The sequence below is a fragment of the Coffea arabica genome, chromosome 6c (genome assembly GCF_036785885.1).
Source record: "Coffea arabica cultivar ET-39 chromosome 6c, Coffea Arabica ET-39 HiFi, whole genome shotgun sequence".
Taxonomy (NCBI): Eukaryota; Viridiplantae; Streptophyta; class Magnoliopsida; order Gentianales; family Rubiaceae; genus Coffea; species Coffea arabica.
The window spans coordinates 5,373,610-5,433,231 of NC_092320.1; the positions used below are offsets into that span (position 1 = coordinate 5,373,610).

Here is a 59,622-nt window from a genome sequence, read left to right on the forward strand (position 1 = left end):
ACTTTGTCACTACTATCAATTTATTCCCTAATGTTATATTTTAATCACATCAAACGTTAAGTGATAATAACCCTTTATAGTTTTATTGTGATTGCAAATTTGAGTGATTTATATAGTTTTTTTTTTAAAATTAATCTTCATTACATTGACAATGTATATATTGTCGTGTTCAAATGAATGCCGCATATATTGATTTGAATTTCAAATCTAAATTTTACTTATGTGATATTCATCTAACTATGATAGTGTATGCATTGTCAGTATACATAAAATTTACTTTCTTTTTTTTTAAGAAAAAAATATGTACTCGTTATCACCTAATCCCACTCCCACCAGCATATATAGGAACATGAAAAGCAAGATATAAGTGCTCCATTAGGCATTAAAAAAAAAAAAAAAAAAGATAGACAGCAGGCCACTCTTTCTGAAGTTGGGAGAGTAAAATCGTAGTATGAAATATGCTCCACGTAATAATTTGGGCAAGTTTTGTGCAATTTTGGTTTTCTACGTGTTCTTTGGGTTTCTCGGTTTGATCAGTTGTAGCTTGAGCACGACTCTCAACAACAATAAACAATTTTTACAAGCCACTGCAAGGACACGTACATTTTTTTGTAAGCACGATGACACATATAAAATCCAAATGAAATTTTTTGTTCTCTCCTTATTTATTGCATTAAATTGATCGTCCAAGAATATGCAGACCAACAAATTTTCAGTGCTAGAAAAAGATACAATTTCCAAAATTAGAAAAGAAGTGGTAACTAGTGACCCAAAAAGAAAAAGAAACGAAGGAAAAAAGTCACACCACGACATTTCATGACTAATACTAATGACTAAAAAGTGGTAGCTAGCAAATTTGCTGAAGAGTAGGTTTCAAAGCCATAGATACAGCATGCCACCCTGCCTGTGTTGGGTGCACCCCATCCCAGAAGAATGCAGACTTTGCATCGTTGCACACCGTGTACATTTTCCTTCCTTTATCGTCCACGCTTCCACACGAATATGCAGTGCTTAGTCCCATACAACAAGGCTTCAGAGGAGTTTCAAACTTCAAAGTTCCTGCAGTAATCGACAAGCAGCAGCATGACTTGAAGAATCAATTAATTGCTACATCTCATCAGATGAACATTTGAGTAAAAATGAAGTTGTGAGATTACCTGATACATCTCCTTTGTTCTCTAGTAAGGTTGTGAAGGTGGTATAAAGATCAAGAACGTGGCACGCAGAATCCCTACTCTCGTTATTCAATTTCGACACAGCTTGGTTCAATAGTAGATTGTGAAAATTGACGGCTGTGTTCTGCGTGACGTTGCATTGTTGGAATGACGAGAGAACTGTGCTTCGAGGGAGACAGCCAAGGGGCTCCAAAGCTGCCACAGCTATCCTCCTGGCTCCCAATCCATGAAGGCGTTTCAAGTTCACGGCAAGCTGGGAAATCAAGCTTGTAGTGAAGGCAGGCAAACCCTGTACGTTTAAGGGAAGATACATTAGTTCAAACACTAAATTATTGTCCTACCACTCGATCAAATTGGAAAGTAAGAATCAGAACTACAAGCCAGGGACAATTCCTTTACGCGAGTTCGTGTTTCCTGAAACTCCATTCTAACTTTTTATATTATGTGAAGGAAAGTGGAGTATGAAAACAGTAGTATTAAGAGTTCTCATTCTAACTGACTGCCAACTTTTGGACGACAAGTCCCTTAAATTAAATAATACTACAACTAGGGTAACATGGTGAGAGATGAAATGAAATATACAATAGAAACAATTTACCCTCCCGTAGTTTTATGTTCTTTCTTTCTATTTTGTATGTTTTTTTGCCTTGTAATGTACTCCAGAAAACCTCAATGAATTTAAAAGAGATGGATACTCAATAAAGTAGGAAGATGGTAAGTTCACCTTTGCAGTGCCACCTTTGGCATTGTAAGCACCATAATCATTGCCAGCAACAGTGACCAGAAACAAAGATGAGTCCAAGTCAGTTTTGTTATAAACTAAATCCTTGAGAAGTTTCTCAAAGAAATCAATCTGAGTGGTCATGTTAGGCTCCAAAACCAGAGTGTCAAAGACGCCAGTCCCTCCATAAGCAAAGTTCACTCCATACCGCAACCGGTTTCCTGCATACTTGATCCATCTATACGCTACTGGGGACTTCATTCCGTAGAATTTAGCTGTTCACATCAATTTCGTTTACAAGAAAGGTCAATTTGCCTGTCATGCAAATTTATCCTAATCTAGTTATGCTAAGAGGAAGTGAAAATAACATGCACAGTCAGTTCCTTCTTTTACTTTCCCCTTCGTTTGATAGTAGTAATTAAATATAGGAGAAATGGTATTTATACACCGCTTTAGTTTTTTCATTCCACATCTTTAGAGTAAAAGTAGTTTGCTAAGAATAAAAAAAAAGTGAAAATGGTGTTCAAGATTAAAAAAAAAAAAAAAAAAAAAAGGGCAGCGCAAATATCATTTCCCTAAATCTTTACTAGCTTATGATTGAACCACCACTAGAATCGCAAGTAAAGCATTACATATTTCACTTGGTGCATGACACCATTACTTGAAGTTCATTTAGATATCAGTGCCAAAGTTAGGGTACCGCGCTAACAAACTAGATGTCTTTTATCTCTTAGTCGTTACGCTATGTAAGTTGGGTTTGGCTAACGTTAAAATAGCTTTAAGTGTTAATTTTTTAGGTAAGAATGAAATTAATTAGAAAAATATCTAAATGTAAGGAAGCAATAATTATGAATGTGTGTATTCATATAGTAAATTAAATGCGATCCAGACGTTTTAACAAACGTTCCGAAAACACAATTTGAAAAACAAATGTTGTGCAAAATGATATTACACCGCAAGCAAGCATGGAAAGGGATGAAGGTTTGGATTTTATAGCGAAAGGAGGATTCGGACAATCATGCAAGTGGGAAAAGGCTAATCAAGATTAGGACAGATTTGGACGAGTCATTGAAGCACTAAAATTGGTTAGTGTTATTTTATGAGCATAAGCATCCTAGGTGTCTCCCTTCCTAGCTAGCTCCCTAACAACAACAAAAAAATTATATCCACAACAAATGAAAATGCGCCAAACACGACTAGACGGGCAGCTAAACCTGCCAGATTTTAACGAGAAAGAGAGAAAAAAGAAAATCATGGCCATAATGGATTTTTTTTCCCCTTATCTTTAAAAGTAATAAGATCATGTGAGAAAGTAAAGGTGAGATAGTGAGATAAAGAAAGATGGGAGATACTAAGCTGACAAAAGGGAAAAGACAGGAGTCAACAATGCAATATTTACAGACACAAAAGAAGAAAACATTAGACAATCTGATAACCTCTAGTTCAATAATGAAGGAAAGCAAGATAGGGACGGGGGAGGGGGGGCAGGGCTGACTGCTGAGGGCATCACCAGTCAGTTGTCACAACCAACCCACTATGGTGATCATTTAGTAGTACAAAGGTGATGCAAAAAGTAAGCTTGCAGTTGTTTATGCTCCAAAAAAGAGAAAGCGAAAGATAAAGTGCGGCAGAATGATGACAGAGCCCATTCCAGACCATGCTATGGTACAACAGTAAAATACTCCATGATAATAGTAATTCTCGAGCCAGGCAAAGGAAACATAAACCATGTGCACTTGAGCGGTAAAAAGAGAAAGAGAAAAGGCAGAAGCTGAAGCGTTACCAACGTAATCAGTAAGGACACGACCATCCGAGAAGCGGCCAGCGGGCTTCCCTGGAAAAGTGATTCCATATGGTTCCTTCCACGAACTTCCTACAGACTTTTGAACATTTCCAGTGTCGGCGTACGAGTCTCCGAACACAAATAGCTTTGTGGGTCGGAAACCATATCGCTGCTTCTTGTGGTGGTGGTGACGGCGATCATGATGAGGTGATGAAGCATGGACACCGGCATTCCCTGAGGAAGAAAGAAAAAAAAGGTGGTGTTCATCCATGCTAGCTCGTAAAATTACAGAGAGAAAATTCAAACACCTGCATTAATCATCATTTCTCAGGCCTAGTTACATCGTGTAAAATTAACATGGCACGGAAAGCATGCATGGAGAGCATGAGATGATGAGTATATTACTAGTACAAGTTCATTGTTGTCCATTAATTATCAAGAAGGCTGCTACTAGTGGGATTTTGGATACAGCAAAGAGCTGACACTAAATTGGAGATTCTAAAGCTATTTATTGCAAATTAACCGAGGATATGATATGGGGAGAGGGAAATATGATAGTACTATAATCGTATTTTGTACCACGTACCTGCTGCAAGAATTGAGAAAAGGAAGAAAAAAGAGCAGAGGAGCAACTTCGGGAGGTCCATCCTCAGATTCAGAAAGATTGAATAGGCGGTCCTCATAACGCAAGGGGCGACAGGGGTACGCTTAGTTTAGAGATGGGAATTGGAATAAATCGCAATTGGAAGTTTGAACTGCGATTGTGCTTTCGGGTCCTTTAAATAATACTGATGAAATGGAGAAACACACCACGCGAGAAGAGGAGAATGAGCCAGCAATGAGGGAGTGAAGATTTGAACAACTCTCATGGTCAATATGGCCCGATATTGGGGTCCACTGCAGTGTCTTGTCAATTTTATTTTATGTTTTTTTGTTGTGTTCTTCGTTTTTTTTCACCCCGATTCTGTACTGGGAAAATGGACCACGGTGCAGATTTGACCTATAGCTTGTTGGGTAGAAATCTTTGCCGTCCGGTGAATGATACTAACGTAATGGTGAATTGAAGTCGGGAAAATGCTTGGAAAATAACTTCTCTATTCTCCTTTTAAAAAATTTTTGTTTTGAACGGATAACTTGTCTGTTCAAGTAACAACAACATTTTGGGTCAACCTTCTCCAATTAGTCTACATCTGGAAGGTGTTTTCGCTTTTTTTAATGTTGTTTGCGTGCATGTGATTTTGCTTCTGTTCAGACTATTAAAGAGGTAGTCGGAACGTGTAAGAATGTAGAATGTGAGAAGAGGTCAGAAATTTTTTTGCTGCAGGTGCCGTATACTGCTGATAAAATCAGGCGTCTTCTGTATTATACCTTCAAGAATACCAGTTGAGGCCAACAATATTCTATTCCAGAGGAGGAGACGATGACCAAAGGACTAGGAAAGGTTCAAAGTAGAAGAAGAGGTGAAAATTTAAATAAATTAAAAAAAAAGGGATGGCCATCAGACTCTTTGATTGATTTTGCCTTTGACCCAAAGGAAGAAAGACAAAATAGAAACAATCAGCACATTTTTTTTTTTTCGGTTTTTTTGGTCGGAGGCCAAGAGCGTGAATTATTAGTCGAGTAATTGTTTTTGGGTTGTAATGTTAAGGCGGTTAATGATGCGTTTGATCAAACTAAAATTTGAAAATTGAAGTCTGAAATTTGAATCATTAAATTGTTGAATTCTTAAGTAATAAATTTGATACATTTAATTGTATATGATATTAATTGATATATAAATAGTTTATCATTCATTTTTTGGAAGCAAATTTTATTTACAAAATTCAGTGCCACTTAATTAATTCAAATGCTTAATTTTGAGTTATCAAACGCATCTAAACAACCTATTAAGATATGAATTCATGGACCCATTAAATTTAATTGCTAAATGGGATTATCAAACATGACCTAAGAGGGAAGAAAAATGGAGAAGATTCAGTGGCCCAATGCAATTAAACAATTAAGTAAGACAGGTCTCCAATCCGAGTCAAATGCAGGGGGCGAGCTGCCTGGAGAAACAACACTTCCTTCAATAATAATATTTCAGAAAGTGTTACTAATAATCAATTCCGAACGTATTTCTGGTAATTTACAGCGAAACGATGGAGGAGGCCTCTAATCCAAAAGCCTGAAATGGCACCCTTCGAAAGTTTAAATCTCCTGTTTTTATTGGCAAGCTTCAACACATAACCACTTGTACGGTTTTAAGTAAATCTGCTATATTTTGGTGTGAAGACAGTCGTATGTAAAAACACGTGGTTGTTTCTTTAAGGCCTTGTTTGCTAAAAAAAGGTTTTGGCTCAGTTTGTCTGTTATAAATTTTTTAACAATTATAATTACAGTAATCTCAAAAAATTTCTCAAAAATTTTAAACTTTACACTTCAAAATATCCAAAAAAATTTTCTACAACTTCTACATTAAGTTACAGTAAAATTTTAGACAAATATCTAAAAAGCTCGCTTATCAGACGAGGCTAAATTTGTTTCATAATAATTGACTCTTCTCCCTATTACTCGTTCCAAATTCGTACCTTTGTGCGCGCGCGCGTGCACGCGTAAATGGGTAGTACATGCCCATCCCATCATGGCAGAACCAATTTTATGCTACTGACGACATAAAAAAAGAAAAAAAAATATATCCATCTTAATTGTGCATAAGAAAGAATAAGAAATTATTTAAAAGTATTTTTTTATTTTGGGTGATAAATTCAAGAAGAACAACAAATGTTAAGTCTTTGCATGCATGTGAGAAATTTTATGCGTTAAAAGGCGCTCGTCTGGAAGCACATACCGGCGTACTAATGAAATTCTAAATGATCCCAACTGCGAATTGTAAGCTGAGAAGCAGGGGCAAAGATGCAGAGGCTTATTTGTTAGGGCTTTAAAGAAGGTAGTGTATGCCCAGTTCTTAGTTTTAGGCCCACTCCATCACTGGCGAATATTTTGCCACTTTGGACACATTGGGCCCAACAGAGAGAGCGAGAGATGGTCTGGGCTCGCGGCACCTAACTTTGAGTTCGATTTTCAAACCCTCATCCTACCTTTTAAGCAGATTGGGTGTGGATTGTAGAAGAAACAACTTACCATGTTGACAAGTAATACTAGATTGTTAAGAATACAAGTAGACGTCACCTAATTGTGCGGCATATAAGCTTGACCTTCCGCTTATTAATTGATGCGCGTATAATTCATCGAAACATTTATATAGTTTTCCCTTCTTAAATGTTGTTGTTGGACGAAGTTCGTACTCATTTTTCGTAGCCATTTTGTTGACAATATTAATGAACTCAAGCCAGTTGTTACTTATAATGGCTCCATACTTTGTATTCGAGCGGAAAAAAATTTTTTTTTTTCTCCCACATTAGCTTTCTTGTTTTTGTTTTACCCTGAGAAGCAGGAATTTTCATGATAAACTAAATTTGTTCTTGACTACGATTTCCCTTATGTTCCAACAAAGGAGCGTTTAACTTAAAATAAATATTGCAACAAGGGGAAGAAAAAAACCAGTTTAAAAACAAGTGCATATAACAGTTGAAATCAATCTGAGTCTGTCACTCCATTCCCCCCCCCCCCCCTTCTTTTATAGTGTAAGTAGGTGAAAGAAGAGCTCGTTACTCTGTCTCACTATGTCTATTGATCCTTCGTTTTACTGCAAAAGCTTGATGGACAATACCGTAAAACACAGTACAAGTTTGAACCTATTCCCGAGAAATTATGGCTTCCCGCGAGAAAGAAGCAGAAAGTTGAAAATGATGAAATAGTAACATCCAATTGCATATTTCATCATAGAAACTAGCAAGACAAGCTGCCACAGGCCGTGGTTCACGCACAATCAAAATAATGTATTGCCTGAAAAAGAAAAACAGAGGAGGGAGGGCCATGGGGCTATCGGCATTGAACCTCGACATCCGGTTCAACAAAACAGAAGAGCAACAAGCATACGAGCTTAAGAATAAATTAAAAGGAGAAACATCTACATATTTGTGAAAGGGGTGATCTTGATGACTAACCCAGGGAAAACATCATCTGGATCATGAATATGGGGATTCTGCTCAACGATGTAAGGATCCCCACATTTTTCACTGATGGTATGCAGAGTCTCTCCTTCGCGTACCACATAAATCTCATCACACGGCTGTTCAAGTAGTAATGAGGATAATATTTGCTGCTTCTGCTGTTGCACTTCAAACTGCTCCTCAGTTGATTCACAGCAGCTTAACACCAACATTAAAGCCAGGAACAAGGCACAGTACCAGGACACAGTCTCTGCTAGAGCTGTCGATGGATGGATGCGGCCTGACATGTTATGCTTTAAATTCAACTCTTCCTCGAATTCGCAGCGACGATTGTTCCCTCTCTCTCTCTCTCTATAGCAAGTATGTGCATGCACATGTACCGAAAAATTGTCTCGAGTGGAGGAGAGTATTTGCAGGACTCTTAGTATTGAGGATTAGGAGGAGTTAATGTTGTTGTTGCGAAGTAAGCTAAAGAGATGATGATGTTTGATTTGACATGGTGGTCGTTTTGGAGTACAAGTGCAGGTCATTGGAGTGGTTAAGCAGCAGTGTTCCTGCTGGAGGGAGAGGATTGAGACGGGTTCGTTTCTTGGGGGGTGGTAGGTAACTGTCTCAAGTGAAGAAATATTGGAACATATAAAATGAGGGAGGGAAAGTTGGTTTAACTGCTTTATTAAATGGTAGTGAAGACTTGAGATATCTCTTGATCATAGCTGATAAAGCAATCATTCAACATTTTTTACTTGCTCTCAAGTCTCAAGTCTCAACCAACCTTTTTTTAGGTTTGTTTCCGTGGCTGGTACTACATATGGAGCAGTAGTATATGCCCCAATCTTTACTCCTATACTATAAGGCTATAACCCATTTGCTTTGAATGTCAATTGTGGGCATATTTCGATGGAGTTGTAAAGAAGGATGAAGAGCCATTCAACGCATTACCTGCAACAATTAGCCATACCTTCTGTGTTTACAGATATCAGTAAACTGTTTATATCAGATTCTTTGTGTGCGCACAGGAAATACTATTAAAACTGTCAAATACTTATGTAATTAAGGAACGTAAAACATTTTTTTTTTGTTGGATTAATCTTAAATACACTATCACCATTAGATATATGACACATGCGCAAAATTTGAATTTGAAATTTAAAATTTATTCAAGTGTCATCCATCCAACCATGATAGTATATACACTGACAGTGTATATAAAATTTGCTTTTTTTTTTTTTTTTTATGGAGGAAGAACCACACGGGTGCATGACTTGCAAAACCGGTTTCTTGATAATTATGAGAAGGAGGACTGATCAGGATTGGATGCCAAAAGAGTGAAGGAAATGTTGCCCCTAATTTCAACTTTTTGTTGCTGGAATTACAAGTTAGAAAATTGGAGGAGTCAAGTCATAATATACTCATTAGTAGAGAATAGAGGGGTGTGTGTGTGTGTGTGTGTGAGAGAGAGAGAGAGAGAGAGAGAGAGAGAGATAAGAGTCCTTTAACGATGCGTTTTGGTAGCATGCCAGCTTAGTTAGTATAGTGAGATGGGAGTAGTATTTGGTCATTCGCAGGTCAATAATCAATTTTCAGTTTCACCCAACAAAAGCAGTGAGCAGGTGATTGGGTTTTTCTTTGGTTGGAGGGGGGTTTTGGGGGGGGGGGGGGGGGGGGGAGTCCTGAATTTGACGTTTATGAATCAGAATTGAGGTGTGGGGGACAATGCTCGTCCTCCTTTAAACGCCAAGAATTGGTCATCAAGTCTAATAGAGTATTTAAGTACTGCTCTGGCAACGGAATACCTAAATCGCGCAGTATTATTATGCCGCTAATAATACGCTAATGTCACATTTGACACAGACAAAGGTGTTTTATCACACTCCAAACATTGGAGCATTTTTTTTTTTTTTTTTTATGTTTGGTAATTAAAGAAGGTTATTTTATAGTAGTAACAACAACGGAGCCGCATTATATGGTTGACTTTTCAATTCACAGCTTTTTTCTGTGATGGCGAACCTTTGGCTTGATGATGATGAAGATGCGACTGCAGAACGACTGCTGGATGCTGAGCAGGAATTCTTTGATTAATCCAATATTGTCATTTGCCAAATTGTCACACTCAAATCTATCTTGTGAGAGACCGCTGGTTTAACTTCAGAATTCATATTCGGATTTTGACATACCAACGGATATTCCAAAATCTCGCTTCGTATTTAATAATTCAATTTAGTACTTAAATTTAATGAATTTAAATCTTAATATGTTACATTGAACTAAAAAAATTAAAATATTTAAATTAATTAGATCACACTGAATATTCTAAATAAAACTTGTATCAAAATATAAGTAATAAACTCTTCGCTAATGATATACATTGAAATGTATCGAATTTAGTATTTATCAAATTAATAACTTAATAAACTCAATTTTTAAATTTTAAATTTTAATTTTACCAAATGCACCCTAACTCTAATGCATATATACTAAGTTGGTATTTAACTCGAAGCACACTTTACACAACTCCGTTGAATCCATCATAAATATATTTTTTAATCATATTTATACCCCACACACGTCACATAAATTGCTATAGTATTACTCTAGATACTTTTTTCCAATAACCCCCTATCTAGCCCCATTTTTGGTGTTGTCGCATACCAATGTGAATGATTATAGACCATTAAGTCTGGTTTCCCATTTTCCTTTTACTTTCAAAGTATTTTAATTTCTCATCCTCCAAAATTTCTTGAATTTTGCACACATGTTAAATTTAATCCTCCTCCCTAGTAACTTAATTATGCCACAAGTAGTACATCTCAACAGGAATGGGAAAAAAAAATTAAAAAAAAACCATCCATTTCAAGTGCCACCAATCCGCAATTGCATAGTATTTTAAGTTAACATATTCCGGATAAATTATCCTTTATTACGTCATCAAATGAACATGTATCAGGTGTAAATAAATCAAAGATAATGAGCAGCATAAGTCCACCATTGCCCTATCTTCAACAGAGAAGTACCCAATTGCCGCAGAGAGAGGCAGCGATTAACCATCCATAATGGAGTTTCATGACCGGTCCAAAGGCAATGTTTATGGTCAAGGTTTCATCAAGCTTTTCATGACATAGTTTAGCACTTCATCCGCATCAACAGTCCATGCTACAGAAATAGGTGAATGGCCTGTCCATGGGTTGCTTGAATTCCATCTGTATCAGAGTATTGAAGTTAATTAAACAAGAACCTACGACCCAAAAAAAAAAAAAAAAGCACCTGAGAAGTGCAAAGCAAGCAAGGTAAAGCTTACTTTTTCAGCCCTTGGTCCATCAGGGTATGCCCCGCGCTGATACCCTGTGTCTCAACCCTCACAACCCCCTTCTTGTATGTGAAGAGATCAGGCCGGACTAGAGCTACAAAACTGACAGGGTCGTGAAGAAAAATTCCTGCGCAGGCCGGTATTAACCATTAATATGTGAACCATCAAAAAGAGAAGATCTAAAAAGAATTTGAAAATAAGGCAGGTCAATGACAAATTGAAACTAGCGTTGCAAGCAGCCAAATTACCATAGACACCGTCAGATTTGACATGCCAGTCACGGTAGAATTTGCAAATGTCACACACAAATTGAGCATGTTTTCCATGAGATTGTCTTAGTTCATCAAAGGCAGCATCTGAAGTTCACAAGACAACAATTATGAGAGAGTAACTTCCAATGAAAAGATTCCGGTGGGAAAATAGGCAAGTGGTAAATAGAAAGGGAAGAAAAACCTGTCATTTTGACTTGTGTTGTGATATTTATGCCAACAACATCAACATTTGCCCCAGAAGTAAACACAACATCTGCTGCTTCAGGATCACAATAAATCTGCCAGTCAAAAGCTTGAACACATTATTTGACTGACTGGAAATTGAAAGACTGTATGTTTTGCACCGACGTAATTTGTCTTACAAAGGAAATCAAGTAGATCTTCTCTAAAAGACAATGGTTCAGTTAATGAAATATAAATAGACAACATTCACTAGTTGATAATAGATTTCTCAAATCAATTAACTAAAGAAAGGGAAGATATCATATTCACGGAATCAACCCAAGTATTCCTGTATTGGCGGAGGAGCACGAGCACCAGAAGCTCAAGCAGACTTTGTCAAGAGGAAAGAAACACAGCAAGACATGAGCCATTTGTTCAACAGTGTTAACATTTAAAGGAATTGATAGCAAATGAACATATTTTTGCGACAACAATTTAGACATCTAAAGTACTGTAAATGCTAATTCAAATTAATCACACCCTAAAGGGGATAAGAGTTAATGATCTATCTCCATATCAATGCAGTCAAATAGAAGGCACTGCTGGTGTTGCATACATTTGATTCAGCAGCAGGATTGACATTTCCCAAAGCAAAGAAAGCTCCACCAAGTATTACAATTCTTTTCACCTTGCTTGCAAAGGATGAGTCCCGCTTGACAGCCTAAATGAAGAAAAGATAAACATGTAGTAAAGCAAGCAAATGAAGTAGAAATTGAAGCAGAGAAAGTAATTCACAAGGCATGTTTCACTGGAAAAAATTTCCAAAAACTTACCAATGCCAAATTGGTTAGAGGTCCCAATGCAAGTATAGATACTTCGCCAGGGTATTCAGATACTTTATCAACCAAAAATTCAGATGCACTTTTCTCAATCTTCTTAGATTTTGGAGGAGGTAAAAATATGTTGCCAAGTCCATCTGAACCATGAACAAAGTCTGCGATGCATGGTTCCCCCCCCTAAAGGAAAGAGCATAAGCAGGATGTATCAAATACACCACTCAAGCTGAAAACTGAACAAGCATACTTAACACTGAATAATTTTTTTCTAGTTGACAGCGAATGTTATTCTATTAGCCAAGTAGCCGTCAATAATTTTTGAGTTATCATAATCAACTATAGATCACTGACTATGCTCACAAGAAAAAAACCAAACAGTTAATTGACCCAAATGACACAAAGTGGTTACCTTGAGAGGTCCAGGGCTACCCTCTGCTACAGGCACACCTGGATATCCTGCAATCTCACACTATCCTTTTGCACATTAAAAACAGAACTTGATCATGTACACAATCCAAAAACAGGAAAGATTGCAAATTTTGGGAGCATAAATAACCATGCAGAAGAGGAACTAAAGTACAGATATAACATACCAAAAGCAATGCATTGCGAGTAGCACCTTCAGTAGTTACATTACCATATATTGTTGTCAATCCTAATATATCCAAGTCAGGTGATTGGAATGCCATTAATATAGCCATGCTATCATCTGCACATCAGCAAAACTCACACTTCAATCTCAAGTTCGAAAGATCAGAACAGCCAGAGATGTGGGAATATAGGGGCTTATTTACGTGTTTGCACAAGCTAAACAAAACGTGATCTAACTGTGTAAAACTAATCACCTAAATCTCATTGATAATATATTTTGCTGGATTGTCCGTTGAACCTAACATAAGTCCATCTAATAATTCCAAAATAAGTACATGAATAAGGATCAACAGTCTTTAAAAAGAATCTCGAAACCTCTAATTACCCCCAAGCCCCCAATCCCTCCCCCCCCCCCCTCCCCCCACTAAAACACCAAAAAAAAAAAAAAAAAAGAAGAAGAAGAAGAAACCAGGAATATTGTAACTTGAGCAAAAGACGAATATATTATCATCAGTAATGCTTATTTCAATTCCACTATTACGAAAGATTGGAGTACAGAAGAAAATGCACTCAAAGACTAAATTTTTCTTTAGATTTCCAATATCAAAATTTACTTCCCATTTTTTTTTAAAAAAAATTTCTCTCCCACTTTACAAAATACACGATGTTTATATAATATATCTATGTGCGATTGGAGGAGGTATAAAAGGCAAGACAAAATATATAGATTTTAGTCCATATGTTTTTTCACTACAAAGGGAACTTTTCTCCCGTTGAGGTAGAATTTGGAAAAGAAAATGCCAAAAATTAGAAATAGCACGCCGAAGGATGGAATAACAGACATAGATGATAGAACCACAAGAATATAGAAAGCCATAGCATTTTCCCTGATTCAAAAGTACGTAACTTTTTCGATCAAACTTTGCTGTCATAATACTATATTCCAGAACCAGGCCCACTGTAGCCACCAAAAATGAAAGAAACGCACAAACTCAGAGGAAGATACCGCATTATAAATCAAAAAGTTGCAGTAAATCGAATCAACTTTCCAAGACTAATTGAGCTGGGCTCAATCTGAAACTGATATTAGTATTATACTCAGACAACGAAACACAAAAGCAAGGAAATCCTGAAACTCATGAGTTAGTAATTAGTACAAGAAAGGCTGACCAATGCCAGGATCGGTGTCAATGATGAGCTTGTGACGCTTCATGGCACCAGAATTGGCAAAATCTTCGGCCAACGCATCAGCCATCACCAACCCATTAGCGCACCCACCATTAACCACACGTGAATTGGACATCCCTTTCACAGTACAGTTGATTGCAATCTTTCCGGTAGTAGTAATACAAAACTGGTAGATGAGAGTGTGAAAGCAGAATTGAGCAGGGAGGGGGCTTGGAGTGCGGGCCTTAGGCACACACTTAATTGGAGACTTATAGGAAAACAAAGACGCAGCCGCTGGGGACCAAATTCATAGTAATTAACAAACAAAGAGAAAACAAAACCAAGTACTAGTTGTCTAGTACAAACAACTCTTTGTTTGAGACTAGACAACTAGTGGTGAAAGAAAGATGGAGGAAGAGTTGTGTAGGAATTGGGTGAGGAAGATGCCGAGAAGGTATGGAAATGCCCTCTTTCCTAAACTGTTTTTGGGTTTCCTAATTTTTTGTTTAAAACGCCATCGCGCACCACGCCTCCTTGTTTTGTGTTTTCCTAATGCTTGTGTTTGGAATGGCAGCGACAGATAAACCAAAAACAAAATTAAATAAATATACTTAGTTGGACCTAATTTATCAATCGTGATTAAACTAAAATTAAAGATTGGACCATACCCTGGTCCACTTTATTTGTTTAGCAAAGGAGGATAAAGACGAACTAAGATTAACCACATAGTTTACAGACTGTCACATTTCTAGGCAAGCGTAACGTGGATTGACATTTGGCAGAGCCCTCGAATTGCGAACATTCAACTCACTTAGTGATAGTCGATTTGTTAGTAGAATATGCTTACTTCCTTGTTAAGCATATCGATTAATATGCGGATTAATTGGGATAGTTTTTTGTTTTTTTTTTTTAAAAAGTTTGAGTGGGTTTCGAGATCTGGACATGACTCTGAAATTATAGAATGCTTACATAGATTTTTAATCGTTCACCAACATAATTCTCACATTGACAACACAAAAAAGTAAGCCGTCCTTAACAACTACACTATCGTATATTGGTGAATTAATTGGGACGGGGTGTGTGTATCATGTTATCCTTAGTTGCCACTAATATTGCTTGGATACCTGAAAAGAAACTTTTCGCCTAATTTTTTTCCCTTTTTTTAACTACACCAAAAAATGGAATTGTCAATAAGGTCGAGTTAATTCAAGTGCGACCCGTAAAAAAGACCAATAAGCCATGTGTTTAAGAGGATCGGGCAGAGTTTAGCCTTAAATAATAGATCTGAATAAAATGTGAATCAAGTTTATGACTCATTAGACTCAAACCTAATTAAGGCCTGGCCAGTTCATTTCTGTGTCTCTATATATATAAAATTGCATACTAAATTATATATATAATATATGTAGTTATACAGATTATAATATTAATAATTTATATACAATTCTATAATAATTTATAAATATTAATATATTATGTATAATTATATAATTAATTATGAACTTGAGTCGAACACTGTATGAGCCCAAAACTCATATTAAATAACGAATCGAGACTGAAACTTCTAATCTAGGTTCAAACCCGAAAGCCTATTTTTTGAGTCAAGCTCGGGCTTGCCAAATTCTAGCTCATAATGTCTAATTGACACCCCTACCCAAAAAGTTAGGAGGTTTGTGTAAGCATACGCAATTGGAGGAGGAGGGGCATAGTTACTACTTAATTAGCATGTGGTTTTCTTAATTCGTCCAAGTTGTTTGTTTAGTTTAGCCGAATAAAAGATGTCTGGAGGCTGGAATTCATAATTCATAATCCTAATGACCAAAAATGCTCCCCCAAGGGCTCATCTTAGTCTTCAGTTGTTTTTCACCATTAATAATAAATCCAGTCATCTTATCTAAACTACGTGATCCCATTGTATTTGATAATTAGACAGTACAATTGACACGCCTCCCCCTGCCCCACACAATAATTGCTAATTAATTAAACACGAAATGCAGTGCCGAGTATTCCTCGTGGGCTGACTCGGCTCCACGTTAGGACCATGGACGCTATTTAAACACGTTTTCCGTCCATCCACCGACTAAATTTCTACTTGAATTGTATGTTGAGGGATTGAATTTCACCTGGGCCTGTTAGAAAGTATCTCTTCGATCTAATCAGATTTATAAACTTGTTAGTCTCTTATATAACTTTTTTAGACTCTCTTTTCTTGTAAAATAGAATATGATAGATTAGGTTCTAATCTCTTATATAATCCCTTTGCAGTTTCCTTCTTATAAAATACGATAGAATAATTTAGGTTATAAAAATCTTATCATCGTTATAAAAAAGAAAAACATCTTCACACCCATTTTTTTTAAAAAAAAATATTTTTGGGATAAATGAGAGGTGTAGGATGCAAAACTTCTTTCTCACCGACATGAAAGGACGTATATGACGGAATTACTCAAGTGCCCCAGCCGTCTCGAAATTTCCCCGATAGCAAATGCATGAAAAACCTCAAATTTCGGGGCATTCACATAGACTACTTTCACGTCATGTTTCTTGAATTAACTGAGCAAAATTAGTTTATATAATGCGAATTAATTTTTCCTGCACTTGCGCGATATAATCGCAGGCTGTAGTCTGTATCTACGCTGTTTCACCTGTTCCTTTCCTGTTGATAAACAAACATGTAAAAAAAAAAAAAAAAAAGCCAATTAAACAAGAGGAATAGGCAGGGGCGGAGCCAAAAAAAATTCTTAATGAGGGCAAAAGCAACACTAAAATTTTTTACCTACTATTTTTCTAGTTTTTTAAGCAAAATATAAAAAAATTCACCAACAAGTACAAATGATACATATATTCCATGAAAAACATAAAAAGACAAATTCAAAATTATTAATGTAATAATAATTTTATTTCAAAAACAAACTAATTCACTGCGAGTTTTTATATTTTGATAACTAATTTAGTTGTGGAAGTAAGAATGACTCTGGTTGTGGAGGAAAAATGGGGGACCAGTGGAGGGAAGGGAAATTGGGAAGTGAGGACAAAGAAAGTGAATGATATGATTGGATGAATTGATCAAGAGAAAGAGTAGCTAGCTGCTTAGTTGTGGAAGGTAGTGGCTCTCGATTGTGGGGGAAAAATGGGGAACCAGAGGAGGGAAGGGAAATTGGGGAGTGGGATCGAAAAAAAAGTGAATGATATGATTGGTACTTACTAGTTAAAATGAAAAGGCTTTTTTTAGCTTATTTTAAATGGAATTTGTGCCCCACGTATCTTTTTAGAATTTTAGTTTATGAATTAACTTAAAAAATCGCGTAATTCTTTCACATCCTTTCTAAAAAAACCTCCAGGGTATACTTAAAATTATATTAAAATTGTATTAATATTATAGGAATTTAAGGAGACAGGGGGCGTGCCCCAGTACCCCCGCCTTAAATCCGGCCCCTGGGAACAGGTCATAATCCTTGCAAGAAAAAATACAAGCATCTTCAGCCCATCATTCCTTCTAGGAAGCACATATGCCAATCTGTTTCTGGAGGAGAGCCACGTTAAGATTGAAAAAAATTTAAATGTTTCGCCTTCACTTGTTAGAATAAATAGCATCCCAGAACTACTCAAATACGTTGGTCTGAGGAGGAGCTAATTCTATCTAGGCAAACATTAAACCTAAAATGCCCGCTAAAATGCATGGCAGACCGGAGTCAAATTACAATTTTCCGAAAATCCCTAGCAGGATCTTCAAGTTTAATGATAAACAAGCTATGAAAAATCCCTTTTGCTTTTTCCGCCTCATCTTGTCCACAAATTCCTGTTAGTATCAGGCCCCTTCATCAAGATCACGCTCTTCAAAATGGTCCTGCAGTCATTGGAAGAATAAAGAACCTGTAAGACAAAGTACAGTGTGCTTAAAACTATACAATTCCTCGAGGAACTTAAAAGAGCAAAGTTTGTGCCAGAATCCCGGCTAATTGCTTAGATTATAGGTAAAAAAAAAAAAACATCCGTCAAATGCACCTCTGACACGGGATCGTTCTTGTTCTATACGTGCCGTGCTGATTCAGCACGGCCCCAAAATAAATTTCGCAGAAGTCAGAAAAATGTCAGCCTGTGCAGGTTTGTGTCAGTCCAGGCCGTGCTGACTGTGCACGGCCCGGAATGACTAAAGACTGACAGATACGGCTTTTGTCAGTCCGGACCGTACACATTCAGCACGGCTCCTTTGAAAAAAATTAAGCACGGGATTTCTCCTTGCCATTTCCAATTTGGCTCGCAGCAGAGGACTACATATGCCAATAATGCAAAGTAAAGAAATGATAAACTAATGGGGCCCTGATTGGAGTTAATTGTGAAGCCGTTTAGAATTCCTAGTCTTCGACTGCTCATGACACAAATGGGATCGTGGTGCTAGCTACAGACAATTATACGGTCTATCAATATTTTGTCAACTTTGAAATTATTTTTTGAATTTGAATGTTGACCGAATATGCATTGTTGATATTTCAACACAATTTTATGTATTATTGAAAATTATATATTATGTATTATACAAATATTTATATAATGAAATGTACAATAAATATTACAAATTGAAATATTATATAAACACCATATTTATAATATTACAATATTTATAATTAATATTAATGTATATTTATTTATTTATTTAATATGTACAATATTTATTTATACATATTATAAATATTTTATTTTATTTAAAAAATATTTTTATATATTTATAATATATTTATATAAATATTATATATTATATAAATTATATTAATATACATAATATTAATTTTACATTTATACATAATATTAATACATTTTTGCATTTATATTAATTATATTAATACATTTACACATAATATTAATATATATTAATTTATACATTTATATAATATTCATTTATAAATTATGCATTTATAATAATATACACTTATACATTTAAAAATATATTTATATTATGTATTATATATAATATAATACATTTATATATTTCATATAAATATATAAATACATTTATTTATAAATATTTATAAATGTATTATAAATACAATATTTAAATGTATAAGTGTATATTATTATAAATGCATAATTTATAAAGATAATAGAATCCCAAGACTTGATTTTTCTTTTGGCACTTGAGGTGTCATTAAGCATTAGCCCTATAAATATTTTGCTTAACCAACAAAAACATCCCCCTTCCCAAGAAAGAACGAGGAGCGAGGAAACTTACAAGATTCCACAAAGGATCACTCCTACGGCATTCTCACCTGCTACAAGACCAATGGTTTAAATTTTTTTCAAAGGAGCCGTGCTGAATGTGCACGGCCCAGACTGACAAAAGCAGTATCTGTCAGTCTTTAGTCATTCCGGGCCGTGCACAGTCAGCGCGGCCCGGACTGACACAAGCCTGCACAGACTGACATTTTTCTGACTTCTGCGAAATTTATTTTGGGCCGCGCTGAGTCAGCACGGCACGTATAGAACAAGAACGATCCCGTGTCAGAGGTGCATTTGGCGGATGTTTTTTTTTTTTACCTATAATCTAAGCAATTAGCCCAGAATCCCACTCCTTCATTGTGATTTTTTGAAGACAAAATCAACTAAAACACCGGGTGCACAAAGTTGCCTTGGGCTTCAACTGCTAGAACAAACCTCTGCACATAAATCAAAATGAACCAGGGTGGAACCGACAGAATATAAATTGCTTGTGCAAAAGACAAATGCGCAACGAAACACAGGATAGCCAATCCTTCCCCTTCAGGGCATAATCCCAGTTGATTTAATCATTGCATTTAGCACCTTTAAGTTGCACTAAGGTGCTCTTATTTGATTTTTGCATTTGCTTTCACAGCTTCTTTTCAGCTGTAACAAACGAATTTTAGAAGCAACACCTAGTGGTCATTTAGAAAAACAAAATTTAGTTATCCAAACTCTCAACTTTTTAAAAAGACTTTTTTAAAAAAGGAATAATAAATTGCAAGAGGTTAGGCAAACAAGTACAGAAGCTCAGTAAGAAGTTGGATGTAAGCATTAGAGTTCTGTCGCTTGAGGTAGCAGAAATGCAAGCTTAAAGTAACGATTCATCTTCTTGGTAATGAATTAAGTGAACAATGCCCATGTAGATTTGATAACGAAGCTCAAAAATGATATGCATCTATCAGAACATTGTGCACATGCACTTCAAATGCAAAATGTTCTCACAATTGTCTTTTTTTCTGCTACATGATACAGTGGTTTGACATGGTTAAACTTAGAATAAAACTCATCAAGCTCTGTTCCACTAACTCTGGATATCTAATAGCACCATACATAGATACAACGGGTGGAAATGAGGGGATGCTAATATTGATAAAGAAGAAATGAAAATCTAATCCCCAAATAATCACACCAATTAGCATAAATAAACTTGATTCCTCTTTAGTTAGAAGCTCAGGTTCATGGTGGTGCAAAAAGTCTGCCTCACTCAGGAAACTTGAGAAAAGCGACAACCCTTACTCCATCCCATGGAACCAGCAGTTCAAAGGTTCCTCATCCAGGTTCACGTCCTTTTGTCAGGGGGGGAACCCACAATACTTGTAGGGCCTTTAGCTAAATGACCCTTAGGATGTCCACCCGCTTGTCCAGCAGAGCTCCTAGAATTCAATGTCTCACCAGCCAAAACTGATTTCTTAATCTGTCAAAGGAGATGGAATTGTCAAAAACACGAGGTAATGCTGTCTCTATGTGTGAATTCATGTATAAACACGGAAAAGTGTCTACAATCACAATAGAAAATGAAGCAGTACAAACCACTGCAAGTCGCTCTCTATGAATATCACTTGTAAACTGCAACACCATAAGATGATCAGCATCAGAAAAGCTCTCAAAGCTATATCATAAACCAAAATTTGACCAAAGTGTATATATTTCATGTCAAACTCTAGAGACAAAATAAGTTATAGGCTGCCAGCACAAAAAGAGCAGTCAAAATGTTTTACCGGCTTTTTATACGTCTTAATCTCATCTCCACTGAATCCTGGAAGTGTCGTGTTCCAGTTTCTTTCTGAATGAAAGGATTGACAGAGTGTTAAAAACTGCATTTTGGTCAACCGCCATGAAGGGAATTCCAAAACTAACCGAGATGTAGAAGAATATCCTTTGCTTCCAATGTGGCAGATTTGCGATGTTTAGCCAATGAACAGCCAAATGTCGTAATCTGGTAAAGGTAAAAACCGGATATTAAAGAAAATAAAAGAAATCAATCATAAGTCACTGGTAAGCATAATAGTAAGCAACAAGAAGATCACTTAATACAGGTAAGATTCTATCAGACATGTTGAGAATAATATTTAGCCAGCCACTAATTTTCCAATTTCAAAGAAGGGCTTCTTTGAAATTCACCTAGTTTAAGTAGCATTTTCTACAGATACCTGGCAACTTCCCATTGAAAAGAACGTAATTAGGGAATGTAACCACCCATCTACTGCTCAAAAGAGCACAGTTCCAAAATATCTAACCTGACAAGTTATATACGAGGGAAAAGAATAGGTTTGCTATGTGATCTAAAAAATAGACAGAGACAATATATTGCTTCTGAATATGGAAGAAAGCTTAGTTCACCCTATTTCTCCAAACAGTCAAAGGATTGACAGTTTGAGCAATCATGATATAATATTCTCTTTATTTACCATACAAGTGGAACGTATTTCAAAAATCCAATGCCTCCAGTTAATATATTTCATGCAAAGAAAGTCGCCAATTTGGGATTGTAAACATTCCAAAATGTTGTTTACTGCCAGAATACACTAAAACTTAAATTAAGTCAAGAGGTCAAGCATGCCAGAGAAAAAGCAAACAGTGTCAACTTACAGAGTCCACAAAATCCTCCGCAATATCCACAAGAATGTCTTCAACTTCTGGATCTAATTTTTCTGATGCATCAACCTACCCAAGAGTGGAGTGAATCACAGTGCCCATCACAGAGGAAAGCCACTAGCACATGCATACAATCAATAAAGAAGCAAAAATGCTGATGTATGCAGAAACAACTCAACAGTGCCCTCATATCCAGTGTATGAACAAGGCAATGCCAAAGTCAGACTGCACAATTTACAATCTACGAATTCATATATAGACCTTTTCAAGTAAATAACATAAAAAGAGAAAAAGGAACTGAGAAGAATATCAGATGCAAAATAAAGAAGGCAAGCAAAATTTGCTCCAACTTCTCCTCACCCATGCAATCTAAGGATGGATTAATTGCAAGTTTCACCACTCAAATCACAGTAATCACACTTTGGCTGGCTGCAACCATAATGTAGGTTGCATAGAATCAAATGTTATAGAGGACAACATTCAGCATGTGATCGAGCATGACAGGGACATCACATCTTCTGAATTCTGATACTGGCCATTCTAGGACATCCTAATTGTCCCACTTCAGAATAAAAAAATGGATTTGAATTGTTAAAATATTAAACTAAAGGATCGATACATGGCAACAGATACACAGTTTGACTAGGTATGACAAATCCAGATTTTTAAATTTCTCATTGTTCCCATGAGGACTGGGCAGCAGGCACCACGAATACATTCAGAAACTCCTAACAACTTAAGCCAACAAGAAGCTGACAAACCCAAAATTGTAGCAAAATTCACCATTTGCTACTTTGAGAAGAGTGGGCTGAAAAAAGGCAAACCATTGAACAAAAGAGGCAAGAACTTGATCATATTTCCAAAACAATTGCATGAAAACCATACTGATCCTTGAAACAGCCAGAAAAAGTCTAACTCAAGCTAGCACAGATTGATTGAGTAGGTCAAAGAAGATGTAAAAAAGAATATAAAAATGTTAAAGAGAGAATAAGTGTTAATGCTCACGTGGGACACTAGTTCTTGAATGCTTCGTTTGCTTAATATCCTGTTACAAGATTCCTCAGGTTCTGCACTGGGTGCCCGGTTAGGGAGCCCAGGCTGTACCGGACTGGAAGGTATTGTTGAATGAGAAGGTCTTTGAGTTCCCAAACTCGGATTCCTTGCAATCTGCTGTTGATTAGGTAAAGATTGCTGAATCCTGGATTGTGGAAGTTGCTGTCCATAATGCTCTTGAGTCCCAGCCCCCGAGGTAGAAGGTTGTTGAGATTGTTGTGAGGAAGATGCTTGCTGTTGCTGGGAAGTTGTTGTCATGGCATGGTGATGCTGTTGAGTAATATGAGATCGCTGCTGCATGGATTGCGGGCTAACCTGTGGCCTTGATGGTGGCAAAGGAGGCTTAACCTGTGATCCAGAATTCAACCAGGGTTGATTCTGAGGCTGTGGACTCTGCGAACTACCAGGTGACGGTGATCCTGGAGATCCTACTGATGAAACTCTTAACATGCCATGACCCTGAAAATTCTGCCGGTGGAGGAGACAAGAATAAGCAACAACATAGCCACAACAGATGCCCTACTTTTCAAAATCCCAAGTCATGGATGCAGATAGCATGTAACCAATTTAAAATGCACACTAACACATCCATCAAGCAACTGTCTAACAATAGAAAGAACACATGACTAGGGAAAGGACCAATATTAGTTGGAATGAATTTTCTTTTCAGGAAAATAACAGGAGAGACTTCTGTCTGAGATGTCAAGCAGTTTCAGCTTAAGCACCTATCATGTTCCTTTAATTTAGATAACCAACAGTGCATTTCATTAGCTCTGAGCAATAAATTAGCTTCTTGATATGCAAAGAGATTACAGATGTATTTTTTTTATCATAATTTAGTATTTATTATTTTTGTCTTGCACAACGTGGTCAGAGATTGGATCTCATCCTGTTTGTCAGTAGTAAAAAACTGAAATGATGCAGAAGATCTCTTTTGGGCCATAAGAAGGAATGGCCGCACTCTCCTCCTTTCATTCTTTCATTTTGGCTGATAATTTGCATTTTACTAATTAATAGAGTAAGTAGCACTCCAAAGGAATTATTACAAGAAAGATACCGGTGTTCAACCAATTAATCTCATCAAAGATCTCCTTTTGCATCAACGCATTAACCAAAAATATAACAATGTTTCTTCCTCCACAATATCATTAAGACTCGGTACTTTAAATTCCAAGGTGACAATGCAGTATAAAACGTCCACTATTTCTTAGTCTGGACTTAGGATGTTCACAAAAGCATCACACTCAAATATTGAAATTCAAAGGGCAGCATAATATCTACTTCCCAGACAAATTAATTCACAACATCACCAGGAAACCACTGAGCAAATCACAAGTATCAAACCATCCCACGTGATGAAAGAGGATAAACTTAGCTCTTGAAATACATGCACAGACCTTTTTAGCAGGGGACTGGATACTGGGACTTGACTGCGGTCTAGGGGATGACTGCACAGGCCTAACCGGAACCCCTGGTGGCCGCATTGCGGAACTTGAACCCAACGTTCCCATCATTCCTATTCCCTGCATTCCTCCCACAGTTGGCCTCACCTATACATTGCACTACAATAAATATATCTGGCAAATACATGACATTTTCACATATTTACAGACAAATTTTGAAGTCCAATAAATTATAGACGGTACCTGAGAAGAGCTTGAAGTAGGCCCAGAATCAGTGACATTGCGGCCCAACCCACCAAAGGGTTGCACAAAAGAAGGCGGAGTGAGTGATGAAAAGGAAGTGGGCGGGGGCGGAGGAGTGCCCGGGTGATGGGCGGGAACCCCAATGGCCATCCCGCCCCTCGGTGGCGGCGGCACAAGTAAAGAAGAAGAAGAAGAAGAAGAATTGGATGCAGAAGCAGTAGAAGAAGCAGAAGAAGAAGAAGAATGATGATGAGGGGGAAGAGGAAGAGGAGGAGGAGGGAGTGCGAAGTGTGATATAGGGGAAGGTTGTGGAGGTTGTTGCCAGGCTCTATTGAAGGCTGCTGCTGCTGCTGGTCTTGTTTGGGTGTTGGGGGTTGGGGTGGATGTTGGGGGTTGAGGGTTTTGGGAAGGAGAAGGCAAAGAAAGTTGAGGAGGTGATGCGGTTGTGGAAGGGAGTGAAGAGGTGGAGGTGGAGGTGGTGGCGGTGATGGGTGGTGGAAGAGCGGCGGACGATGAGGCGGTGGAAGCTGTGGTTGTTGGCGTAGGAGGAGAGGGTGATGGTGGTGGTTGCTGCGGAGGTTCCGGTGGTTGAGGAGTGGATGGCGGTGGTGTTGGCGTCTGCTGCTCCATTGAATCAGCGCTGTGACCTGTTCGGATTTTAGCGTCTATATTTGTAAGCCCTTAGGCCTTTTTAAAAAAAAAAAAAAAAATCGTTTTTGTTCCCTGTTTGTGCTTTTACTTTTATTTTTACTTTTTTTGGGTGTTTTGTTTGTTTATTAATTGTACGTCAAAAGTGATAAAATGACTACTGACAGCGACGGGACAGTTAATGTAAAAATGTTGGGGTCCAAATCCCTGACCGTTTATCAATTGGCTGGATAGGGTTTGTCTGTGGGTCCTCCTTAGATTGCTCTTGGACCGGTTTCTCGATGCTCTCTGCGTCGACTGAGTGTAAGTGTGTGTGTGTGGGTTTATATCCTTGAGGTAAAAAAAAAAAAATCCCTGACCGTTTTAAAAGATGTTAGAAACCTTAAGAGGGATTTCTGAAATTATCCCAAAATGAAAGGCAAACTAACCGCGTGTTGTTGGATTTGTCAAGAAAGAATGGGAATTGATTTCGACATCAAATTGCTATATTTGAGTGATATACACTATTTGTTTTCATATTTCAGTCCCTTAAATATGAGATCAGAACCAAAAAGAATATGTGCGGAGAGTAAATATAATTTGCAGTTTCGCACTACTACATCAATCAAAACAACAATTCGAGCTTTCATATCTTCAGGCACATTCATATTGTAGTGCCTAGCAGCAGCTTTGAACTTCATCCTGCAATTAACACAAAAGGCAAATTAATCTAAATAATGCTTCGATCAAAATGGTAAATGTAAAACCCCAGTCGATCACAGAACATGCACACAACCCCAGTCTATCAGCAGTGAGAATACCCTTCTTGCCTCTTCTTCTGATACAAATTCATGAAGACACGGCCTGGTTCCTGAAATCTGTGGTTTCTTCATCAAGCAACCGGCATTGTGAGTTGGGGTCTCCATCCTCAGCAGCAGCAGCAGCAGCAGCTGGATTCTTCTCACTGTTGAATCCCCCAAGGCATTGAAAGTTACACGAAGATGCAAATATATTCAAAGAAATGTCATTTGAAGCCTACAAATCGAGGGGTTACATACAATCCTACAAATCGAGTTTGTCTTACAATCTTCATTCAACTGCTGAAAGATCAATGTGCAGTTACTGCCGTTAAACGTTTTTCCTTCACTGAACGAATTCATTAACTTGTATGTACACCAAATTCATATACACAACCAACACGAGAATAAAATTCATTCCTTTTTCAATCATACACTCGTATACATTCACCAAACATGGCGCATAGAGTGATACTGAAAGTCAAGATATTTGGCGTACAGAATATTGATCATGCAAGAATATATATTAACTTGTTATGAAATCTTTGATCAGGAAGGAACGCTTGCCTATGTCCATTTTAGACTAAGAGTTCAGTCTAGGATTGGAAATACCTTTTAGAGTATATAATCAGGCCGACAAACACAAGTGCAAAAGCTAAATAGTAAAGCCAGTCAACCTGCAACAGCAAAAGAATCATGAATGAATGATTTGAGTTGCAAGCCTCTCTGCTGTCTATCGAGCAGAGTGGGGATAGGATATCCCAATCATCACTATCAGAAGTCATGTCATAGTCTCACGAGAAAATCAATCAGCAAGCCAAACCAAGGAGCAGAAAAGAAAGGATATCCCAATCATCACTATCAGAAGTCATGTCATAGTCTCACGAGAAAATCAATCAGCAAGCCAAACCAAGGAGCAGAAAAGAAAGGGCATCCGTTGAGGGGGAGTTTATGGAAAAAGAAAGCTTACCTGCTGCTTGTAGAAAAATATCCGAATGACAACTGCCCACATGTCAGACGTGAGAATAGAGAGATTGAAGAGAGTGGCTCCACTCATCTGCGCATCCAAAAACAACAGAGAAAGCAGAAGATGATGTCAAGCAGCAGATGGAATTCAATATAAGAGAAACACAGATCCTTACTTATACTCCAACATCAAGCTGACCTTCATGACGAAAGGAACGACTGAGTAGAATGCAAAGCTTGCGACTGCGTAACCAAAGAAGGCCAATATCTGAAGATCAGTCAAAAGAACCTCAGATACAATATTGGCTTGAAAATAGTAAATAACAAATCAACTGGTCCTAACAAAATAAGGCACGAACCCCCAACATTTTCTAATTTGAGCAACAAGCATTCATAATCCAATCAATCACCTATTCCTCTTTGACTACATATCTTCACATGCCAAAGCATGTGAATATACCAAAAGGGGCATGAATTGTACCAAAAGAACCCTCATATAACTAACTTATACTAGTTTCCTGGTGAATATGCAATAATCCAAGGTTGCCTTCACATGACTTTGACTTGTTCATCCTCCAATAATGCAGCTGCAAACCTAGTTACTCACCCCTCTACAATGCGAACGTAGCAATCATTTTCAGATCGGTGTATTTTTGCACACTAAAGCATGTTTACTTCGTAAAATGTTAGTGAACATAGCCTAATCAATACAGCCTTAACTCTATATTAGGGAGAAAGGAATATTTTTCACCAACCATAACGATGCATATAAGTTTTCCTGCTTGAAATTGGAGCTCTTAGTGAACAAGCATATGCTTCGTTTCTCTCCCTATTTTTCAATTCCAAGTGGGAAGTATAACAGCGTTAAACTTCACATATAAATTTGGCAGTTAGTTGGGCCTTCAAAAATTTAATTAAAAATAGCTGGGATAGCATATCATTGCATTCACTGGACACGAGTCACATCAGTAGCACATTCACGTCCTTGAATATCATTTCTGTCCACATATATGCAGATAAACCAATTAGGTATTGGAATCAGATGTTAATTTCCATGACAACTGAAAAAATTTTATCACTATATCAATTGTTTATAAAGTTGCACTTGTGATTTCTCTGAATTCACAGCCAACGTGTTCTAAATAGCAACTCTCATCATAATGCATCAGTTAAAATCCGCACATCATAAAAAGACAAACTGTGGATTAGCTAAGGCAAGAAATATTTTGTCACATAATTTCTAAGGGGGTTTTGCCAATTAATTGATGCCAGTAAAATGTCAGTCGAGAAGATTAAGCACATGATAGGCTAAATTTGACATAGGATCCCAGATAGAATCCTTAACCATAACGCAAACTTCAAGTTTGCTGGGAACAGAGAGGTTAGTGACACATCTGGTGTCCTTGTCTTGAAGTCAGTCAACAAAACAAACTGGTTCATATAGCTCTTTAGTCAACCAATTAAATGAACGAAAGGAGATGTATAGGTATATAATGCTTGAATACAAAGAAATCATCTAAATTCACTTACAATTTCTGCAGACCACTTTACAGATTCCAGACTCTTACGCTCCATGACAGCTCTGAAGGAGGATTATGGAAACACATACGAAGAGAAACTCTTTCCATCAAGATGATAGCAAGAGTGCTAAGAATTTATAATATGGAACTGCATAAGCTAGAACAATGCATCATCAGAAGAGAAGGATACATCTCCCCAATACTCACAAGCATTGCAAAAAGACTAAGTAGGGCAACCACTTCAACACGATCTTTTTTCTTCACACAAAATTCCTGTACATGTAAGATGTAAGATTAGATATAACTCTGCAGCTTCACATTTTGCATGTTTAGACTTCAGAAAGTAAGCAAGAAGCAAGAAGCAAAAATCTAGTGAAAACAACTATTAATCTTAAGTTGATAGCTGTTATCCTCGTAATATTTGCATGATGCACACAATCATGCAGAAAGTCCAGTATTTACTAACCTCGCCAACATTGCTCAATGCAAAGAAAACTGTGCCCGCAATTACAAGTATATCACCAAGAATAGGCCTTGAACCACCTGAAAACACAATGGTAGTCGTAGCAATACTAACAATGAATTGTGGCTATACAAGTTAGAGCAGTTATAATATTCTTGAGACGTCTCCTTTTCTTTCTTTTACACTTTCTTTAAACAATACTCCACTTCAGTTCCATTAATTATAATGATTGCCTTGCAAGGACATCATAAAAAAAGGAAGACCTTGATGTTTACAGAAGTAATCATGCAGTATAGTCAGCTAAGTGATCAAACAATGCAGTCAATTTATGAACCTCAAAAGAAAAGGAAAAATTCTTAAAGAAGAACAGATATATCACCTCCACCACCCACCGCAGCATCAGAAAGAAGAACCACAACGAGACCAGACACACAGACAGCTGCACCAAAGAACTGCCAGGGGCTATACCGGGTATCGAGGAATGTCCATGTCAGAATGATTACCCATGCTATTGTCCAACAATCCAGGATTGTCACGCTGGTAATTGATGAATACTGGTATGCTTTATTAACTGCAAGAGAGACATTAGAAGCTTATCACTCATAACACAAATGCAACACAGCAGAAACTGGCAGCCAAAACGAGTACTGACTATCGTGTATAAGAACGAATGGGATTACTAAGCTCTCCATGGAGTGTTATTGTGGCATCCGTCCTAATTCCAGCTATGTTCTCACAGATTTTAATTTTACTTTTTCATTCCATAAGCTAAGAAATATCATTTGAGATTCCTTTTATCTTACGTAGGAATCATCAGTATCAAACAAGGAACTTTTATTTGTGTTCATATTGTTGTGCGGAACATGAGCAAGGCTAAGAATGTCATTTGCAACTCTTGCCGTAGGCCTCAGAGAGTAGCGGAGAAGGTAAGGTGGATTAGTTGTTGCTTACCAAGATAATTCCCTTGGACGTCAACAAAACCTAACAGAAGATACCAATACCAAGGGACCTGCAAACTCAACATGGTATGTGCCGATCACCATATGAAAGCAAGCAAATTAGTGTCAATCACAATCAGGTAATACCCAGGAAGCATGATTTAGCTAGAACCTTTACTTTCAAACTATAGGGAAATAGAAGCATAACATGTAGCAATTGTCAAGAAAATATAGCTACCGATACTGTGTAAAGTCAACAGTCAACAGTACTTAACAAGCCAATTCTACCAGCAGTTTCTGTCGTCTGTAAATCAAGATGCCTCCATACACCAAAGTCAAGGCCGAGTAAGAGAAGAATGATAGAGTAAGAGGTGTATCTGCACCTGCACGATTTCCCCAAAAGATAAATTAAATTAGCGGAAAGTTATGACATTCAGATATTTGTCCACACTGAGAAGGGCCAATCCCATGAAAATCAGAAAAATCTTGAAACAGAACTAGCGAAATCCTCAGTAGACTCTGGGATACTTTTTAAAAGAAACAAGAAACTTAGCAGTGCCATCAAGAAAAAGAATCTAAAGCCTGCTCAAATTGCAAAGGGCATTCAAGAATGAAGAATATATGAAATAGAGAAGAAAATTTACCAAGACTGGCTATCAATGAAGAGGTGAAGCTCATTAATGCCATTACAAAAGAAACCACTTGGCCAAGAAACAACAAAAATACTAGCCTCCACATGTCTTTATTCTTCCCCCGCCTGGAGAAGTTCATAACTAAAAAAGGCTAGCTCACCAAGCTGACGGGAACCCAGAACACAGAACGTTAGAAACAATGATAAAAGGCATAGAATTGTAGTGGAAATGTGAATCTGAATAAATTGCTTTTGTCATGCGTGATTGGAGTATCTGGGAAGAATATAGCAGGAGAAGTATCGGTTACTTTGTCCAGTTTAGCTTGTTTGTGTCAGAGATCCACAGAAAGTTACATGACATTTCTTTTCATCAAGACGATTATTAGATGCTATGATTTCAATAAGCCAAAAGGAAAGACTTACGGAGTAAACAACAGTAGCGAAATTAGTTTTTTAAAAAAAAGATGACGTTTAATTCTGGTAAACGAGAAGGTGGAATGCGTATTAATAATGGCGGGAGATCCATATCTGCCGAGTGAGCAAGGGGTGCAAGTCACCCACCGGTCATATTTTACCCAACAGGTCCAAATACAATAAGTCGGGTGGGAGTCTGCACATGGCTCAACCGCTCAACCGACCATGACTCCTCATGGCATTTTTTCTCTTTCTCTTTAACGCATTCAACACATTTATAAATCTCTCGGGGATTAAGGGAAAATCGTTCAAAACCCTTCTCACATTTTATAAAATGACTTTTTTCATCATTCATTTTAAAAGTATAATTTTACATCCCTTACAAATTTATATTATTTAAATTTAGTCCCTACCTAAGTTTTCGCTTAGTTTTTTACTGAAATCTATCGCATGCCATGTGATCATATTTAAGGGGCAATTTTGCCCTTAAAAAATGTTCACATGGAAGGCACGTGTTGGATTCTAGTAAAAAATTAATTAAAAACTTAAGTAAGGACCAAATTCGACCAATGTGAATTTATAATGGATGTAAAATTACACTTTTAAAAGTGAAGGACAAAAAAAATCAATTTGCAAAATGTGAATGACGTTTTGAATGATTTTTCCTAAATTTATATGTTCTCAGCAAGTAATTTGATTTCACACGAATACTTCGTATAAAAGTTTGAAAATATTTTGTACTAGTTTTTAACCCGTTTCGTAAATGGCACTGCACATAATTTATTAAAAAATTTTGTAAATTTGAAAATCATTGTATGCAATAAAAAAAAACAAAGTAAAGATTTAGTTTTTAAAGATGCAAAAGAATTTGATTTAAAGATGCGAGAAAACAGTAAACATCTTGTTCAATTAAGCCGTAGGAAAGAATATAATTATCGGATGTAAATTTTTACGTTCTCAGGGAGTAAAAATTTAACACGAATAATTCATAAGAAAGTTTGAAAATATTTCTAAAGTTACATGTATCATGTATGTCAGTTCAAATAAACTCTTACGTTAATCTGTGCATGCAAACTTAGGGTGCGTTTGGATTGCAAATTTTCAAAGAAAAGTTGCTACGTCTTTCTTGAACATATTTTTCAATCATGTATTTACCTCACATATATCATATCGTTACAGTAACTTTTCTACAAAAAGTCCAGAAAAATACAACCCAAACAAAACCTTAATTTGTCCATTGCAATTTAATCTAATTTTTTTTTCTCCTCTTTTTTGGATGGACTTTCTGTACGCTGCATTTTGTTAATATTAATATTTCAACTTGAGTTCGAGTCTTAAAATGAGAGCTCATCAACTTACTTGTGAAGCACGTACAACAAGAGTAACACCAGACACAGTTTAAAATTTTTCTTAAAACGACGGTACATTATTGTGTATAGCACACTCAAAATTTTAAAAAAGTAAAAAAGAAATGAAATTAGGAGAAGGGTGTCGCTGCCTCTCCTCTTGACCTTTTTTCCCACATTTATCTCATCTTCCCTAAATTTATACATTGTAATGAATGAGTGAGATTTATGTCATGTCGTATTGTTGGTGAAATACGAATGTCAAATAATATTCTTATTGTTTAAATCTCAATATCAAAGTAATTTTTATGAAAGTCTTCTAAAGTCAAAATTGTGAACACATTTTATGAAATTTAGATCTCGTTTGAAAATACGGTACCTTATCAAGAAACACTTATGATACGGAGTACTTTAAACAGAAGTGCTTTTAAATTATTAAAAATTAAGCTCCTTAAATTATGAAAAATTAATTATAAAATATCTTAAAAGTACTTTTAGCGTTTAAAAAAATCACAATCTCAAATGGGGACTTAAAAAGCATAAAATTTGAGTTTTGCTGATGTCACCGGCCGATACAAATGAAGTTGATTTAAAGAGGAGGAAAAAGAAAGAATCTATATAAATTTGAAAAAAAAAAAAAAAGAAAAAGAAACACAAAAGATCTTCGAAAGCTGTTAATACGGTAGAGAATCCGCGGTAACCATCATCCGACCATTTGCTTGATGGCGCGTGCTGGTTGAGTCAGCAAGCTTCCCAAGCAAAGGCAAATTGACGGCTGCCTTCAAGGAAGTCCGAGATACGATGGACACAGCTAAGCAAAACACGTAACCGTAACCAGAAAACAAAAGACAACCTTCACATTCATCTCCCTATTCTCCATAACCCACCAATATGCACTCGACACGCATCCGCCCACCCACCTATTCTTCTCTCTTACTCGGGCCGCCCTTTCGCAAACCACATAACCCTCACCACGTGTCCCATCACGATCAAACTAAACCCTCTCATTTGATAATTCATGATTTAAAGTTGATGAATTCAAATATTAACACATGCAATTGATAATAAAAAATTTAAATATTTTAATTAATTAAATTACACTGAATTTTTTAAATAAATTTTACTTTAAAAAATAAATAATAAACTATTCACTCGTCACTTAATATGATATACAATTAAATATAATAAATTTAGTATTTAATAATTTGATAATTTCAATTTTTAGACTTTAATTATCCAAAAAATTTTCCGTGAGTTTCACTTTTTGGTCTTTTGCATTTACTAGCATCTAACAAATGGTTTCATTGTAGAAAAAAAAAATATATGCTCGGGGTATTAAGTTGGCAATATCAAGTCCCTAATATCTTCATTTTATTGGCAGTTTTTACTGCACGTGTTTCAATATTAGCTTTTATGTTTTGATAGCCAAGTCATTCCGAAGAAGTTTAGCAAATTATGCCTGAGAAATTGAGACATTTTTTTTAAAAAAATGGAGTAGAAAAATAAATAAATGAAGTGACTTAAGTTTACCGACTCCTAGTTAAATGGAAATAAACTTGTCAAACCCATATTAGTCATAGCTTAATTAGCTAAAGAACATATAAATCAGTTGAAGCCGAATTTTCTTACATGCTCATTCGTATTTTTTGGTTATCTCTTTCATCTTTTTTTTTTTTTTGGGAGGGTCTAAATGGATTTTTGATTACCCGGAGAGGTAGCAAATAATAAATTATCCTACACTGAAACGGGATTTCCATAGCACAGGCATCACATCAGCCATCAGGGACTAAAGCTGTAATTCTCCATCATCTTTTCCTTTCCTCATCTCGTTTGCTTTCTAGACAACTAATTTTTAGCAGTATCAAACAGCTGAAGGTTGGAGCGGTCGCGGGTGCAGAAAAGGTTCGGCCTCCTTTTTGGGCCATTCCAGGCTGTCCCTTACCCCCCTGATATTTCTTTATTATCATCGCTATCATTGTCATTATTCAATTCCGTTCCAATCTTGTCCCCTTTCCTTCTTCCTTCCCTTCCTCCTTCTTAATTCTCTGCTTTCTTTTCTTCTTCTAGATTCCATTTCAACCGTCCCTTCCTTTCCCCCTAACACTATTGACCTGTTAAAAAATCTACAAACCCCCCCCCCCCCCGCCTTTCCTCATCAGCATCAGAAACCGATTCAATCCTTCCTTCCACCCACCCACTTGCCCATTCTTCCACCCTCCTTTATATAGCCTATCAATCGATTGTTTTTCTCTCTCTGTATTGCAACAAAATCAATCTGAATTATTAGCAAAAAAAGAATATCTCAATTTTAAACTCAGAAATGGCGGAAGAGCACGGGTTTCGGGCTCCGGAAGGCCATCGATTGTGTGCGAATAACTGCGGCTTCTTCGGGAGCCCGGCAACCCAAAATTTCTGCTCCAAGTGCTACCGTGACTTATGCCTTAATAAAGAGGCCGACTCAAAAGCAAAGCCGGTGATGGATTCGTTGTATGCTTTACCTTCTTCTTCTTCTTCTGCACCAACATCAGCGTCGCTCAAGCCGGATAATTCTGCGGTGGCGGCAGCCGCAGATACTGAAACCGTGGGCTTGGTATCCCAGGCGGCGGTGCAGCCGGTGGCACAGCCTAATAGGTGTTCGGTCTGCCGGAGGAAGGTGGGGTTGACGGGATTTAGGTGTAGATGCGGGATAACGTTCTGTGGGACCCATAGGTACCCGGAGCAACACGGATGCTCTTTCGATTTCAAGTCCGTGGGGAGGGAGGCCATTGCCAAGGCTAATCCTCTGATCAAAGCTGAGAAATTGGAGAAGATATGATCAGAGCCCTTGGATTCCACGTCTCCGGTGGACCATAGATGAGTCGATGGCGGGGAATGATTGAAGAATCGGGTCCACATCGGGGCATTCGTCCCACGAGACACGTGTGAATGTTTATATGTGCTGTATATCTTTTATCTTTCTTATTTTTTTTTCGGATTTTTTCCCCTCCTCCTACTCGTAGTTGTAGTTTTTTATTTTCTTCTTCCTTTCGCTTTTTTTAAAAACTAGTATAATTTATTATGTGGTCTGGCTTGATTGTAGAAAAAAATTTAATGCTATGGTGTTAAGAATTAAAAATTGGGAATTTCGATATGGTCAGCAGGACTCGCTGATTACTCGGGTCTAGCAAAATTTTGAAGAACTGCGACTCATCAGCCGCGCGGGTGGAGTGGAAGGAAGGGGCCGGAGGAGGGGGGATGTTTTGGGGTGGGGGGTATGGGAAGGAGGAGCCGCCAATGCGACTAGTCTACTTGAATGGGATAAGCTTGAAAGAGGCCTTTGGTTCTTGCTTCCCAGCTGCTGATGAGACTTGAGAGACGGGCTTTAGAAGTTGACATTCGAGTGATTAAAGGAGTATAAAAAGTTTGGTCTTGGTACAACGAGCTCTGAAAACAAGGCCGAAGGCCCGGCCTTGTTTAGAAGATAAATTTTTTAACAAGTTTGCCTGTGACAAGTTTTTAAAAATTTTAATTAAAGTAATCTTAAAAAAATTTTAAATTATATATTTTAAAATATCTAAAAAAATTTTAAAAATTTTTACGACTAATTACAGTAAAATTTTAAATAAACATCCAAAAAATTCACTTGTCAAACGGAATAGTACCAGTACTTTACTGTCAGCAGTGACTTGCAATTTAGTACCCTCTGTCTCGTTCAGAAAATTCTACTTTTTTAAGAATATTGATTAAGTTGTGATATTTGTACTTGTTCTTTCAATTTTTATCTTCATAAATTTAAATTTTGAGTTTGACTAGTAATATGTATATAATTTAAAAAATGAGTTATATTGTAAGACGAGTGTAAAAAGTGCTTTAACTTTGTTAATATGATAAATATTTTAGGGCGTTTTAAAACGAAAAGCTTGAGAATTTCAACGGAGGGCGGAGGAAGCAATGAGATAAAGATAACAGTACAGTTGCGACGGAGACGATAACTAGCAATTCTAAATATAACAGTAACATCACTGCAAGTTGGGTTCTATGTTTTTATATCCGAATATAAAGTTGGGTTCTATTTTCTGAATAACAAATATTTTGATGATGATTTAGGCCTTGCTTGGATTGCTTGTTTCCGTCGAAAAATATTGTCGTTTTCCGTGATCACATTTTTCTATCACCTTTTTCCCTCACATATATCAAATCGCTACAGTAATTTTTTCATGAAAAATGACGGAAAATGCAATCCAAACACAACTTTAATTTTGTTGATTTCTCTATATTGTGTTAGGTTTTTCTAGGTCTCGTTAGGTCAATTTTCTTTAGATTCCGGGTGGGCCACTCCCTTCTCTAGGATAGATTAGAGTACTACGAGTACGAAAGATAGTTATTGTCATCTGATAAAAAATAAAAAAAGGGTTCCGATTTGTACTGGTTTGATATTTGGTGCAAAGAAAGAAACTGGTGTACTAATAAGCTCTACAGGTCCCGCGTGAATGGTCCAGCGGTAGCACCTCCCACTGGTAACTATTTCGTCCCAAGATCCAGTCTCTGTTCTGTTGGATTCTTCCGCACACTTATCGTGCTTGTGTCGGGTTGGGGCGCCGGATCCGGACCGCAGGAAATTAGTCGAACCCCGTAAGGATCGATTAAAAAAAAAAGAAAAAAAGAAAAGCTTTACAGACCAGCTGATGCACCTTCATTAATTTTACAGGTTGCTCTTTTGAAAAAAATTTTACACGTTGATAGTGGCAAGTAAACAAAAGGCCAACGTCCAGGTCATCCAGCATTCTTAGCTTTAGTGGAAAGCTCATGCAGGTTCTTCTAGTCACTTCTGGTTCAAGTAAAAAGTTCGTACATGGAATCCCCTGGACATCGGTCGAAATTGGGCAGTTGCCTTCCACACCATGCACAAACAATAGAATATTCCCGTTCTGAGGCAGCCAAAGTAACAAATAAATATATACAAAACATGGTAGAGGTCTATTCTATTTGGAAAAACAAAACATGCATGTTTTAGCGGGACTAGTTAATTACTTAAGTTATTCTAGAATGAGTACTGTATGGTGACAACTCGGTGATGATTTTTTTTTTTCCCTTCCCCTTCTAAAAGATGTTCTGAAACTTGTAAAGGAGAAAGAATTCCAACTCGGTGATGATTTTTTTTTCCCTTCCCCTTCTAAAAGATGTGCTGAACCTTGTAAAGGTGAAAGAATTCCATAGTCAAATTAAGTAATCAATCGTTCACAATTTAAACATAATTATTTGCCTAATTATAAACGTTTCAATATAAATGTTCGAATATTACCTTTGTTTTACCGTCCCTGCCACAAAAAGTTGCCCTTGGGTCATTATCAAGAAAAAACGAAGTTGCCCTTCGGTAACGTAATTGAGCTTACAATTACTAACAAATTGACACGATTGGGGCATAGTATAAATGAGCAGATCAAACAATGAATCGGGCCATCATGCATAGTATTTTCATTTGGCACTTCACATAAATTATCACACGCATCCGGTCACTCTGTTCAATTAGGATTTGTTTGTGAAGATAAATATTTTCCTCCGGCGACTGCTCTCCAAAACAAAAGAATTAGTCAATGGTACCCTGTGGAATTTGAAAAATTCTTTAAATGGTACCCAGTTTTAGTCTACAGCGTGTCGTGGTATGCAGATGGAGATGGAGCTGATGTAGTTTCATTGCTCATGTTATATTATATTATATTTGGAAAGATATTAATTAGCAAAAATTAAGTGCATGGCACGTGCGTATGTAAAAAGTAGGCTCCGTTTGAATTAGCTGCTTTGGGGGGTGTTTTTCAAAAATTTTACTGTAACAGAGTTTTTAGAGTATATTTTGGGATATTTAAGAGTAGCAGAGTTTTTAAAATATATTTTAAACATAAAAAAAAATAGACTACTTTTTAGAGTATTTTTTAGAATTATTTTTAAAATTTTTATAATATTTAAAAAAATAACTTTTGGACATAAATATTCAAACATGGAGCGTCCAAAAAAATGTTTACATCCCCAATGCTATAAGATAAATTAATACATAAATTGTCATTTCAACAAAGTTGTTTGTTTAGGGTTGGGAAGGGAAACTTCCCCAAAAGAAGAAGCCAAAACAGAAAGGAGGTTGCAAATTGGAAAGCTTCTCGTACATTATTAGTCTTGCTTCATTGAACATTTCCCACATGTACACGTGATGACGTGATAGATAATTCCTACGTGTTGATATGTGATTTCTTCTTCTTTTTTTTTTTTTTTGGGATGCTGCCATTCTGTCGTGGTATAGGGACTGCGAGTGGAATTTAGGGGAATTTACTCACGTCAAGGCAATCCCTTCGTTGTATCCTCCCGCCCCGACTGTCGACATACAATGGACCACACACGGACCGGCTGCCAGGAAAATGTAGGCAATAAATTACGAAAATTCATGCAATACCACGACATGCTATAGAAACGATACATGGGCCTCTTGCCAGATTTTTCAAAATTACTGCACCTAAATCAAGAAAAAAAACTAGGACTTTCGTGAGCATGAGCATGACCCGCAACCGTACCATATCAGTTACAGTAGTATAAAAATTCTTTTGTGACCTTTTCATTTATGCTTGCGCTGAAGCAACATTATAATCCAAGGTGTCCTAGCCCTGCCAATAATTTTTTTTTAATTAATGTAAATTTGGTCTAAAGGTTTTTATAATATATGCAAGAATCATATTTTATATATGATGATGTAAGGAAAAATGATGACGAATCATGGAAGATGATACTGTTAGAGATGACAATGGGACGGACGCTTGTCCCAAAGAAGAATAACGAGGTGGGCGAATAGGTAGGAACAAGAAAAATTCTTCTCCCCTACCTTAAACGGGACAGGAGCGGGAGAGGATACTCTCGCCTCGACCTTGCGTCACATAATCAATGTTATGTATATATAAAAGTAAGAATAGAATTCTTAATTAGTTATTTGTAATTGTAATTAATTAGTTTTGTATAGCACATTAGGTTAGACTATTACTAGGAGTAGTAATAGTACTATTTGTAGTAGTTTTTTTTTTTTGGTTTAAGTTTGATATTACGTGCATTAATTATGTGTATAAGAAAAAAGAACTTAATCCGAAATAATTCTGGCAAGCCGTTATATAACTTATAAGCATTAAGAGGAACAAGACAACAATCGCTCAAGGGGGACGAAGCAAGCTTCTCTCGCCTCAATTTCGTTCCGTTACTATTCCTAAACACCCTAAAACAAACTAATATTCAAAAGTGAAAATACAACTATTGAAGGAAGCCACCGAGAATAGCCCTCGATCACAATTCACAGCCTGATCAGATTGCCAACTGGCGCATGTGTGGAGCTGACATTATACATGTGTGGAGCTTTGACGAGTATATTAACCAAATAGGGTCGTAGACCGGGTTTAGTTAAATATGTGGGATAATTTCAGAAACCTCCCTTGAGTTTTTTAAAAATTTCATATAGCTTTTTCAAGATTTTAAAAATTACACATGCCTGTCTTATCATTTAAAATGATAATACTACCCCTAAATATTTTGATGAAATTCCCTTGTTTGGTATGTTTATACTTAGAATGACTTTTAAAATTATTTTTTTTATTGTTTTTCCTTCTTATTCCTTTTTTTTTTAAATTTTTTTGCCAATAAAACTATAAAACTACTACTATTACCTCTAATTTCTATTATAACCAAATGTCGAACTAGTAATATTTTTGATGAATTAACTTTATATGCAATCCAATGTTTTTGCTGATGTTTATTTTTTATTTTTTGGTATTAAAATTAATAATAAATCAAAAGAAAATGGCCCAAAATCACTACTAAATTATGATAATCTCACTATTTGAAAATTTTATAAACTCTAAATGAATTATTTCAACATTTTCTTTTCTATCTTATAAATTTAAATCTATAATAAAATACCATCAAAAGTATTCTGTCATGGTGATAAATTATTATTATGGTTGTTTATCAATTAGTAGGTATGGACATGAGAAATTTGACACATTTTCTTATAATTATACTAGATAATCTTATAATTGTGTAGGAAGGTAAATTAAAACTCATTACACAAGGGTATTTTTGGATATTCATATAAAAATTTGATCAAGTCAATATTAGACAAATGACCAATCAAACTCGTATTAATCAAGGCAGAGCTAGCCTATAACCATAAGTATTGAACTCTCAGAAAACAAGTCTTAAAGATCATGCCCTACCCGTAAATTGCGTCCACTTTTGTATAGGAAAATTTTAGAGTTTTCTCATACAACAAAATATTATAGTAGTCAATTTAGAATTTCTCAGACAACAGCAGAATATAGAGTTCAGTCCAGCCTTTGTCATATTTCCTCAGGGTACAAAATAATAGAAAAATTCGCTGTTATAAAAGCAATTTAAGCTTTTGGTACCGCACTGTGGGCGTTAGCACAGTAATAATCGTCTGATTCTCGAGCTTAAGACCTCATGCTCTCTAGCACTGTCATTTCTTAAACATTTTTTTTTTTTTGGTATTATTGAAATTACACGCCTCAATAAAAATAGAAAAAGAAGATATATTACACACTGGAGAAGTATAGGCTTCTATGTTCAAAGGCCTGTTGCAGACTTTCATCGTACGTGGCCCATGTATCTCATGCTCTCATGTTATGAACGAGAAACAATTGAAAATTAAAGAAACAAAATGAAAAAACCCTTATAACAAAGAATAATCATGAGATTTTATTAAAGTGAAAGCAAATGGACGTAGACGCCTATGGAATATGAAGAATATATACCCTATTGAACGTAGGAATCAAATTGGCAAATGTGAACTGGAGCCTCCTATGGGGTTGTTGAGCAACAAATTAAGAGGATATTGAAACGCGAAAGGGCCGTGTATGCCAACAACATCTTTCTTGGTTTGAATTCGGAGATTGAAGCTTACACATGCTAGTTGTATTTGTTTATATACCATTTCTTGTGCCTACAAGAAAACGAAGTCAATACGATGGTAGCTCAAGCTTTTCTGGGAAGCAGGCCAATCCAGTAATACAACAACATAAACGCACGAAACCTAGAATCTACAGGTTAAAGTCTGTTGTAGTAGTGATCTTTCCGCAAGGTCGTAATGATTGCTTCCTTATTTTGTTTTAGCCTAGCCACGAGTACCATAACCTAGAAGCTGGTTTACCAAAATCAAATTTTGACCTAATATGATTGTAATCGTTTTCTCAGTTGACTGTTCTTTCATTACTCCACAAAGCATACATTGATACAAGAAAGACAACAATTGGAGTAGTAACTAATAACTAGTACCAGGCAGTATGTTGCAAAATGCAATACAGTACTAAGGCTTTGCAGTGGTATACAGTATACTGCAAAGGTTGCTCAAACAAAAGTCAGTCGTACTTTCAAGTTCCCAAATCTAACTTCCGTCGCTTCCACATTCTTTTAGGAGTGTCTAGAAACAAAAGAAATTTGAAGTGAAGGAAACTGTATCATAAAGCTTGATCAAATGAAGTATGACGGACCTAGCTACTGCATCTGCATGTAAATTTAATTTTTGACTTGGTCAGAGTTCATCCCTTTGACTTTGAGGAGTGGCTTCCATGCATGATGTGGTGGAGGCGTAGATGTTTTGTAGCCACACCTGGTCGGCCTCGAAAGAGTCAGAGTCATTGTTCCGGTGCCACGACCAGTGCGCATGTGTTTGGTTGTAAACCCTCAATCGCCCATGTCCAAAGCTTGCTTCCCGATATACTGATATAGGCGGCTTTTGCTTCTCAAACCTTCAAATACCAACGCAAACAAAAACGCAAATACTTACTCGAGAACTCCAAAAAAAAGAAATAAAGCACCAGGGCTCGGGAGCTTAATCAACACGTAAGTCATCGATCTCCACTTACTTTAGAGCAAGTCCCTCTCTATTCCCGCCGTCACCGACGGTTATGTATACAGGACCACAGGGATCGGCCGTGTTATCAAATACTCTTGTCTGCAGTGAAAAATGATCCAATTAAACCCAGTCAATTATATTCTGTGGTACCACAAACTGAAGCATTGATACTCTGTGGTCAGATAATACATGTGTTATCAAGAAGTAATTAATATATGGGAATTATATAGTAGTATGATTCATGAATGGAAATGAAAGATTTAAGGTACAGGACTTGGGGAAGTGATTTGGGTCTTACAAAGCGTTCGTAAGCGTGCACGTGTCCGGCAAATACCGCATCCACTCGGGCCTTGTACAGCAGCTCTTCCATGGCCTGTCTCATGCTCTCTCCTTCCCCTTGATGAGCTTCATTAGAGTTGTACCAGGGCGCATGAAGGAGCGCGAAGATCCAAGGCGTGGTCGTCCTATTGACCTTGGCCAGGTCAGCTTCGAGCCACTTGTATTGGTCGGAGTCAGCGTCGAAGTCGGTGTAGGATCCCAACATGAGAATGTGTGCCCCGGCGACGTTGAAGGAATAATACAGATTCGACTCGGAGCCGCTTTGTTCGTATGGCATTCGCCATCTTGCATTGTAAGCTCTGAAACCGTGGGGGTATACGATGGGGAAGGTTTCAATTTCGTGGTTTCCTTCTGTTACCATCCACGGCCTCCGACTGGCGTATGGCTCCACCAGCCGTCCGAAGGAGTCCCAGAGTTGCTGGTGGGTGTCGGCGTAGGACAAGTCACCCGGGAGTAAAAATACATCATAATCCCTTGCCCCCACATGGGATAAGGTGGAGGCTGTCCATTCTGTCTGACCCAGGTCCCCTGTTAAACCACAACCAAAAAGATTCCGATTTACTCCATAATTTTATTTCGAGGCATCCAATCCCTTGATAGCCCCACGCCTGTCCATAGCCTTTTTTCTTTTTTTCACACATTACGTATTGCAACAGAAATTTGAACTGCCCTTTTGGAGCATTAATTTTTTTTTTCTTTTTGCACATAAAACAAAACATAAATTGCGTATTGTCCATGTAAGGATGTTTCTTCAGCAGAAAAAGCAGCAGAAAGCATAAAAACGGCAAAAATGCATCAAGCAAAGCGTGAAGACCATGGTTCGAAGTCTCGGCATAGCGCATCGTCTCTGGGTTACTTGCTTAAGGAAGTAAACTAACCAACCTAACAGCATCTGACAGAAGTGCACGCAATGTATAATGCAAGGGAAAGCGTAAAAATTGATTTTTCCAGGATGATAAGTAAGCTAAAGAAACCACTGACCCACGATAACAAAATCAATCGGCAAATCCGAGGGAGGTGTCCTGAAGCTAAATTCCGGGCCGGAACCGCCGCACCTGTAGTAATAAGTTGTGCTCGGCTCCAAGGGTCCAATTACGACGTGGTGAATCTCACCTGAGCTATAGAAGAAGTAGTGGTACGAGGTATGGTCACCAGTTGCGGATGCTTCATATGTTCCCGATGATTTCCCGTATTCCACCGTTGACTTCGTATGCTTGTGAGAAGTAATCCACGATACCCTCACATGATCTACTCCGACCAATGATACATGCACCTAATGTACACATTTCGTACGAAAGAGGAAAGTTTGCACAGCACATTGTCAACTTCAAGGAAGAAGAAGAAGAAAAAGAAAAAGGCAAGGAAGCTCTTGAGAGCAGCACATGAATCCAATAAGTTGAAGTCACCTGTTGAGGATCAGATTCTGATCGGGTGTGTGAGGTGAAGATGATCGGCCGGGGAGGGGGACGAGAATATTCCGGTGATGCATGGAGGTGGTGAGGAAAGGATAAAAGAGTTATCAGCGAGAAGAAATGGAGACGTCGTGTTGATACTTCCATCTTCTAAAATCAGATCGAATGAACGCTAGGAAAAAGAAGGTTTTGTGTACGGTATGTTATGTGGTATGGATCTGCCATTGGTGGTCCACCCACTATATATATATATATATATAAAATGCATACGAGGAACTACGGATATAGAATTTGGGGAACACAATTTTTTACTAATATTAGATGGATGACACTGCGTGAACTGCATTATGCACTGCCGAGATTCTGTCTTTTCTGTGCTTGCATCATTGGCCTAATTAAAAAGATGTCCGCTTTTTCCTTTTTTTTTTTAAAAAAAAAAAATCAATTTCTCTGACTTTCCCTTATTCCATTGCCCAATGGCCAGTCCTGAACGTGTAAACTACCATTTTTTTTTTTCTTTCTTTCTTTAATCTAATGGAGGGGGAAAAGTTCGAAGATTGGCTATGTCGAACTAGCTGTGAAGCAAGGGTACATGCGTAGCAGCGTAGACCAACTCATCTGATAATTGGCCATTTCCGTAGTCTACAATAGTTTTAGGGATAATATCGGAAACCTCCTCTTAGATTTATCTTAATATCATCTAGCACCTCCAAAGTTTTAAAAATAATTACTTACCTCCCTAACTTTTGTCATTTGTGTAACAAAATTTTTAAAAATCCTAGCTAAAGTACCTCTTTTGCTCATTTTGCTAAATAAAAATGCTCCTAAACCACTTTCTTTGCTTCCAAAAAAAAAAAAAATCGCCAAGTAAAAAACAATCTCTAATAGTACCACCATGACATAAAACTATAGTCTATAAAAATATAAATTTGGAAAATAAAAAATATATTTATAAAGAAATACACTAGTACCAATTCAACTTTATATGGTCAAAATTAATTTCTCATGAACCTTATTTTTTTTTCAATCTGTTCTCAATCCAAGGTCCAAGCCTTTAAATCACTATAAAAATCAACTCAAAATAAACAAAGAAATTCCCACTGTATCGCAGTCGTAAAAAGAAAAAGAAAAAGAAAATTTAATTTGCTATGATTTACCAAAAAAAAAACACATAGTCATCCCAAAAAAAAAAATTAGTAAGAGAGAATGTTGGAGAAAGGGGAAAGAGAAAAAGTGATTTTTATTTTTTTTCATTAATTTTTTTAACTCCATTTATTTGATATGTGAATTATGTATCAAATGAGAGTTAATATAATCATTTTACAATTATCAGGAGAGGTAAGTGATATTTTTAAAATCTCAAGAATGCTAAATATGGAAATTTCTAATGTTATACGATAGTTTTAATCAGTCTAATATAGTCTTATCGAGAGTTGATAATGCTTTAAGAGGAGATTTACAAAAAAAAAAAAAAAGCTGCACATCCTTAGTTAAGTAGTAGTTGATTTTACTTGATGCCAATCAAAGTAGAAGTGTAAGAAAACTATGGTATGCATATTATAAATTGAAACGGGCACACATTCCTACCATTCAGATAATCAAAACCCTCAAAAGGTATTGAATTATTCTGTGGCGCCCCTTCCCTCAAGCACGCACGCCACTGGTTTTTGGATAAAAAGGTTGTCCTATTGAGTTTTAGTTCAAAGGCGTGTGGCAATTTTTTATCTTAAAATGTGCAATCGGATGTGTGATAAGCATAAAGTGTGTGTGTGTGTGTGTGTGTGTTTTTTTTTTCCCTCGATATACATAGAAGATTAGAACCACCTAGATTTATAAAACTAACTCACACATGGTGAGATATATGCTAAATAACCTGTACTAATTTCGATATAAAGGATTTATTATTTCTCAAATCCGTCACAGTGATCCAGAAAAACTTGTGATACAAGCCAAAGTAATGTCACCGGAGTTACTGGTTTCGTTTGGATTAGCTGTTTTTTGAGTTTTTTTTCAAAAACAACACTGTAACATTTCATTTTTGAAATACAAGTCCGTTTGAATTAGTTATTTTTGGGATCGTTTTTCAAAAAATATATGAAAAATTTTTACTGTAGATATTTTTTGGATTATTTTTAGAGGTATTTCTAAAATATATTTTTGAGCATTTTTGAAATACAAGTCCGTTTGAATTAGTTATTTTTTGGATTGTTTTTCAAAATCTATATGAAAAATTTTTACTGTAGATATTTTTTGGATTATTTTTAGAGATATTTCTAAAATATATTTTTGAGTATTTTCATTGACGGTGACCGATTTTGGTAAGGCATCAAAACAAGAAAAGGAAAAGGGTGCTTTTATTCTTTTTTCGTTTGGCATGAAGTTGTCAACGTGGATGAAGTGGCTTTGAGTACGGGAAAAATTCCTATACAACTATTTTCTCTTTATAGTCATTCTTCATGTAGTTCAAGCAAAGAGTTTAGGATATTCAACCGCATATACCCCTTAGATAACACATGCCCCACGTCCTAGAAACTCACACCATTCTTAATTAAATCGCCATCCGTTTCCCAAACCAAAAAAAATCACCCATTTACGAGTTTCGACCCGCCTTATGCGGGATATTCGTTAAAAGAGTGCGAATCAATATACGAATTAGCCGCGGCTGAATTGCTATTTTTTTTTTTGGAGTATCTGTAATAAAATATATTATAACGATTCGATACATGTAAAGTAAAAGATGATTGAAAAATATAATAATGAAAAATGTAAAAATTTTTCTTTAAATTCAAACAATTGATTTTCATGTTATCTTTGATGTTTCCCCACTAATTTTGCATTACATAGTTTCTATTTTATTTTTTTTCTTTTGGTGTATTATTATTGTGACGCATTTTGCTGCACTGTTTTGGTAATGCAAATAACACTCTACTCCTTCGTACTCTTAAGTCGATCCTTTTAGGCAAACGTGCCCGAATAAGTTTATGTAGTACGGTAATAACGCGACAATTTTCATCAGCTGATCAGTTTTCTGTTTAAGAGTATCGTTGATTTTTTATACCATTAGTGTGCTATGCACGGGATTATATTTCAAATCAAAATAATATTATATATATTTATATATTTATGGTACAGAATAATAAATATATATATACTAAAAATTTTAAAGAAGTGATGCTTAATATTTTGAAAAAAAAAATTAATTTATAATGATTTACATGATAAAAGAATTGTTAATGCATTTAAGAAGAGGGTTAGGTTGGATGGTAAGGTGAGAAGAGTTTTCTTAAAAAAATTCAATTTATCAATATCCGACAAAACATATTATGTTATACCATCTTCTTTATTGTCAAAAAATCAAAGCTCTAAGCCTTATTTGATTCACTCAGGAGCCGTTTGGTTAAAATTCGTCTATCACAATCACCATGAATGTGATTAAAACTAGTCAATGGTAATGGGTTTTTTTCACAAAACCCATAGAGAATTTTGTAATTTTGTGCTTCAGCTATGGATTCTAAGATTGTTGTTGTTTTTGTTTTTCTAAATTTTTCTTATTCTATTTTCTCTCTTTTGTTATCCTCCCCTTGACGTTCACAGTTAAAACATCGAACCCATTTACCACCACAATTTTCAACCATCAACGGCGGCAGCCATGCGTCGATGGAATTTTCATTGACATCATCCTTCTAAGCTTCCACGTGCATTTTTGAAATCGTTTATAGAGGAGAATCAATTTTTTTTAACCAATTAAAGTTGAAGATTTTCAAAAAAAAAAAAAAAAAAGTAACGAATTTCAGTGGCACCTTAAATGCACCAACATAAATCCGGATCAAGGTCTTTAAATTTCAGAAAGAAATGGTCTTCATCAGCTTACTACGAACCAAAATCCATAGCCAAATCACATCAAAATCAGCCCAATTAATAATAAGAATCAAGCATAAAAATTTGAAATCAAAACCAAGCCCCATCAAGTAAATAATATTGTCTCTGATTATCAAATTGGGTTTCTCTACTAGTAATTTTATACCATTCAAAAAAATGCCAGATATATAAAATCTCAAGTACTTGAGATCTAAAAGAGAGATGAGGCCACAGGTTCTTGAGAGGAATAAGGAAGGGAAGGAGAAGGGACACTTGAGTGACCAAGAGAGGCAGAGAAGGGTCCGGGGGTGGTGGGGAGTTTGAAAATGCTGAACAGCAAGGCGGAATCATTTTGAAAGTGGCCTGTTTGGTGGTTAATGACAAAACAAAAGTGATAGAAGGGGCTAATGAAACGATAGATTAATAGTCATAGATGCCTTCCAAACAATAAGAATCTGTATCAGCATTAAGATTCAGACATTCATATATCTCTTTTCAGTGCTTAAAATTCAGCAAATTAATTATTTCAGTATTCAGAATTCAGATTCAGTGTTATCAAACGGAGCCTAAATCAAATTTGTTTCCGACCATCCCGGCAGCAGCGGCTGCTGCTGTTGTCGATGACGAAATTAAATATTACCAAAACCGAAACCGAACCAAACCAAAAAAAAAAAAAAAGGACGAAAACTTCATTTAATCACGTAACGATTTATAATTCCAAATTGTTTGAATTCCAGTATGAGCCAAACACTCGTTCAGAAAATTGGGACAGGTCTGAGCCACGAAAGGGCTGACGAGATCAGGCTGCCGTGCAAGGAAAGAATTGTTAATTGTTCAATGTGAAAGCTATGACATTGGGCTGAAGGCGTAACGCAACCAAACTTTTTAAAACCCACCCGGTTGAGAGCCATGGTCCCATTCTTTTGAGTGACGTCAGAGTGTATGGGTAAAGAGGGTTTGTGCATCGCGCAGGCCAGTAGTGGCACTGAAGTAAATGGGGCCCAAGGAAGAAATCAAAGGAAAAAGAATTAAAAGACATATACGCGAACCCCAATATTTTATTTATTTATTTATTTATTTATTTTGCAGCTGAAGGTGAAATTATAATCATTATCCAAGAATTTTGTTAGCGAAGTTTTTTTTTTTTTTTTGGGATACATTACGATTTTATGGGTAGATTGCACAAATTTTGCCAACAGTATAAAACTGATTTAAAATGTAGACAGTATACCCAATATGAGAATTACAACCGAACGGTATTTAACGTTCTATAAAGTTGCATTTTTTTTGAAGCTTAACTTGCATGCTTTTGATGATTTAGTAAATTAATGATTAATTAGCAAACCAAACTCAACAGAATTCCCTCTTGTTTGAGCATTGAATAGCTTCATCTTTCTTTTGACCTCACTCCATACCTGTCAATTTCCATTAGGCAGGAGTATTTACAAATAAATTATTTCGTACATGTGAAATCAAGCTGTGCAAAAACGTGCACGAAAATCCGCACACATGCAGACTTGCCTTGATCATCAGTGATAGGGAATCATCAAACAATGAAAAATCGGCACCGTATTAATTACCCACCCACTAAATAAATAATCCCCATTATGAGTCGTTAGTGCTCACAAATCGGGTTTGTTTGGATTGTTTCATATTTCTCCAATTTTATTTGCTTACATCATCTTTACAATTTCCAATACACCTTTTTATCTTTCCAATATTTTTTTATCTCACATACATCACATCACAAAAAGTGCTACAGTAAAAATATCTCAAATAATCCCAAATAACTTACAATCCAAACAGACCCGATCTATTAGGTCGGCTAAACGCGGGTAGTTCATGGTTGACAAGGCGAGGATGCCTCTCCCCAGGGACAACGAGCACTTCTCCCTTTTTTTTTTTCTTTTTTTTTTTCCTGTCGAACACATAGATTTTACACCTACTCATGCTTCTACCCTACACTACGGAAAAGACATAGATTCAAGGGGTTAATAAAAAATTCAGAGGGATTTGAACCGTCATCGGACCAAACCCACGGACAACTAGCACATGCCTTCATCTTTTTCAATTTCATGCTGAGTGTGTGTTTTGGGGTTCTTTTATTACGTGTTCTCATCCATACGGAGGATAAAAGGTAGAATTTTGTTGTTTTTGAAATTCAAGAGAGACTCTGAACTTTATAAGGGTTAAGGAGAAGAAAAGGGGTTGAGATCACATAAAATGATAATAATTCCGGGTGGAGTTTTAGCTTTTAGAGTCTTATGGTAATAATACCAAAGTTGATGATTATCACTTGATTACTTACTCCTCCCTTCTTCAAAGACATGTAGAATAGTATAACTTAACAGTTACGTACTGATGAAGAGAAGCCGTGGCCGCAATGCCAAAACATGCACCAAACCCAAAAGCAAAATCCTGAACTTTGAATTTTTTTCGCCCACCCAGTTGGAAAAAAAAGAAAGAAAGTGGTAGTGCTAACTTATTTACCTCGAGATGGAGGGGCAGCTCTTGTGTTATGAATTAAGATCCTTTTGCTCTAATGGGTTGTTCGCTTCTTCAGATACAGACAGCCGTCTGATATTGCCGCAGGCTTTACGACACTTGAGGAGGATAGACCGTATCGTAAAGAGTATTCGGAATGTACTGTGCTACAATACAATATGAGAACGCAACAAGTATTAGTTGCAGTTGCAGTTTTCGCTGACCCACCCCAAATTTAGGAATTATCGTCATACTGTAGGAAGATAGTAGACCCTTGACTATGAGCCCAGCCCTGTGAATTCCCCCCCTCCCTCCCACCGTCTCACGTTTATATACGTACTTCTATTGTTTGCGACGAGTATCTTTATTTACTCCAGGGCTTAGCCTCTGTCCCCAATCTATTCTCCGACTCTCCGGTCTTGCATGCATGGCTGCAATTAGGGGGCCGTTTGTGGCATTGGCATTGGCTCTGGTCTTTGCCGGAGATTTTCATTTTCAGTTTGCACTAGCCTATGATCGACCGCCTGCTCGAAAGTCCCTCTTTGTTGCACCTTCTGAGGATCTTGATTCTACTTCTCCTCAACAGGTAATTATTCTACCCAACCACCCCTGTCCTTGACTTCCCTTTTTTTTTTTTATAAATTTCTTCTACACCCTATATATGTTTCAATTATTATTATTATTAGGCGATTTCCCTGTTTCGAAAACCAAGTTTTAATTTGTCGGACTCGGCCTGATTGCCCCATATCTTGAGCCAACATTCCAATAACCGATTGTTTCCTTTGACGAAAATGAGATTGAAGCTCGCCGTTTATTTCGAGGTGCAGTTACAGGAATCCCTTCTTGGGTAGTTGTTAACTTGTAAGAACACTAAATTTTACGGAATGGCAATGCTGTAAAATTTTTGCATTGCTGTCAATTCCTACTTCGGCTTGAAATTTTGGACACCTGTTGTCGAAACCTTACATTTGCTTCCAGCGACTTCGATGGGAGTGTGGGAGGCGGTGAAGAGATAAACTCTAATAAAATGGATGCCATCCATTCCTTAATTTTAGTGAACTATTCATGCATCTCTGTTCCAAGTTACGTCTTCACCACGGTCTTAATTAGATCGTGCGAATTAGTTCCGACTACCAGCCAGGGAAAAGTGTACAAGACAAAATTCAACTAATGCCACTTGCTATCTTGACCCCTCGAAACTCTGGATCGAGATAACCTCAGTGTTGCTTTTTTACTTTATTTGAGCTTTGCTGGAAAAATTCAAGAACCTCACTTTTACCAGTTCGAGTGCTTCATGGAGCCTGTTTCTCATCTGTTTTGCCCCTTACCATAGCATTGAACCGGAATATTTCAAATTTGAAAGAAAAGTCGTGAATCGGATTGATTGAATTACTGGCAGCACTCTAATTCGCTCCTGAAATTGTTTGCAATTGTTTCGTTTATTGGTCAATTTTGAAGCCGGTGTCTGACAAGGCCAGTGTCATTCTGCAATTCTAGGTGCATATATCTCTTGTTGGACAGGATAAGATTAGGATATCATGGATTACCGATGACCCTAGTCCATCTACTGTTGAATATGGATCGTCTTCAGGATCTTATGGCTTTTCGGCCAACGGAAGTACCAGCTCATACACCTATGTGACGTATGATTCCGGAGAAATACATGATGTTGTCATCGGTCCTTTGAAGCCGAACACAGAATACTACTACCGCTGTGGATCTGACTCAAGCCCTGAATTCAATTTGAAAACTCCGCCGGCACAGTTTCCTATCAAATTTGCCGTTGCAGGTAGATGAAGCTTGCAACATGGCATCCTCAATTTGAGATAGTAACTACTCTGGTTTGCTTTGGTTCGAGACATTAATATATCACGCTTATTTGTCCTTGCAATAATATCTCATGCTGCAGGTGATCTAGGACAGACAGATTGGACCAGTTCAACTCTTGAGCACATTGGGGAATCAAATTATGATATGTTACTATTGCCTGGGGATTTGTCATATGCTGATACAGACCAACCATCATGGGACTCTTTTGGGAGATTGGTAGAGCCCCTAGCAAGCAAGCGGCCTTGGATGGTAACACAAGGAAACCATGAGATTGAGAAAATCCCCATACTACACAGCCAGCCCTTCACGGCCTACAATGCAAGATGGGATATGCCATACGAGCAGAGCGGCTCTGATTCCAACTTATACTACTCCTTTGAAGTCGCAGGTGTTCATGTGATTATGTTGGGTTCATATACTGAGTTTGATCCGAGCTCAGCGCAGTACAAGTGGCTTCAGACAGACTTGGAGAAGGTCGACAGAAGTAGGACGCCTTGGCTGGTTGTTCTTATACATGCACCTTGGTATAATTCAAATAAAGCTCATCAGGGGGAAGCTGAATCTGTGAATATGAAGGCGGCCATGGAAGGCTTGCTTTATCAAGCTCGAGTCGATGTGGTATTTGCAGGGCACGTTCATGCATACGAAAGATTTGTAAGTTTAAATCCCGTCCCTCATATTTCCCATGCCATATCAGCGCAAAAATTTCATCAATTCGTTAAGAGTTCAAGTTCCGTCAGTTGATAGACAGATATCTTATATGTTGATTTTAATGGGCATTGCATCTACCATGATAAATTATGGAAAAAGAGTCCACATGCATTAGTACACTAACGTAACATACCCCTTCTTCCGAACCCTGTTCTCCTTGTTTACAATATCAGACTCGAGTTTATGAAAATGAAGCTAATGAGTGTGGACCAATGCACATCACAATCGGGGATGGTGGAAATCGTGAAGGCCTAGCTACAAAGTAAGTTGGCCTAAAACTGAGTCCTGCACCCGGATTTTGAAAACTGAAATGCAGGTCCATTTCTCATGCATCTTTGTTGTGATAGGTACATCGACCCACAGCCAAAAATTTCTGCCTTCAGGGAGGCTAGTTTTGGACACGGGGAGTTTGAGGTAATAAATGCAACCCATGCAAGATGGACATGGCACAGGAACGATGATGATGAAGCAGTTATAGCAGATTCAACCTGGTTAACAAGCCTTGCATCCGATCCGAATTGTAAGGCGTAGCTGCGAACCAACCAGAAGGTCCAGGACATCTGCGAAGTTCATACAAGGAGCTTTCAGGAATTGAAGAAATACCCGGGTGGAATGATATAATCACGACTCAATTTCCCCATCCTAAGCGTGTAGCTCCCAGTTCTGTGGCCGTGTGATGCTGCTATGTGTCAAGTGGAATCGGGGCAAGTACAATTGATTTAGATCCACTTAAGGTACACAATTGGTGTGGTGTACTACAATGTGATATACGCACGCTTCCAAGGACAGACATATTTATGCATTGATACGGCGTATATGAATAAAATTTTCAATCGAATTTGCCGTGGGTCGGTGTCAAGTCTAGTAATTTTTGCCCTAGGCTACTATACACCAAGCGAATTAGTTTCGTCCTGGGCCATACACTAAATGAATACTGGGCTGATTTCAACCCACAATCTTCTGTTTGGGTTCCAACTTCCAGGGCGCATTCAAAGGTTTTGGCACATTCCAGCTGATTGTATGGAATTAGTATAGCATTTCTCCTCATCAACAAGAGATTTGTTTTTTTTTTTTTTTTTGGGGCTGTGTTTCCTTGCGACGGCATCATTAGTATCATGAACATGTTTAAGAAAAGGCAGACATTTAAGGCACACAAAAAGCCGATCGCTGTCGAAAGTTGGGGGGCTTTGTACGAAACCAACTTCTTTTCTTCCTTCCTTCCTTCCTTCGTATTCGCATGCAAGTCATTAACCGTTTCGGGTGGACGATCGATACACACACACACATGATACATTATAAAAAATGTCGTTCTCACACAGGAGCTTACAGATCCCTCCTCTGCCAAATTGGAAGAAGAAATAGAATTACTGCTTTATGGACTAGTTCTACTTTTTTTTTTTTTTTTTGCGCTGGAAAAGGCGTCAGAAATTCATAGACCCTCCAAAATTCTCAACTGATGGGAGTAGCAGTACTACTGCTGCTAAGATTGGTTTCTTGAAAGAGTAGTACGTAATCGGCCGTCCATGTAAACTAGCTAGGGTCCCCGGAGGAGGGAGTAATTAAATTCAGATATGTTTGTGGTCCCATCTCCATAGAGCCAAAGATTAAATTGTGGGAAGGTAAGACCACGTGTAGGGTTCGACGCACATAACTACAATAATGTAATTCCATCATTAGCCTTGCAGGGATTGATATTATGCGAAATGATTAAAATTACCTCAGAAAGATAAAGCAGAGAGACTTTGAAGGGTTGAATCTTGGCTGTTGATGAGGTCATGCTCTTTGCAAAGAGAGGGAAAAGAACAAAAAATTAAAAGCGTATTCGAAATCAAGAAAGAATTCATTCGCATGTACCAGTAATGCCCCAATGAAATTGCATGGTTCAACATCACACGGGCAATGCAATCATCTCTCTCAAATGGCCAAATGGGCGGGCAAGGCAATGAATGGAATGGAGGTCCACTGCCAAGTTGGCTAACTAGAATTTTGCTCATGGCCTATAGGAGGGCAAGAAAATGATAATAGATGATGAAGAAGAAGACTGGGAAGAAGAAGAAAGAAGATGAAGGCGGAGGAGTGTGGCAATCAATTGGGTTTGTGCGGAATGAATGCTTGATATGATGTCAATGGCGTTGTAAAATCTTTTGGTCACTGCGATACATTTATGTTAAATAACCCCCCAACCTCCTAAATCATGAAAGAAACTTCTTTTTAATAAAGGGTCACCACTCGAATTGGCTGCAAAAAGGCGCACCCATTTATTTAAGAGGGTTGGGAAATCACTACTATTTACGTACTATTTACTAGAGAGGAGACCAATTGTTGCTATTATTAGATAGATTTTCATGGCATTGCCATCATTGCTTCCTTCAGAGGGCACAATTTATACCAGAAGAATCGCTGGCTGCTACTGTTGCAACATTTACTGCTACAACTCTTTCTTCATTTCATGCACGTTGGGTTGGGATTGGGATTGGGATTGGGAAGACCTCCTCCTCTTCCTTCTTTTTATTTTACTTTGTTTACTCCATTATTACCACTGCCTTCCTTTGCTTTCTGATACTATGCCCTTTCTCCTCTTTTTTTTTTTTTTTTTCCTTTATGATGCTACGCACTACAAGCTAAACCATCAGAAACCAAAAATTGTACGATTACAACAGTTGCAAGGTGCCTCCGATTCTGCAATTCATTTGTGTTTACGAATAACTAATCATGTTAGCTAATTGGAATCAGCTATGTACATTAATTTTACACCAATATCTATCTGCAAGCTGTATAGAAATACCCAGCACGGCATATCAAATACTACTCCTAAACTGGTTCATTATTATACATCAAAAGATCCGCCTGGAAAGCCATGATGTTTCACGTTAATGCACTCATTCATAACGCGTTAGCCTGCCCCTACCCCTCCTCCATTACGCAGATACAACAACTTAATACTACTACTATTATGACAAAGAAAAATGCTCGATCAACTCTATGATGCTAACCAAAAGAATTATGCTTTACTTTGTATTTCGTGAAACAAAACTCCATCATATTGCAACAAAGGCCATCATACTGTAAAAAGCTCATTGGATACCAGAACTTTTTCCTTAATTTAGTCAGTCCGATTCTGTGGTGCTTTTCTTGCTTGCTTTCTTCTGCATTCCAAATAGCTGTACCTCTTGCTTCAGGCTATTTAATCACCCAAGTTTTCCTGGTTAAATCTTAGCTTTACCCTCTTACCCGGACACACACACACACACAAAAAAAAAAAGGGGCTTTACCAACTTTAAATTAGTGGAAGTACTAGTTTACTAGTGCTACAATTTCCTTTCATGGCTTCCCTAATTTTTTCCCAACGGTTCATTTGATCTATTAGTCACCGCCAAAAATATTTTGTAGTGCTTTAACCTTCACCTCCCACCAACTACTATTTGTGGCTCGCCACTTCATGGCTCCCTCCCATCAGTTAGATTCCCACCGGCGACTTGTATTCTTCATTTCGAGGAATAAGTTTAAAAGAGTGTACCCTTCTGCATTGCATAGCATTAGAATCTAATGCAAATCATAAATCATGTCCAATTATGTCTCTAATCCAATATAACAAATCAGGCTGAGCTTTTTCAGTTCAGGCTTATTATATCCACGACATAGACTAATAGATGTTTGGTAAGTGAGCTTTAAGACAAGGATTGGATTTCAATTCGATCACATTTATACATAATAATGTTTTTCTTTAAAGTCATTCAGAATCAATAATGAGTTTTATAGATCTCTTCTATAGGTCGTTTCATAGACCCCTTAATAAAGAATAGAATTTCACTTATCAATTATTTCTTTAAAAATAAAAACAGATATAAAATACAACTATGATTAAATGAATCAAATGATAAAGATAAATAGGAAGATGCCTCACATTATAATCATTCCATGTTTTTCCTATCTTTCGAGGATAAAGTTGATTCTAGTGTTCATACTATTCGGTTTGGAATTTGGTGATGATATTTTGCTTAGTATAGCAATGCTCTTTTTTATATTTAATTGCTGAAACACATTATTATAAAGTTACCAAATAATACTTTATGGTCCTTTTAGATTGATGGATTTGAATTTCATGAGGTATTTAACATGAATGGATTTGAAATGAGAATTTATAATTCATATTTAATCCAAACACATTGTTTTGGCTAAGGGTTGTTACATTGTGAAAGGAATTTATATTTAAGGTAAACATGGGAGGTAGAAACTAAATAATTGTAAAGTTCAGGGGCGGAAAATCAAATTTTCATTCTTCTTTTTCTTCTCCGTTTGTGGGTTTACATTCCCGCTGTTTCAAATCCACCGTTTCACTTCCAGTAACTATTTTTCAGTGAATTAACGGTTAATAACTTCTTTTTATACACGCATAAAAAGAAGGGTAGATTCTTTAATGTATAGACAAAAATAAGTGAAGGGGATTTGAAATATTTTTGAGTGAATTTCAAATGCACTCATTTGAACTATAAAACTATTTTTGGAGGATTTCAAATTCAAATTCTTCTCAAGTTATCCAAATAGTCAAAGGAATTTGGGCAGAGGATTTGAATTAAAAGATGTTTGGATAGCAAATTTCTCCAAAAAATATTTCGCTTGCATCATAAATACATTTTCTAACTCATCTTTTTTATATTTTCAATCACCTTTATATCTCATATACATCGTATCATAAAAAAATAACAATAATTATTTCAAATAATACTCTATTCAAACAAATCAGTATCTAAATCAAATCTTAGCGATTGATATGTCTAGAGGGAAGGGAGATTAGGCCTAAACATCTTGAAAGCCAAACGGGCAAATCAGTCAGATTAGAGGCAAAATTAGGGCAGTTTATCAAAAGACAAAAAGAGGGCTTGTAAATAAACCAAGTGGAAGGCTGAAGAAGGGGGGAGGAGTGGATTTGGATGATCACAACAAAACAAAACAAAACAAAAGAGAATCGATGGTAGGGGAAGGTGGGGGGCTGGTCACTGGTCTGGTGTGATGATGGGCTGCGTCGGTTCGAACCAATCCAAACCATCATTGCGAATCTTCGGACCGCCAAGCCCTACCATCATTCGAAACCCCCTGTGAAGGTCCCGAAATACCCTTCTTTGGAAGTTCTACAAAGCGTGTGGAATGGCAACGCCTCAAACTACCCAAAATGCCCCTTTCTCTGACAGCCCATCATTCACATGACGCCATCCCCTAAAAAAACTCATCATCATCATCATATGGCAAAGTGAAAATTGGAAGAAGAACATTTAAATCCTTTCCAATACAAGCCGCCTTCCGTGCTTACACATACATGATTGTTTCTGCAGATGGGTAGAAAAAGCATGTCCCCCACCCCCCCCCCCCCCCCTCTTTCCCCTCCCCCTTCCATAGATTTTCTCTTTCCTACTCTTTTGCACTATATAAATTGACCTGCCCCCCATTAGCTCTCTTTGTCCCGTAGGTTCCGCCCTTTTTAACTGCCAAGTAGAGGAAACTCTTGTTACACTTCCTCGGCCAAAGCTGCTTGCTTGCAACTTTGCTTCTTGCTCTTGCCAACCTTCGAAAAGGTGATCTTTTTAGAAAAGCTAAAGGGAGACCCCACCCCCTTTTGTCTCTCTTCCTCTTTTCGTCTATTCTACTACAACAACAACAACAACTACTACGTCTCCTCCTATTGCTTCTGCTGCTGTTACAAGTAGTCTAGTAGTTGTTTTTGTTTGTTTCTTCTCTGCTTACTTTCACATGTAAAGGTAGACAATATCTTTTGTACATGGGGTGCATTTGTTTGTTTTGTTTTTTTTTTCCTCTTGACTAAAGTTGGGACTTGGGACTGTCTTTGGTTTGTTATTCATCATGTACATTATTCACAACGGAAAGTCTCCAAACATTGCAGTTAATCAAAACACACTGCTCGTTCTTGTCCTTCTTCTACAATTGTCTACAAAAATAAAAAGCCAATATATCTGTTTAAGTTTTTTTTTTTTTTTTTTAGAGAGAGGGGGTTTTGGTGGTTCGTAAGTCGTTACTTTTAGGCTTCAGCAGCATAGGTTGTTCGCAGGAGGAGGAGTGTCTGTCGGTGTTTCTTTTTCTTTTTGTATCTATTTTCTTTTTCTTTTTCACACTCAAAATGTATCAAAGAGAAACACAAATGGGCATATTTATGATTAGGAACACGAATTGTAATGTTCTGAAGCCATGCATGTGCATTTTATTAAACCATAATGATGGTATTCACTTTTATTTTTTGTTTTCAACATCTTAAACGGTATTTGTCATCTTGTTATGATACTATATTCTTGTCTTCCTAGCCAGGACAACAGAAAGGAGCCATTTTTAAATGAGTGCGGATTTGGAGATACTCATATTCTTCCTCTTTATCGCTTTTTGCGTGTTATTTTAATGAATAAATCAGAAATTTTACGAGCTAGTCAAGTATAAAAGCTGTTCTTGCTGGGCGTTCCACCTGCCCTGTTTTCACTCTCTTTCATCGTGCCTGCCCATTATTTCCCTGAACTGCTTTAACTTCCTACATTCCGGGGTAGCTAAAAGCATACGGAATAGGTTAGAACAATTTTCTTTCTGCAGCATAAATCCTGAAGAATTTGATTACTAAATCGATAAACATCTTGAAGGCAAGCCATCTTTGAAGCGTTCTTTCGATTTGGTCTTGTTTATTGACATTCCGGAAATCGAATCATAACCTGACATCCCCATTTCTTTATCGTTCATGATCTCTGTTTCAGGATTGCTAGCCATTCTGTTGCACGTATAATCAGCGATGGACAAGCTG

General features: G+C 37.0%; 7 protein-coding genes across 11 annotated transcripts; 2 read left to right on the forward strand and 5 right to left on the reverse strand.

Moving 5' to 3' along the window:
- Positions 1-630: 630 nt before the first annotated feature.
- On the reverse strand, positions 631-4,513 carry LOC113691609 (GDSL esterase/lipase At5g03610-like). The gene is made up of 5 exons (XM_027209833.2): positions 4,266-4,513; positions 3,680-3,913; positions 1,900-2,171; positions 1,158-1,464; positions 631-1,059 (listed from the first exon to the last, which is right to left on the reverse strand). Exons 1-5 carry the CDS (start codon positions 4,360-4,362, stop codon positions 848-850), a joined length of 1,122 nt encoding a protein of 373 aa, XP_027065634.1. The 5' UTR covers positions 4,363-4,513; the 3' UTR covers positions 631-847.
- Positions 4,514-10,564: 6,051 nt separating this feature from the next.
- Positions 10,565-14,512, reverse strand: LOC113694107 (uridine nucleosidase 1-like). Its single transcript, XM_072052312.1, has 9 exons — positions 14,070-14,512; positions 12,902-13,017; positions 12,718-12,777; positions 12,306-12,488; positions 12,089-12,193; positions 11,492-11,588; positions 11,287-11,394; positions 11,030-11,165; positions 10,565-10,931 (listed from the first exon to the last, which is right to left on the reverse strand). Exons 1-9 carry the CDS (start codon positions 14,200-14,202, stop codon positions 10,823-10,825), a joined length of 1,047 nt encoding a protein of 348 aa, XP_071908413.1. The 5' UTR covers positions 14,203-14,512; the 3' UTR covers positions 10,565-10,822.
- A 5,650-nt stretch (positions 14,513-20,162) lies between these two features.
- Positions 20,163-25,581, reverse strand: LOC113691357 (transcription initiation factor TFIID subunit 12-like). Its single transcript, XM_027209460.2, has 8 exons — positions 24,617-25,581; positions 24,368-24,520; positions 22,923-23,438; positions 21,912-21,986; positions 21,180-21,258; positions 21,041-21,105; positions 20,853-20,888; positions 20,163-20,736 (listed from the first exon to the last, which is right to left on the reverse strand). The coding sequence occupies exons 1-8, from the start codon at positions 25,244-25,246 to the stop codon at positions 20,602-20,604; spliced, it is 1,689 nt and encodes a 562-aa protein (XP_027065261.2). The 5' UTR covers positions 25,247-25,581; the 3' UTR covers positions 20,163-20,601.
- A 150-nt stretch (positions 25,582-25,731) lies between these two features.
- On the reverse strand, positions 25,732-31,128 carry LOC113691358 (uncharacterized). Of its 5 annotated transcripts, XM_027209462.2 has the most exons (13): positions 30,982-31,128; positions 30,572-30,723; positions 30,216-30,310; positions 29,941-29,998; positions 29,369-29,560; positions 28,993-29,069; positions 28,717-28,799; positions 28,537-28,588; positions 27,206-27,274; positions 27,011-27,097; positions 26,653-26,717; positions 26,065-26,207; positions 25,732-25,945 (listed from the first exon to the last, which is right to left on the reverse strand). In XM_027209462.2, exons 2-12 carry the CDS (start codon positions 30,696-30,698, stop codon positions 26,093-26,095), a joined length of 1,020 nt encoding a protein of 339 aa, XP_027065263.1. In that variant the 5' UTR covers positions 30,699-30,723; positions 30,982-31,128; the 3' UTR covers positions 25,732-25,945; positions 26,065-26,092. The 5 variants fall into 5 exon arrangements, 3 of the variants coding, with proteins under 3 accessions (XP_027065263.1, XP_027065264.1, XP_027065262.1); XR_011815725.1 differs by having other exon boundaries at positions 26,040-26,207; positions 30,572-31,044; XM_027209463.2 differs by having other exon boundaries at positions 26,074-26,207; positions 30,572-31,045.
- A 3,036-nt stretch (positions 31,129-34,164) lies between these two features.
- On the forward strand, positions 34,165-35,376 carry LOC113691360 (zinc finger A20 and AN1 domain-containing stress-associated protein 4-like). Its single transcript, XM_027209465.2, has one exon. The coding sequence runs from the start codon at positions 34,639-34,641 to the stop codon at positions 35,131-35,133; it is 495 nt and encodes a 164-aa protein (XP_027065266.1). The 5' UTR covers positions 34,165-34,638; the 3' UTR covers positions 35,134-35,376.
- A 6,137-nt stretch (positions 35,377-41,513) lies between these two features.
- On the reverse strand, positions 41,514-44,183 carry LOC113691822 (purple acid phosphatase 22-like). The gene is made up of 5 exons (XM_027210123.2): positions 43,941-44,183; positions 43,516-43,807; positions 42,494-43,062; positions 42,206-42,294; positions 41,514-42,088 (listed from the first exon to the last, which is right to left on the reverse strand). The coding sequence occupies exons 1-5, from the start codon at positions 44,091-44,093 to the stop codon at positions 41,872-41,874; spliced, it is 1,320 nt and encodes a 439-aa protein (XP_027065924.1). The 5' UTR covers positions 44,094-44,183; the 3' UTR covers positions 41,514-41,871.
- A 6,419-nt stretch (positions 44,184-50,602) lies between these two features.
- Positions 50,603-53,688, forward strand: LOC113692198 (probable purple acid phosphatase 20). Its single transcript, XM_027210565.2, has 5 exons — positions 50,603-50,874; positions 51,786-52,077; positions 52,198-52,772; positions 53,003-53,091; positions 53,177-53,688. The coding sequence occupies exons 1-5, from the start codon at positions 50,716-50,718 to the stop codon at positions 53,358-53,360; spliced, it is 1,299 nt and encodes a 432-aa protein (XP_027066366.1). The 5' UTR covers positions 50,603-50,715; the 3' UTR covers positions 53,361-53,688.
- The last annotated feature ends 5,934 nt before the right edge of the window (positions 53,689-59,622 follow it).

Coding starts and splice junctions, on each gene's coding strand:
- LOC113691609 (XM_027209833.2), bottom strand. CDS start 4,362: ATGAGGACCGCCTATTCAATCTTTCTGAATCTGAGGATGGACCTCCCG. Junction 3,914..4,265: donor TTTCTCAATTCTTGCAGCAG/GTACGTGGTACA, acceptor TTTCTTCCTCAG/GGAATGCCGGTGTCCATGCT. Junction 2,172..3,679: donor TGTCCTTACTGATTACGTTG/GTAACGCTTCAG, acceptor TGATGTGAACAG/CTAAATTCTACGGAATGAAG.
- LOC113694107 (XM_072052312.1), bottom strand. CDS start 14,202: ATGTCCAATTCACGTGTGGTTAATGGTGGGTGCGCTAATGGGTTGGTG. Junction 12,489..12,717: donor GTAGCCCTGGACCTCTCAAG/GTAACCACTTTG, acceptor TCTTTCCTTTAG/GGGGGGGAACCATGCATCGC. Junction 12,194..12,305: donor CTCTAACCAATTTGGCATTG/GTAAGTTTTTGG, acceptor TTCTTCATTTAG/GCTGTCAAGCGGGACTCATC.
- LOC113691357 (XM_027209460.2), bottom strand. CDS start 25,246: ATGGAGCAGCAGACGCCAACACCACCGCCATCCACTCCTCAACCACCG. Junction 21,987..22,922: donor TTCAAGAACTAGTGTCCCAC/GTGAGCATTAAC, acceptor ACTCTTGGGTAG/GTTGATGCATCAGAAAAATT. Junction 20,889..21,040: donor TTAAGACGTATAAAAAGCCG/GTAAAACATTTT, acceptor ATGGTGTTGCAG/TTTACAAGTGATATTCATAG.
- LOC113691358 (XM_027209462.2), bottom strand. CDS start 30,698: ATGAACTTCTCCAGGCGGGGGAAGAATAAAGACATGTGGAGGCTAGTA. Junction 27,275..28,536: donor TAAAGTGGTCTGCAGAAATT/GTAAGTGAATTT, acceptor ACTGATCTTCAG/ATATTGGCCTTCTTTGGTTA. Junction 27,098..27,205: donor TCGTTCCTTTCGTCATGAAG/GTCAGCTTGATG, acceptor TTGGATGCGCAG/ATGAGTGGAGCCACTCTCTT.
- LOC113691360 (XM_027209465.2), top strand. CDS start 34,639: ATGGCGGAAGAGCACGGGTTTCGGGCTCCGGAAGGCCATCGATTGTGT.
- LOC113691822 (XM_027210123.2), bottom strand. CDS start 44,093: ATGGAAGTATCAACACGACGTCTCCATTTCTTCTCGCTGATAACTCTT. Junction 43,063..43,515: donor GATTGATTTTGTTATCGTGG/GTCAGTGGTTTC, acceptor GTGGTTTAACAG/GGGACCTGGGTCAGACAGAA. Junction 42,089..42,205: donor AGAGAGGGACTTGCTCTAAA/GTAAGTGGAGAT, acceptor TGGTATTTGAAG/GTTTGAGAAGCAAAAGCCGC.
- LOC113692198 (XM_027210565.2), top strand. CDS start 50,716: ATGGCTGCAATTAGGGGGCCGTTTGTGGCATTGGCATTGGCTCTGGTC. Junction 50,875..51,785: donor ATTCTACTTCTCCTCAACAG/GTAATTATTCTA, acceptor CTGCAATTCTAG/GTGCATATATCTCTTGTTGG. Junction 52,773..53,002: donor TTCATGCATACGAAAGATTT/GTAAGTTTAAAT, acceptor TTACAATATCAG/ACTCGAGTTTATGAAAATGA.